The sequence below is a fragment of the Lycium ferocissimum genome, chromosome 10 (assembly GCF_029784015.1).
Source record: "Lycium ferocissimum isolate CSIRO_LF1 chromosome 10, AGI_CSIRO_Lferr_CH_V1, whole genome shotgun sequence".
Lineage (NCBI taxonomy): Eukaryota > Viridiplantae > Streptophyta > Magnoliopsida > Solanales > Solanaceae > Lycium > Lycium ferocissimum.
The window spans coordinates 42384736-42456824 of NC_081351.1; the positions used below are offsets into that span (position 1 = coordinate 42384736).

Below are 72089 nucleotides of genomic sequence, written 5' to 3' on the forward strand. Positions count from 1 at the left end.
CTTTCGTTTCAACGCGTTTCGCATGATCACTAAGGGCCAATTTTGTTCGAATGGTAGGAGATATAATCTCTACATAAAAATCCATAACACGGTAACAATAAACCCAGTGTAATATCATAAGTGTAGTCTGGAGAGGATAGTGTGTATGCAAACCTTACCTAAAGCAGAGAGATTGTTTACGAGAGACCATTGGCTCATATCAAGACGAAAAATAGGCAGTTGCAACAAGCAAAAACAATAGTAAGATAATAGGATAACTAAAGCTAAAGAGACAACAGGTAGTAATAGAAATTCAAAAATAAGAAAATAAAAGAATAATCCTAAAACTTCGGTAACTGAAAAGAAAAGTGTCCGATTACCCACTACCCTTCTACTCTAATTCTCGACCTCCATACCCTCCTAATAGGGGTGTTCATGGTTCGGTTTGGGGCAGTACTTGCATTTTGCCCTCAATTCTCCCATTTTATTAAAAAAACTTTGTGTAATGATCCCAAACTTCAGATGTTTTTCTATCATTATCCCCAAGGCTAGGGTCTCGACTACAAGGAGTTGCTCTTTTATGCTTTTTAGGAGGATTACCCATGGAAGAAGTATTAGGGCATTACCATGTGCTTGAGTTGCAGCAAATGGTGATGTTACTGAAGTATCTTCGATAGGAACCTCCAAATCTACAACCTCTGTCCTTTTCGTATGAAAAATATTAGAAGTTTAGGACCCATTCAGACAAGAAAAAGGAAAGGTTTAAATTCAAAAAAAAAAGAGACAATCTAAAATCAAATGGCTGACAAAGAAAGGCTAAAAATTTAAGTCAAAGACATTAGACTCTAACGTGAGCTTACATAAGAGGTTTACACTTAACACTTAAAAGAGTTAAAAGACTTAAAGACATGGGCTTGGATATATTCTTAAAAACATGGGCCTTAAACAATTATGTGAAATAAGTGGACCAAAAATCAAATTAATGATTAAAAGGTATAAAATATTTATAATTATTTATGAAAAACTAATATTATACATATAAATAATTATAAAATTTATGTATATAATTTATCGGTTTGGTTCGGTTATTTTTTAATAGAACCATAACCAAACCAACTATTATCGGTTTTTAAAATTTAAAACCAAATCAAACCAAACCAAACCAAATGTCGGTTTTATTATTCGGTTTGGTTAAATTTTCGGTTTGGTTTTGGTTTTAACCAAAACCGTGAACAGCCCTACCTCCTATCAAGGGTCACGTCCTCAGTGAGCTAAAGTTGTTCCATGTCCTGCCTAATCACCTCACCCCAATACTTTTTCGGCCTACCTCTAGCCCTCCTCAAGCCCAACGGCTAACCTTTCACACCTCCGTATTGAGGCATCTGCCTCTCTCCTCCTCACATGCCTGGACCATCACGTCCCGCATCTTATCCTTTATAGGGACCACCATAACCTTGTCCGGGATATCTACATTCCTAATCTTATCGCTTTTGGTGTGTCCGCACATCCATCTCAGCATCCTCATCTCCGCTACTCTCATTTTCTGAACATGGAAGTTCTTGACTAGTCATATAGCCTAGTCGGTCTGCATCACTTGTCTCCGAACCAAACGACCCCTAACGATACTGCACCATCAAAGGTTATATAGTGAAGTACTAAGTATTTTTTTCATACTTAATTAAATATTTAGGCTTGAATTTGGGTATAAAATTACCTTTAACCGCGCAAAAGTTTTATGAAAAAGATTCACACATTATCAAATGCAAAAATTATTATGCAATTGATTTAAAAGTAGAAGTCCCATGGATGATAGATGCATTTGAAGACATTTGGAAGCTAATGATCAGTACTTTTGACAATGTAAATGGAGTATTATATTATATTCTTAGAACATAGAATCTAATGACTGATCATAGTTTAGCTAAATTTTCAACCTCTTTATCATAGTGTTATTTGGGATTCTATTTTTTCAAATTGAGTTGTAAGTGCTACAATAGCATAATTGAGTTGTAAATGCTTCAATACTATCCTTTTGAATATTTGAGTTCGGTTATTTGCGTTAATAAAATAATTGCTTTATGAAAAAAATAATTCACTTTTTGGGAAGGGAATAATATTTGGACGCATGCAATTGGATGATTTAGATTTATGGTAAAAGAAATTTGCTATGTTATTCTTGCAATTTACGGTGATAACCACCTCCAAGAAAAGTTAAAGAAGGTTAAGGTTGGTTTTCGGTTATAAAAATTGAATTATTGATGTAATTTTCTTTTTTGGTTAAAAAAAAAAGAAGGAAAGAAAAGAAGAGTAATAGAGTCGGAAGGATGAGTATCGAGTTTATTTGTTTCAAACATCGATCACTTTATTTCTGAAAATTAAATCCAAATACGTAGGGACTAGTAAAAGAGTTAGAGCACCCACATTTTAAAAACATTAAAATTTCACACAAAATTAGACCAAAACAGGAATTTGAATGAAATCATTGTTTTTCTCATGCATAGTCGTACTTTGCAACCTAAAATTTAAAGGTGACACAATTATTACATGCTACTCGAGCAGAACTCCACTTTCTCTTCAATACATTTTCTAGCACCCTAAACTTGCTCTTTTTCTTTGTTTTGGCACATCAACTGAGTGTTGTTCCTATTAAATTCCTGATTTAATCTCAAATGTGTCTATCAAACATAATTCAACTTACATAGTAACGTATATGGTGAGTTTTATTTTCTTTAGTGTTGCGCGTGAATGTCAATCGCATCTTACGTGAAAAATTCAACCAATTAAAAACCCCCACGCATGTTAATAATACTTCAGACATTTTGGTTTTGGTATTTTAGTTTTCAGTTTTGGTTTCCAGTTTGATTTCTTATTTTTCAGTTTTAGTTTTCAATTTTTATTTTCCAGTTTTGGGTATTTATTTTCCAGTTTTGATTTCTTATTTTTCAATTTTTATTTTCAGTTTTGATTTCTTATTTTTCAGTTTTGTTATTTAAGTGGTGGTTCTTCACTTGTATAATACATTAGCACACTTCTTCCTATCTGATGTGTATAATTAAAATAGGTGGGGTGTTTTAATTGGTTAAATTTTTCACGTAGGATGCGATTGACATTCACGCACAAGGCTAAAGAAAATGAAACTCACCAAATATGTTACTATGTAAGTTGGATTGTGTTTGATAGACATACTTGAGGCCAAGTTGAGGGTTCAATGAAATAATCTTTTAGTTGAGTCTAAATGAAAAAAAAAGGGCAGGTTAAGGGGCTGCATTCGCATTAAGCCTTTTATTTTAAATTGACAGTATAACTCTCTCGACAAGTACCATCTTTCACGTGCCAGGGAGAATTTAGTATTGCCCATAAAAGTCATCCAAAAATAGCTAATTACTATTATGTCTGTATTTTTTGAAAATTGACATAATTGTCGGGTGCACCAACAGCAAGACTAATTGTAGTAGTTACTTTATGCAAACAAAGTTACTCCATTATTTTACCATTTCCAGTACTGCTGATAATTGTATAAGTTTATTTTTTGAGCACAGAGAAGTTAAAAATGAAAATCCTCGACTTAGTTAGTCATCATCTTATTCTTTTGCTGATATATATACTGTAACTTTCAAAGACTAATAAAATATCTTACTTTGTTAACAGATATCAATTTGATTAAAGTAGGTTAATGATAAAACAAACACGTAAATTAAAGTTGGTAGAGTTTAATTGTAGAGGTACAAGTAAGTTCTCGGACTATATAAGATAGCCGTTGTAATATTTTTTGCATGCTTAACATATACTCAAAAAATGAGGTTGATTCTTATGTCATCACAATTTAACTCCGTGATTTGTCAATACTCTTTTTAAAGTCGTGTCGTTGCTTTCTTTATTGTTTGGGTATATTTCACTTTACCGGTTTAACCTTTTAGCATAGAAAAATAATGCACCCTCACTTTTTAAATGAAAAATAAAACTCCTTTAATCAGGTTTTTAACCGGAGAATATTCAACCAACAAAATGAAAACATGATTGCCAAAATTTAAATGATATAACTATTCCTTGTTTGGAAAGAAACTAATGTCATCTTATGTTAACCAACTTAATTAATTGCTTTTTTGGTTAATGCCACGATAAGAGCCATCAACATGAATAGTTATGCATTCCGCTGGTGCTAACATATTGGACAAAAGAAAAAGATCAAAAGATTCACAATCAACTTACAATGAGTTGTGTTTCCGAATTAACCTATATTTTTCATTATTCAGCCGTTATTGCTAATATCGATTTAAAGCTAAGTTCTGTGATGCCCATATCTAAGCAATACCTGGTGCGTGCAGATTTATCTCTAGCAATGTCACTAACGAGAAGATAGACTAAACCAATATTTAATCCATATGTCATCTTTGTAGTTTATTAAGAAGATAAATATTCCTTATTTTAAGAGCTGATTTTCCATTGCCTAGCCAAGAACTTAAAGCTATGGTAGCTAGTGCCACATCAACTCCGTTACTGTCTATGAGATTAAGCTCTCGAGCATAGAGGTGGAGTTAGAATCTTAAGTTTATGAGTTCTGAATTTGCCACCGAATTCATAATTGTCATAGTTATTGGTCTCACAATTAGATATTTATACATATTCATTGAATTTTGTAATACAAATACAAAATATAAACAAAAGTTATTCCTAATACAAATACAAAATGTAAACAAAAGTTATTAAGTTCAAAAGCCGTAATTAATACTCTCCCTCCACCCCTGCTCGAGCACCATAACGTAAATCTATTATTCCATCAATGATTGTTACTTAATTGGCACTAAAAACACTTGGAATATTGTATTGGAGCCATGCGTTGTTACAGTGAGGATAACAAGATCCACAAAATAAAATGAGTTAAACCACGCATTCAAATTCGTATAAGAGAAAACTAAAGAAATTAAAGATTTTTTTTTCCCCACCAAAGGACAGTTCCTTTCCCATTCAAAAGGCGACGGGACTGTTATTTTCCAACACTCAAGTTTTGGAGATCATAAAAGAGAATTTATTCTTATTCAAGAGACATTCAGAAAACGAATTAATTCAAAGTGACTATCAGTACGTGAAACATAAAACAAATATGCCAATATATTGAAATTCAAATTAAAATCAGGGAAAAGATTTGAAGTTCAATAACTTAAATTCGTTTTTTGAAAACAAAGAACAAATCAAATCTAGATTTCAACTAAAAAAATAATCTTCTTTTGATATTTCTAAAATTTAATCCCAAACAGACAATTTAATCTGAAGTTCATGCAACCAACCCAACTAATTTGAAGCGAGAGTTAGATTGATTATTAATTCAGAAATAGCAAAATCATTTTCGGATTAAAAAAATCATTTTAGAGACAGTAACTATATACTCCCTTCGTCCCAAAATAAGTGTAACTTTAGCAAAAAAAAAATTGTCCAAAATAAGTATCACCTTAAGAATTCAAGACAAAACTTAATAGGGTGTTTTTCAACTATGCTCTTAACATTAAAAAGATAGTCTTCTTTAATATTGCTAAATTCTCAAAAATCATCTAATAAAAATGGGGTAATTTAGTAAACTTTATACTATATTTTGTTTATTGATTTCTTAATGAGCGTATTTTTACCAAGACAATACTTATTTTGAGATGGAGGATAACATGTACTCCATACCCTTTTATGTAATTTCACTCGAATTTTTTATACCCCCACGTCACCCTTTTAGAACCCTATCCACTGCTCTCACACTGTAAATAGAGTTAAGTCTTTATCCTAAAAGTCTCCTCCCTCTTTATTTTTTTCCTTAACAACTCTTCTGACATTCTTCAACTCTTCTCCCCTTTTTCTCATTTCAGACAATACAAAGAAAAAAACAAACAATAATAATAAATAAATAACCTACTAAATAAAACCAGAGAGTAGAACTTCTTCTCTGCTAGTATTCATTCTCTTTTCTCATTTAAAAAAAGAGAGATAGTAGAAAGTACTCTCGGCTCATTTCCGATCAATTTCCGGGTGACTTATTGTGTACATATACATAAAGTTGTGTGGTGGAAAATGGATTTAGTGGAAGGTGTAGGGGAAAGTTCGTCACCACCAAGAAGTTTTGGGAGCTGTGCAGTAGTTTATGATATAAAAAACGATGTGTATAACCGTCTTGTAGAGACTGGAAATGCAGAAGCAGTTACTAATCCAGAGTTGCTTCGTGAACAGTTGGATTCTCACTTCTCTCGCTTGCCTGCTAGGTTTCATATTAATATTCTACAACTTTATTTCCTTTTAATTACTTTTTTAGTCAATGTCCGATTAATTAAGCTGATTTTTATGCGCAACTATATCTGTTTTCTGGATTGTTTTGAAAAATAAAAAATAAAAAAATCGTCGAATGAGTGGCTAATTTCGAAAAATTTCATTCGAGAAGTGTATATTGTAAAAATATGAGTGCGATTTATTTCATTTACTTGTTCCGTCATTAATGTGCGATTACTTTGTCGTCTTTGATGATGAGTAGATAATTACTTCTCCTGTCTCAATTTGTGTGGCACAGTTAGAATTTCGAGAGTTAATTTTCTTTGACTGGAATTTCTTTATATATGCCTTTTAAATATTTTAAGTTATTAATTATTCTGATTTATAGTACTTTTTATGTATTTTCTAAATATGTAAATTATTTTTTAAAAAACTTAAAGGTTGTATGCCCGAATTTACGGTCAAAATAAAGAAGTTTGACTCTTGAAATCAGAACTGTTTCACATAAATTGGGACAGACTGGTGTAAAAATATGAGTGTTTTTGTATCAAGTGTTTGAGCCTCGGTGTATTTTCTGGTAGTTTTCGTTTCTATCTCTATTTTTGAGCTGGAATGGGGGACTATGTGGTGATTCAACAAGCCAGTAGTATAAGGTTGTGTTTAGTTTTAATAATTGAGCTATTTTTGCTAAATGATTAAAGTAGTCAATTATCATTTCGGTATTTCCTTTTTCAAACTGCTTTGAACTGCGTTACTTGAACCGAGGGTCTATTGATTGGAAACAACCTCTCTATCTCCATGAGGTAGGGGTAAGGTGTGTGTACACTGTACCCTTCCCAGACCCCACATGTGGGATTTAACCGGGTATGTTGTTGTTGATTAAAGTAGTCAATAAAGTTAGCCCTATTTTTGTACAAAAGCTAAATGCTGGTGGTGATTATTAAAGTTAACTTGATTACGAAAGTCAGATTATAAAAAATGTTTAAACCAGCTCTAAGGTTTTGGTTCAATGTCAAAGGCAGTCAACACATGATGTTCTAAAGTCGAACCTCACGAATTTGCGTTCTGCTGGGGAACCACGTATGATATTTAAGGCTTATCCTCCGAGTTCTGAAGCTGAAAATAGCATTTTTTTTTCTCGGTTGTTGAAAGAAAAAAGAAATAATTCAGACCAAAGAAGGCTCGTATAATTTAGTTGTGATGGACTTAAAACTTGTTTCTTGTGGATATAGTTATCTAATTTGGTCGATTATGGTAGTCGTGTTAGATTGTCAGAATATGAGCTTTTAATACTTTTAAGTTTTAACAAGTAGCATATGAATATGTGATGGTTTTGGAACCTTTTAATAAGAACTTGTGTGATGGTGGATTTGCTCTTCTAAATATGTGTTGTAAATTAGTGTTAGCCAGTTATTTAACAGTATCTTTGATGCTTCAGTTATGGGTTGGACATTAATGTGGATAGAGCAGAAGATGTGTTGTTGCATCAGAAGATTCTTGGTAGAGCCAAAGATCCCGATAACCGGCCTGTTTATCATGTCCGATTTTTAGAGGTACTAACTCCATTCGTCACATAGCTACAAGTCCACTGCTACTTTGATGCCATCCGATATTGCTGGAGGATCCTGTGTTGTTGAAGTGTATACTGTAATTTTCCTAAATGCCGTAGTTACTTTGGTAGCTTTAAAATGCCTGCATTAATCATTTTCAATTTCTTTCCCGCATGAAGCAGTGGATCTCTCTTTTACTGATTTGATTGCTTTACGTGATGTTTCTGATGGTGAATGATAGTTGATATGCCATCTGATTTAAGTATATGCTATTTGAATATCCTTATGCACCCTTAAGATCACTTCTCTTTTTATTCTTTTGAAATGGTAATTATCCCTTAAGATCATTTTTCTTATTGATTTGAATCATTTCACTTGGTGGTTTTGTAGAATCATTGTTTTTTTTTTTTTTTTTTTGGCTGGATTCTCCATTATTTAGTTCTCCACCATTATGTATTCATCTCCATTTTGTTCATGGTTCCAACAAACCTTTGGGCTTTTTTGACCAATTAAAGGAAACACACCTTTACTAATGAATCTTTCCTTCGTTATTATGCTACTGTAGTTGATTTATCCAATATAAAAGACAGAAAAGGATACGGTTGAGTCATTGTTCATATGCCATCTGAATTAGGTATCTACTAGTGAAATGATCTGACAAGATCATAGTTATGTCATATTGGATGTATATCACTGGTGGATTCGTGCTTTTTGTAGATTACATTATGTTTCATTGCATTTGAATATTTTATCTTGCGAACTTTGTAGTCTGAATAGGGATGATAAGTTTCCTCTAGAAATTGGTTTCTTGTTTGATGTACTCTTCTATTGATTGTACACCTGATACTCATTTTCATTGTGGCGTTACTTCACAGAATTATTGGAATAGATTTGATGATGCAGAAGGTCAGGATGACTTCAATGATTTTCCAACCTCAAAGACAGGTGGCAGCTTAAATGATGAAGGGATAAGGTGACTTTTATAAGTTTGACAACTCTTATGTGGTAATTTTTATCTGACAAGGAACTTAGTTTTACCTAATGGGTTAGACTAATATGCTTTTGCTTGCTTTCATCTGCCTACGCGCTGCTGCTTTACTAAATACAGGAACGGTATGAATGATGTTGAAACTTGCTCTAAGCTTGGGGACCTAAATTTGGATGTTAGAAAGAATTTCAATGACAAAGAGGAAATTCCGGCAGAAGATTCTACCAGAAGGTAGTTTCAGGGCAAACTTTTATGATAATTTCTCCCCTCTATTTGTCTTCTTTCTTTGTTATTTTTATTTTGAAGTGTAATTTTAAGTAGCAAAGCATCTAGAAATGGAGGATAATGAAGTATTACTCCTAAATTTTGTTTTGAATATGAAAGTTCCTCTGAAAATTTTAGATATGATATTTATTTAATTTGAATTATAGTATTTGCAATATCTCCAATTACTGAATGTATGTAGAGCTAGAACAACTTTTCATTTATTGAATACTTCTGCATCCAAGATTATGTGAATGAGAAAATCACGGTCAAAGGATTGAGAAATAATGTGCGGCCAAAGAAATATGAGTGTGATCCTCAAAAAGTGAATTATACTACATAGAGGGAGAATTACTTCCTCTAGTGTGAAAAGTAAATCAAGCATTTAAAAGTTGAAGTAAAATTTGTAATTCCAAAATCACTTGTAGAATCATATTGTTAGTCAAAATCTCTTTGGTGATAAAGCATGCCAGTAAATCCATCTACTTTGTTAGCCACAATTTTCATCTCCTGTTTGGTTAAAACTTGCCTGGAGCCCTGGACACTAGATTCATCACCATGACATTTCCGCTTTCCACCAGTATGCTATGCATTCATTCAACTGGTGATTTGTCTAACTCATTTATCATGATCATCCAGCTGTCTTTATTTGCGGGATGGATTATGAAATGATCAAGCACTGATGCTTTGTCAATCTTTGTAGATTTTTTTTTTTTTTTACAGTTCTAGCCTTTTTATGTTGCTTTCCAAGCTTATCTGACTCTGCTGTGTCAACATTTGTCCTTTCTACAGACTTGGATTTTTGTAATGTCCACTGCAGTCATGTTCTATTTGCTTCTGACTTTGGTGTGTTCAAGTCATTTGTATGTTTGATGGCTATTCTATAATTATTACAAGTTCAAAGAAATCTGCAATGACTTTGTCATTTATGCCCGTAGCTCTTAATGTTTCTGACAACTGAATCTCAAAAGCAGATTGCAAGTATCCGGCAATATATTCAGTAGTTGACCACCATTAGTTGTAGTGCAGGCATGACGTTTCACATATTCCAATCCATGAAGTTGTCTTTTCCACCATTGACAAACCCAAACTTCTTAGTCAGGTAACCACAAGAGGGTTCATATGCTTGGTATACTTAATTGAATCCCTTCATAGTTTATTGCTGTGCTCTTTGATGTTTTTGTGTGTGATCTCTTTCTGTGTTTGCTGTGGGTGGAATACTGAAGGGGGAGATCACTTATAGAAGGATTTATAGCATGTTAATTCTATCAACCAACTACTATTGCTAGCTGATGGACTTCTTAGGAAATTGCCAAAGCACGACGAGTTTAATAAAAATTCTAGTAGACATTTTTGCTGGATTCTCCTCTTCGTGTATTAATTCTCATCCTTTATATGTTTATCCATATCTGTGGCTTGTGCTGGGACGAACCTTTGTGCTTTCTCCTTCACCAATTAAAGGAAACAAAGATTTATGTTGAAAATTTAATTAAGTAACGAAAGTTTTGCCCTCTCTAAAATTTTAAGCTTTCAGATGAGGTGGTCACAGACTTCAACATGGATCAGATTCAGAGTCCCCCTGTCATGTTATCCATGCTTATGTTAACTAGGCCTGGGCGTGCGGAGGGGTGGGGTGGTTAGATTGTCCCACATTGGTTGAGGAATAGGATGTTGTTTTCTTATATTGTCTTGGATCCTCTCCTCATGAGCTAGCTTTTGTATTTGAGTTAGGCCACACAGTTCACACCTTGCTGCTGAATCTTTCGTTACGTTCAATAATTTTATAGTTTGATTTCAATATAAAGACATAGACGTTCAATCGTACCTGGTTTTTGGTTCTTTGGGAAAATATTACAGAACTCTTCCAAAAGTTCATCTTGTTTTGGTTTTTCATATTTTTGTCTTCATGCTAAAAGTCTTCTTTGAATGCATATATCCTGGCAGTTTTGCATAATGTTATGTTGAGATCATTTGGTTATAATTCTTTTTCCCTGAATGATGTTCGTGAGAATTCATTTGGTTATAATTCTTTTTCCCTGATTAATGTTACGTCATGTTCTCTAACTGACTGCTTTCCTATTCTAGCTCTCTGCTTTACTTTCTGACATTGGGCTTAATATCCGAGAAGCTCATGTGTTCTCAACAACTGATGGGTACTCATTAGATGTATTTGTGGTGGATGGATGGCCTGTTGAGGTATGCTTTGTGTTGCTCACCATTTTTAGTAGGTTTGATGTACAGATTCTAACAGCTTGTTTCATAGAGTTTCTACATTACCATCTTCTTTTGTGGAGTTTTCCGGTGGGAGTTCTTAACTTAGCAGATCTCAGTTTCGGGGTTTTGCTCATAATTTGGTCTCTCAATTTACTGTTTCTATCCCCAAAGTTTTATAAGTATGCTGAATAATGTCTTGGCGTTTTGGTTAATTATCATGAGATATAAGGAAAACGTTTCTTTTCAAAAAAATAAAAATATATCTACACACACACACACGAGGAGAATCTTCCATTTGGTCAACACAGGGTAGTGTAAACCTCAGTAAAAGTGAGCATTGTGATTATATTTCTTGCATGGCAGGTGTCTGTGCTGTGTGCAAAAGTTGCTGACTTTGCCATGTTATGGTCAGGATACAAAGGCTTTGCATGAAGAACTGGGGAAAGCAATTTCCAGAAGTGAGGTGATTCTTTTTCTGTTTCTTCTTGTTGTGATGTTTCCTTTAACTCTTAAGCTTTCGCTGTGGAGTTCCGCTGAATAATCAGTTTCGGGATTGCTTGTTTGTTACTACTCAGCTCTTTAAGAATAATAATCATGTTCTAGAACATAACTGCACTTGATAAATGCAAATTAAGAATTGAGGTGGGGGGGGGGGGGTGAGTTTGGTTTATGTTTCAGATGCTTTTTATATTATTTGGAAGGGTAATTTGAGTTCAACTAATGTAGCCTTTTCCTACTTAAGGTGGCATAGGCTAGGCCATGAGTAACTACTTTGAAAAGGGGGTAGACCGTTAGTAATTAGATATATATATATATATAGCTGCCATATTCTTGAGATCTCCAGTTGGCCATCATCAATTTACTTCTAGCTGATATGTGATGTGTACTGTTTATTATAACTAATTTTTCTTCATCAAAAAAAGATATGTGATGGGTACCGTTATTAGAATCTACGCAGGACCTACTTCGTAGTCGTATTATTTCTCATTAGTGTTGTGTAATATACTTAACAAGTTGTAATGATCATATATGCTGGATGACACAGGGGACGTGGTCTGGTTCATCTCATTCAAAGTCAGCTCTTGAAAAAACTATAGTCGCGCGATCAAAACCTGAAGACTGGGAAATCGATAGAAGATTACTGAAGATGGGAGAAAGAATCGCATCAGGATCTTGTGGCGATTTGTGAGTTTATGATTGTATTCCTCAAGTGGTTTTGCATGAATTCGGGCTCCCAGCTTTCTGTGACCTTGTCTTCTAAATGTTTACTCATATGAAGGTATCATGGGATGTATCTTGGTATGGATGTTGCAATCAAGGTCCTTAGATCTGAGCATTTGAATGACACATTGGAAGATGAGTTCGCTCAAGAAATAGCAATTTTGAGGTGAGTCATGTAGCTCTTATGTCTTATGAAGCTTAATTAGTCTAGGGGATGGGACGAAAGTTACTGGGTTGCTTCATCCTTCTCATGTGCATTGTGTTGCCTACTAGAGGGATTATATTAACTTGTAGGGCGAACTCGACATTGATTCCAGGATGAAGACCTGTTTGGTAAGAGATCAAGAGACCGGAGCACTCCTTTATTGCATGAAAATCAAGAAAAAAGTTCCAAAGATTTATAAGATGGATACAGGAACCTCTTTATGTGTAGATACTGGTACTACGCTATCTTGTAAACACTGAGTTAGATAACATGGCTTTTCTCTGTCATGTGATTTCATGATACTGAAGAAAGATAGTGATTAGAGTGTGCATCAATTATTCAAAACTTTTTTTTCTTTTAACAGGCATAGTTATTATTGGTAATATTATGTGTTGTAATATTTTGTAAATGGCATATTCATTTATTACTATATATACAACAACCTCAATGCAGCTTTACACGTGTTGTAGTCTATCTATTAAAAAAACTGCAGGCACATATATCATGCTCATAAATGTGGTCCACCTCTCAGATCTTCTCCACGATTTTAAAATTTGATCTTATTGCAAACAGGCAAGTTCAGCACAAAAATGTTGTTCGTTTCATTGGTGCATGCACAGATTCGCCTAATTTGTGCATAGTTACAGGTATGATTCTTGCTGGGACAAAAGTTGCACGGTTTCTTTGAGATTGTTATTATAATCATTTTATGGCTTTCTGGCTGTCTTTATCTGCAAAATCATATTGCACATTAGCCACTGCATGGTAGTATACTGAATTATTGAAGAGTGTGTTTGGCTGTTCGATGCTGCAATATTTCCTGTATTTTATTATTTCATTTAGTTGCACCATCTAGTTATTGTTATTACGCGCACATTATGTGCGGATACGGATAAGTATGAGATTTAGAGAAAAAATTGTTTTAGAAAACTCCTAATTATGCTTAAGAGACAAATTACTCACTCAGTAATGAACTGAAATTGTCCCAAACAAAATGGAATTATAGAGGATTCATATCGCCACCTCAACTAGCATGGTTAATTGATTGATTGATTGATGTACTGATTGCTTTTGCAAACAAGAGAATGTGGTCCATTGCATGTATCTCTCGTCACCTTTTTTTAAGTTATCAATGCAAGGTAGTGTGCTCATAATGCTCAAATTCTGAAATATTCACATACTGTGGATGTCTTTTTTTTTCAAAGATGTAAGTGACTGGACTTGAGTCAGCTGATGATAATAATAAATATTAACTTATTCTTGTGTTTTGGGAGAAACTTATTCTTGTGTTAATGCTGGTCGTTTGTGTAGAATATATGCCTGGTGGGAGCTTGTATGATTACTTGCATAAAAACCATGTCGTATTAAAGCTCTCGCAATTGCTAAGCTTTGCAATTGATGTCTGCAAAGGAATGGAGTACTTGCATCAAAATCATATTATTCACAGGGATCTGAAGACGGCAAATTTGCTTATGGGTTCAAACAATGTAAGTTTCTCAAGCAATGAAGTAATTCCATCCTTAAGTTTCTCAAGCAATGAAGTAATTCCATCCTTAATCTTGTTACAACTTGGCTTCATGAGCACTGAGCCTTTTTCCTTTGGTCAGAAATCAATCTTTATCTCTGATTCTTCAGCATTTCTTCAGTTTCTACTTTCTTAAGAAATGATATGTCCAGTGCTTACTCTATTGAACTGGAGGTTTGCTATAACTGGTACTATGTCGTAATGGGATTGGTTGAATTATAACTGCTGGAAAAGGAATGCCCTTTTTTTAAAAAGATTTTTTTAGTGACAAGGAATTCGTGATGTTATATCATTGAGGAAAGAACAGGATTCTCACTCACTGTAAAAATGAGAGCTTTTGAATTATTATGGATCTTCACACCTAGCATGTTTACCACGGATTAATTCTTGCACCTATTTGTTTCTCCTCTTCTTTTTAAGTGCTCATTATTTGAATGTGTACGTGTAATATTATCTAGTTTTGCATTATCTACATCATGGTTATTTTGATTGACTTTATAATCTGTGGTAAGGTTGTTAAAGTGGCAGATTTTGGTGTTGCTCGTTTCCAAAATAAGGGAGGTGTCATGACAGCTGAGACCGGAACATATCGATGGATGGCCCCTGAGGTCTGACTATCTTCTTTTCTAAATCCGTCAATTATTTGATTCAGGAGAATATCAGATATGTGTCCGTACCCTGATAAATCAGTTAAATATACAAGTAACTACTTTGGGTGGAAATGGAATGATTCATATATGCTGATTTTGATAATATTCCTAACGCTTGGCTCGGATAACCATTTGAAACTTCTTGTGATTCATATATGCTGATTTTGATAATATTCCTAACGCTTGGCTCGGATAACCATTTGAAACTTCTCGTCCTTTGCAATCCATAGTTGTTTATGCTCCAAAGATCCCTCTTGTTTTCTGAATTTCATTGAATCTCACTCGTATATTGAAGGCTAACACTTTTATTACTGTATTAGTTAAGTAACTTCCCTTCCTATTTATTGAATAACATAACATGTATAACAATAAAAAAAATTGACATGGTTGTACCAGGGTGCTCGAGACACTTGGGAAGTCTTTTCATTGGTACTGATGCTCCTTTGTCATGCAGCTGTTATCACTTATCAGCATGCTGGAAATATGTGTGTTTCCTTAAAGTTAGAGGGACACCTTCAGGAAACCTTTTCAAACTATGTTTTTGTTTAGTTCACGAAGGGGTAGGGCTCTTCTAGATCTAAGCTATGTTTTTCTGAAACTGCTTATAGCAAAATTTCAATGATTGATTATCCAGAGTTCTATAATAATATGGCTTTCATAGACGTGGCATTACTAAGTTTGCGCAAGATCTTGCTCATGGTTCCGTGCTTCTCCTATGATGGAGTAGTCTATATTCTTTCTTCGTTTTGCTCTACCCTGTTTGAGGATAAATAATTAACACCATTGGATGCTTTTTGTGGTGTCTAATGTATATGAGTATATTACCACGTTATAACTATCTTGTGCTGCTGCAAACTTGGTCTATTAAACTTCTCTTTTGCTTTTAGGTCATCAATCATCAGCCCTACGATCAGAAAGCAGATGTGTTTAGTTTTGCCATTGTCCTTTGGGAGCTTTTAACAGCAAAGGTAGTGACTAGTCATGAAAAAGGTCACATGATTGCTATCAGAAGTTGAGTTTGTTGTCCTCCTTTGATTCGTGTACTTTTTGATGCTACAGGTCCCATATGATGCCATGACCCCACTGCAAGCTGCACTAGGAGTGAGACAGGTCTGTATAGCAAATTTGTATTAGCATGTGGAGCATGCTGTGAATCATATTTTCCTTTGAAGCAAAGCTTATCTATGTTGTTTTAGGCATCTAAAGCCTTCGCATTTTGAGAGTGGAAGGACTCCTTGCATAATTGTGCTGTAAAACTTACATGGATATGAAGTTTCTGTAGGGCTGTAGGTTGGTTAATGTTAGCCTCATCACAGGCTACCTGTATGTTACGAACCCTTAAACAAAATGAGCTTCCTTTTATCTAAATGATAGTGCGCATAGCTAGATGCTTCCGTTTGTGTAAAGATCTTAGTCCTTCTAACAGTCCTACGTCCTTGGATCTCGAGTGGATGTGAATAGTTGGAAATAGACATGCATGAGCTAAATATCAATGCATGCGATATCTATATTATGTGCATAATTGCTCATAAATTTATTACATAAATGAAGGATACTTACTTTAGGAAAGAAGGAATTCTTGCTTCTCCCTTGCCATCTGTTATATTTCATTCTAACTTGTCTCTGAGTTTACCGTATTTATGTTATGTCTCCTAGGGCCTGCGACCCGAGCTTCCGGAGAATGCACACCCGAGGCTGCTAGACTTGATGGAGAGATGTTGGGAGGCCATCCCCAGTGATAGACCCAGCTTCTTTGAGATACAAGTTGAGCTTGAACTACTCTTACAGGAAATTGAGGTAAAAATGTCTATTTGTAATAATTTGATCCAATATCCCTTAATTAAATTACCATTTCTATAATGTACGTCTTCCATTAAAATCCTTTAACGATATCTATGATGTGTATCTCATACAGGATTCCATAGAGGCATCAAATGGGAGCTGAGTGATGTGCTACATATATTGGACTAACGACACACTTTTAACAGTAACAAGAGAGGATTTTCTTTTACCAGGTCAACGTATATACGCGAACCTTTACTTCTTTGGTGAGATCTATGTCACAAGCGAAAGATATACAGCGCACTGCTATTGGCCATTTTGGAGTTGCTTGTAAAGGTGATTCATTTTCTGGTAACACGTTACTGCATCAAAAGTACCACTAACATCCTTGTAAAATCTTTCTATTTTCCTTTTTGAGGAGAGTGTAATGGCTTCTTTTGGGGTGGGGGTGAGGAGTTTGGTTGAGAATTTCACAAGTGTACTTAGCATTTTCTGTTTTAGTATGAGTTTGGTTCAAATCAACTTGTTGCCTGTTATATTCTGTCAAAATAGATAATTACGTATAATATTTCCCAACATTCTAGGAGTATTACTTAATTGAAATAATGATTTAGCATAATTTTAGTAATATACAACTTGTATTTTTCTACAAAAAAAGAAAAGAAAAAGAAATATTGGTTTTCATAAGAAGAAAAATAATCATAAATTAAAGAGCAAAACTAAAGAAATCAATAAGCAACATTCACCTCAATATTATTACTTAATATACTAAATGATATTGGTGTAACTATTACACCCCCAACCCCATCCTCGGTCTTTAAATGCTTGTCGTGTTTTTATTTACATGCCCTTAATAAAATATTAATAAAGATAGTGCTTTGACTATTTTATTCTCTTAAAATATTTCAATGTGTACTATCTCTCCTCAGTAAATGTTCAAAAACTCGAGGCTAAACTCATTCTTTTTGGTACGGGTACTTATAACATGAACCCATTGATGTAATTAATAGAAGGGTAAGAAAATTTACTTAAATTTTGTCTTTGATTAAATAAAATGACAAATATGTTGAGACATATTTTTAGTTTGAGATGGAGGGAGTATCAAGTATGAATATTTTTTTTTTTTTTTTTGAATTACACGTCCAACAGATTATATTGGGTGGGAATTCAGGTAGCGGTAAGATAATGATGACCTGCCCCGTTAACAAACTTACTCTCCAAGTCACCGTAACTGCTGTTTCCCTCTATCCCTCTTTCTTACATCACCCCACTTAACCGCTCTCTACCTCTATCCCCTCTTTCTTACAGCACCTATTAAACCGTTCTGTTCTTTTACTAACTCTAATTAAATAAATGTTTACTTGAGGTAAAACAAACTAGTTCCTTCTCATTCACCCTCTTTTCGACATTATGCAAAGAAACATGGACAACCAAAACACTTATTGCACTACTTCTACAAATTATCTTCAACCCCTTGTTCTACAAAGTCAAGTATTTGGTGTTTATCATGAAGAAGAAAAGGCAGAAACATCAAGAAGATTCACCATGTTTGACACAAATGTCAGGTACAAACCTCATCAAAATCCTAGAAAGAAAAGAAGCAAATTGTTAAGAAGTAATGATCATAGTACTCCTAGTACTTCTGGTGTTAGTAGTGAAAATGTTATTACTACTAAGCCTAAATGTGCCAAGAAACCACCAGACCCTAATGCACCAAAAATTACTAGGCCTTGTACTGAATGTGGCAAGAAATTTTGGTCATGGAAAGCACTTTTTGGTCATATGCGTTGTCACCCTGAACGCCAATGGCGTGGTATTAATCCTCCTCCCAATTTAAAACGACAAATTCGTTCTTCATTTTCCCAACAATTAACAGATGAAGATCATGAAATTGCACAATGCTTATTACTCTTGGCTAATGGACCTAATAGTCTTGAAAATGTTGATCACTTTGTTATGGATGAAGGGGTTGGAGAAAAGGGTGTAATTGAATCAGGGACACTTTCTTCAGGGCTGAATCATTATTGTTGTAAATTTGAGTGTTCAACTTGCAAGAAAGTATTTGGTTCTCATCAGGCATTAGGTGGACATAGGGCTACTCATAAGAATGTCAGGGGTTGTTTTGCAAATACAAGAAACTATGAGGAATGTAGCCAGCAAGTAGAAGTTTTAGATGGCAGCAATATGGGAATGATGTGCACTGATAGTGAAGATATAATTAGCAATGATAACAAGAGGTTGATGGTGCATAAGTGTAGTATATGTTTGAGAGTTTTCTCAAGTGGTCAAGCTTTGGGAGGACACAAAAGGTGTCATTGGGAAAAACTCGGGGACGAAACAATAACAACAACAACAATAGCAGAGTCAGACTTAACACGAGCTGTCGATGTCAATGTCAATCGAAATGTGCAGGGAAATAATATTGATAATAATTTGGATCTCAATTTTCCTCCTGTTACAATCTCAGGTGATGATTCTTCAGCTTCTTATTCATCTATTTCAGGCTTGGAATTGGACTTGAGATTAGGGCTTTAATGTAGTAGTAGGAATTTGTAATAATGAAAAATGTAGAAAGGTTATTGTGTTGTGCATATACTGATATTAGTGTTTCATATATTACATAGGGATATAGGCTAAAGTTTCAATGATATTTGTGCTGTATCATATATAGGAATAGGAGTTTGACTAACTTTTTTGAAGGTTTTATTAATCCTTCTATATGTCTCCAAATATTAGGAGTCAGAATTTCAGTTGTGATTTGTGCTCCTTAATGTCACAACTCACATGTATATGTAATTGTACGAAGTAATAATATCTTGTGTGAAACAGCAGCATTGTTTACATCTAATTGAGTTGTTGCTGTAGTGCATTCAGATGTATATTTTGGTTTATATGATTTGTTTAGGTATATTATATAACGATTAGTTTGCTGCCAGGGATATATAAGTGATGCTGTAAGTTTGTTCAAGTAACACATTTGGGGAATTTGGGAAAAGAAACCATTAAATTAAGGGGAAATTTCTTTTTCATTTTCTGTTATTATCACGATTTGTTAATCAATTAATTTTTCAATTATTGGTTTGGATTATCATACTGTCTTTCTCTGGTTGTACTATATAATTCTTACTACTAATTCTTGCTTACCCTTTAAAAGATTAAAAGACATAATTTCATGGTAAGAATACTGCCCCACTAATAGTAGTGGACTAGTGGCATGGATGGTGGGAGAGTTGTACACAGTGTGTAAACCAAGAGCTTTTCTGGCCACAGTTATCAATTTTACTTTGACAAAATGATCCCTTATGTTTGGGGCATGTCTAAAGTAGTCTTTTATATTTCAAGTATTTCTGACCCTTTAAATTTATCAAAAGTGAGCTTTTATATTCTCTCACACATTAGGAGATGCACTTATTGCTCTTAGCCTATTTTTGGTGTCTAGTGTAGTTTTTGAGGAGAAATTTCTGTTATTTTTGGTTTATTTCTGATCCTTGGTGGAATTTAGTGTTGCAGTTTAGAAATTTGATAAGACTTTCCTGTTAATTTTAGTTAATTTTTTTCAAAGTTCCTGTTAAATCTAACAACCATTTATTAACCATTTTACAGAGACCTAAAGTTCCATTTTTGCAAACTTAAATGATCAAAACTGTTCAAGAATATATTTAAGGGACTATTCTAAATTTATCCGCGAACATAAGGGACCGTTTTTGTCATTTTCTCATTTTAATTTACTCTGTTTTCCTTTTCTTTTCTTTTTTTATTTTTTAATTTGGCTTAGCATATTAAAAAGCATGATGACACTAACACTCTTATCTTTTTTCCCCACACCAAATGTAGCTGCTTTTTCCCCTCCCTCTTTTTACGGTTGATTAAATCTAAAACCAGGAAAAAAAAACATATTTTGTGTCCGATTAATACCATTTCAATTAATAGAGTTGGTGAACTTGTCCATTTTTCTACAAACTTGAGCTGGTCAACATCTAATTATACTCCTTCATTGTCTATCATCTCAAGGCCTTATATGCTAATTTCAAAGTGTCACCACTTTGAATGATAATTCTACGCTTACTCCCTATATTAAATGACTAGTGTTGTCTTGCCCGTGCTAAGTCCGGGCCCAATCCAACGTCTATATGTAGATATTTTTATAATATTTCTACTTTTATTTTTTTATTTTTGTAACATCAGTTTGACACTTTCTAAAGACTTCTAAAATATTATAATATAAAAAGGTATTTGAAAGTTGAAGGAGAGCATTTTCTTAGTTTATACATTAGGCTTTTAAATAAAAACGAACAAATGCATGCATAAAAGCTTTTCTAATTTCTATTTTACTGAAATTTTTTGAGATTATAGTTTCTGATGATCCAAATCGAGCTTTGTCATATGCAAAACTAATTTCATTTGTTTCTCTGAATTGAGCACATAATGGCTAACTTATTTTATGCAAGAAGATACTACAGTATTGAACTATGTGAAAAATATTTAATGCTACAATATTTACTATATGTTGAAATAAATAAAGTTAACCTATAAATAAATACTTATAAAATATTAAAGCCTTAGTATTTCAAAGATACTTTTGTAGATGTTCTTTCAAATTATATCCCACAAAAAATACTGAAAAGTCAATGAAATTAAAGTTCTGACTTTAAACTTACTTTTTTCTTCCGAAAGATGCACGTTAATAAATACTTCATTTTTTCTTCAGTTAATGAACTTTTTTATGGAAACTACATTGTATTAGTCTTTTCATGTTGAACTAAACTATTTTATTCTAAAATATATAAAATATTGATTATCCCGTACTTAGCAAAATATTTTAATATAAAAAAAGTACAAACTATATGTTTTGCAATTGTTAAATCTTATTACTATTTAGAGATCAAATTGTATTTTCTTTACATCAAACTGTATTTTCTTTAACTATAGTCTTTTCAAACATTTTCAGACATATATAAAAATAATGTTCTATAGTTTCTCTTTTTATATAGTTATTTATTAGATAAATTATCTTAAAAGTGTGCGCATGTAAAATTAGATTAATTAACTACCATACCCTGGAATTTACGTTACTGATACCTTTCTAAAGAATTTAACAATGATATATGTTATTTTTGTTTATTCTTTTAATTTAAAACTTAAGTCTACCTTAAGTAAAATCTTTGTTAATTACTTATTTTTGCCAGCTTGTACGACATAAAATTACAGGAGAAAATACTTTAAAAATAAACTTTAAGTTTAACCGGTCGAATAAAAATTTAAAATAGCAAATGATAAATAGAAAATAACATAAAAAATAATAAATAATATTATAAGACTAATTTTTAAATAAGAATTACTCCTATATTGTAATAGCATTGATTAACAGGATAATTCTTTACATGTCTATGGTAAATTCTTAAGGAAAAATTATTATTTGAAATAAGTTTAATAACATTTCCACATAAAAGAAATTAAATACCAATACAAAATTCAAATATATATAAGTGTGCTTTGTGGGGTCACTTTTCACCTTTTCCATGACATCATCATTTTATAGTGGCAAGTAAAAAACACTTAAAGGTTCTTAAAAATTATCAAAGTGTGAGAGACTTACCAAGTCATAAAAACTTTAATTAGGGGTAAACGAGACAAAAGAAACTCATATGAGGACTATAAAAAATGAAGATTCTCCCTTATATATAATAGTAATGAGTATAACAAATCTTGATTTAGTTTGTATATAATAGCCTTTTAGTTAGGCCTTCATTTTGGAATTATTATCCATGGAATAGAATAAGTAGAGTAGAATTATTCATGTTTGACTCTCTTAACGTGTTGTCAACTTAGAAACTGAGAGAAGAGGCACTTCAATTATTTTATTTATGTTATTAGCCAGACAATATGCGAATGACTAGGGATCAATAGATCCGACAAAGAGAATTATATATATAGCTTGTTATCATGGATTAAATTACTTTTATTTTATGCTAAATTAATTAAGGACAGTTCACCCATAAAGTTAAGCGAACTTGAAAGGAAAACCTACAAGTTGAGCAAAAAAATAAAATGATATAGCGGAAGAAAATATCATAAGACAATTAAACTTCCTCACACGTGATGTTTACACTAATCAACAAATATGTTACGCTATTTTTTATAATTTAATTATAGTTAGAAGATATATATACATATATATATTACTTATTTTTTTTTTTGTATAAATTTAATAAAATCTAAATACCTACAAGGTCATTTGATTACCGGGTATAGAATGTATCTCTGTATAAATTGTAAAAAAATTTGTATTGTGTTTTGGTTGATATTTTTCGATATAAGCAATGCGTATATAATATTATACTATAACTTTTGGTTTTTATTTTATGCCCAATTTTTCAATATGGGATAATTTCTATGTCGATTAGCTTTACAAGCATAAATACTTAACTAAAAGACCAAACAACACTTAGTTCATGGGTTTGGGTATTATTGCGTCAGGATAAGTTTTCTGAATTACACCCCTTTGAGATGCAACTCTTTTGCTTTGTGATGCTGCGTCCAGGCTGCTTGACTTAAAAATAGTCTTTTAGCAATAATTGAAGGTCATTTTCTCATTTATAACGTGTGGTGTCCCGACCCGGCGGCTTGACCATATTTTGCCATATGTTTGTGGGCATGAAAAAGTTGGTAACTCATTGAAGGCCATCTAATTTCTCATACATAGCTCTTTCATTGAATTTACATAATTATGGACCCTCCATCTATCTATCCTACTACATATGCTTGATTCTGTTTTTTTTTTTTTTTTTTTTTTTTTTGTTTTTGTTTTTTCTTAAAGAAATTCAGATGACTAATAAATAGTTCATCTAATTAAGATGTTTCTCTTTTTGAGTATTTCATTCTATTGAGAAACACATATAGAGAACAAGTTGTGAACCCTAAATGATCTATAAGAATTAAGGATCTTGAAGGAATAATTGATTGATAATATTTTTACTTTACCTCAGCTATTACTTTCTATACATTACCAAAAAAAAAAAAAAAGGCTATGACTTTCTACAGTACTATTATATGATTCTTTTTAGCATAATCGAAATGTTTGTGTGAATGATTATGATTTGAGTTGAAATATTGATTTGATATATATGATCATGTTCGTTTATACAGAATTTTTTTTAAACAAATCTTTTATTGATTGTTAGGTTTGGACTGCTTTTTGATCGTGACAACAGAACAACTGAAAGCTACTCAAAATAATTACAAATTTGATAAGTAGCAATCTTGCATTTGGAAAAAGAAATAAAGACTATAAAGCACAATCTGCAAGTTTTGACTATTGGGTTGGGCCACCACGTTTTCTTCTTAGAATTTTCCCGCGGCATTTAATTTCTTACGAATTTTCTTTGTCAAGAAGAAGAAAAAGATAATATAAAATTTGAGAGGCATTGAAAATTTTAATCGATTGTTTGGAAAATGAAAGGAAGAAAGATATTAAAGAATAATATGAGAGAGTTGTATCTCTTTTTTTTTTTTTTTTTTTTTTGGTCATCTTGCATGGTAAACAAGATATTAAAGAAATCCTCTTCCTTTCTTACTTAAGGAAATCCTAATTCAACCAAAAAAAAAAAAAGAAAAAAAAAAAAGGGAAATCCTAATTAATCATTGTTTCTTCCATGTTTTAGGACAATCCAAACAACATATTAAGTTATATCTTTTTATTTTGGCTAGTGAAATGCAACTTAAATTAAAATAGAAGTTTATAGTAGTTCAGTACATAAAGGAACTGATGGTGACGATTAGATAAAAACTTACCCGCACCGGGTGTTTACACCCACTTTAATTAAATTAACCATAGTTGACTAACTAAAATCTATTAGGAATTCTACTTTTAATAAATAGAAAATTTAAAAGAAACTAAAATCATTATACCGTAATGTCAGAAAGCTTAGGGTTACCGTCAACATTGTCCCTCTTTTAGTTTTTGCCGTTCTTCTCTAGCGTAATTCGGAATTATTTCATCATTCTTTCATTCCCCCATTGGAAATCAAAAGGCATAATTTCAAAATTACCACGTGATTGAGAGTTCTGATTAAGAGCTTATAAGATGTGCTAGAAAGAATTATAAAACTAATGAGTATATCTAGTTCATTTTGAATAGAAAATCTTGCGTGACGAAAATGTCAATTACAATTTTGTGAAGATTTTTGTATGTGTTAATCTTTTGATGTGTACTGAGGATATATAGAGACAAGTGTATTTTTTGGGTTAAGGTAAATTTATATCGCAATGGCCAGTGAAGAGGAATAAAGAAATGACCAGTGATGGCCTTTGATTTTGAGATGTTGTTAGTGGCAAAAAAAAAAAAAAAAAAAAAAGAGGACAATAAAATACCACTGATCTACTTAATTGACGTCACCGTTAAGAGGACAAGTGAGAATAGCAAAATATTAGGTATTTTTTAGGCCTATTTTTATATTAAGAACTGTGCAAAACACATGATAGTTAACTATAGTTAAGTACTAATAATTGTCGTTAAAATAAGTGACAAGTGTCATTTATATATTGATCCGGTGTAAACATCCTGTGCGGGTAAGTTTTTACCATGATGATTCAGTACTCCCAAACAAAACAACCAAAAAGGGGATATCACTTGTTGACACCCAATTTTGTCCCTCCTTTATTTAATTTACTCGGGTTTCTAAATTTACTGACGAGCTAAATACTTTATTTTTTTTCACTACTATTTTTATTTCTACTATTATTAATACTGTTACCTTCATTTTCACTATTTTTACTAGTACTTCTTTATCGCGAATTTCAAAAGGGTTCGTCGTCATTTTATTTTCGTTGAGTTAATTATATTTTATCAAGTCCTTTATTTTCTACATATCAATCATTAATTATCATAATATATTTTGTACTAATTATCAAATTAGAAGCCCAAGAATAATTAGCGGAGGAAGGATCAACAATTTTCGGTAAATAAACAACCCACATTTTATTACCCAACCCACATTATATGCAGCCCATTTTCGGACCAACCCAACATTTCAGCCCAATCCGCAACCATTACCCGACCCGGCCCAAACTAACAAAATTTTAGGTTTCAAAAATCTCTCTCTTTCAACCCTCTTCAGCTGAGCAGCCTCCCTCTCTCTCGTCCTCTCTCATCTCCCTCGCTTCTTTCCTCTTTCAACCAAAACCCCACCTCCCTTTCAGCCATGACAGTCTTTGTCTATGCCATTTTCACACCAAAATTGTCGCGCGCCTTTGAGCCTTGTTGTTGACAGGAAAGGCGCTCCATTTTCTCGTTCCAAACACAATAGATTCAAAAGAAAACAGAAAGAATCGGTCCAATTCGGACAACAGGCCTGAATCAACACGTGAATGGCTTCAACGTTCGGGTCAGCAGGGTTTTGACTCAATTTCAAATTTGAGGTCTCAACATCCCGCCCAAATTTCGAATGGAAGAAACCCTAGTCATTTTGTTACCTATAAAGAGGGCTTTAAGTCCTCAGCCAAAAGAAAAAAACGGAGGGACAGATCCTTGCCCTCTATTTTTACATTTTTCTCAATCAATCTATCCTACAAAAATACGAAACTTTAGCTTGCTAGGATTTTCAATATTTTGTTCGGACCTATTCGGCTTGTGATTCGGATCCATCATTACGAGAGAGTGGATTCGAGACCTCGTCGCCTTAGTTCACTGCGCACAAAAAAGGTAAACCTCGATACGTTCATTGCTCATAGTCTTTAGTTTATGCTTTGGTTAAACTTTAGCTTGTGCAGCTGTGTTTCTTTAGGGGTTATGTGATTCTTTATCTTCATGTTATCTACTTGATGTTTGGGAGCTGTTAGAATAGGATGATAACTGTTAGAATGAACTTGAAGGACGTATGCTGTGGCTAGATTGTTTGGACTGATTTTCCAGAATTTAGAACCTACTTTAAGGTCGAATATACATAGGATATACAGTAGGTTACCAAGATAAGAAGAAGATATACTTTCGGTATACATCTGATATACACACCACTATGTGTATATCTTAGGTATATTACGTATATGATTAGAACAGGCCAGCATTGTCTCTCTTTTACTCTATTTTGTTCAAATAATATACCTGTCATGAATGTAATCCGCTTAGATTTAAATACGATAAAATGATTATACAACATGTCGGTATTGGTTGTTGAATTCTGTTTGGTTCCAAATCCGAATTCTGTGTTTAGTTTCCTTAACAAGTTGTGTATTAAACCTTGTTCCATTTCCAGTTGGTTAGGTTCAGTTCAGTACCTTAATAGTATTATGCGTGCTACTATTTTCTTCTAGTTAATCTAATCTTGATTGGGCAGTTAATGATATCTATCTGTCCCTATCTTAGTTTGGCCTAATTTTCAGCTCGACGCATGATAGTATCTCTGTGTTTAAGTTTCAGTTTGGTCTATCTGAAGCTATGTTCGTATAAAGTTTAGACCTCTGAGTTGAGAACGATGGTTGGTCCAGACTGTTTGCATGTCCTTTAAGAATGTTGTTTAAACTATGTAGTGGATGTTGTTAATTACCTATTGGTTTTAATGCCTAAACATCTCAGAATATATTCCTTTAAATGGGTAAAAGTATTCAAAGTTAGTTCTGCCCTTTTTTTTTTTTTTTTTAAACTATTCTGCACTTTGTCAGGATTAATTAGTGAACACTTGAAGTTCTTCTATGTGATTGAAATATGAGCAGTCCCCTGTTTAGTTAAAATCACCAAATTTGTTAATAAATTGTCATGCTTGGTAAATATTCTATGGAGTGTTGGTTTGTTGTCTTCCTATCTCTAAATTGCCCCGTGAAGGATTTAGGTGTATGGAATCAGACCTGTAGAGTTTGCTGTTTTTTTGGAATTTACGTTATATACATTTGGTCTTATTATTGATTATATACTAATCTTTTTCTTTTTTTTCTTATGCATGACCACCACGCGTGAGTCCGAGCGACTCGTCATCTCCCGCATTCGGTGTTGGGCTAAAAGCCCAACATAACTCCTCCTGTGTCAGTCCAACCCGCATCCTAACAAGAAAACAAAATCTGGGCCAAAGCCCGACAGGCATGGACATCCCGCAGCAGCAATACAAAGGAATTTATTGGGCCTAAGCCCAATAAACGTGAACAATTCAAACGGGGCCCTAATAAATGGGCTAAATCCACTTACCCTTTTTACTCTCTTCTTTATTTTATTGTTATGTGTTTTTATTTGTTTTGTATGACTAACATTTTATCTTTTTAGTAATTTAGATAAATTCTAGACATCAAGGATTTTAGTTTAGCAAACGGGTAGGAAGAACTAACAATTAATACCATAAGTTTCATTTTCTCCCGTTATATTATAGTTATTTATGGTACCTTAATATTTATTTTCAAAATGATTGATCTTTAAATAGTATATTTTGAATTAAAGGAGTTATGTCCTATTTATTACTATCTTAATTTCAAAACATCACCAAAACATGCAAGTATAAATTCAAGTATATTTTATAGATAACTTTTCAAAGTTTGAATCAATCATGTAGACGTTTAGCTAAGCATAGTTAATAAAAAATAAAAAGGGAAAAGAAAACTCATTTCTTTTTTGAATCCTATTTATACATCTAGATTTTCTACATTGCTATAATATGGTTTATCCAAAGTTCAAAACTCAAGTAAAATTTCATCTCAAAAACTATTACTTATATGTAAATTATCATACTTTCTACAAGTTTTATTTAAATAACATTATCATATTTATAACTTTAGCAATACTTATAAAGCTATTTTCTTTCTATAACACTACATTTACACTTAGCCTAATTAATTTACCTAAGTTTGGTCGGATTAACCATTATTAATGGAACTTAGAGGATGCCTAATACCTTCCCTCTAGGTTAGTTGAACCCTTACCTAGAATTTTGGTTTCGTAGACTTTAAAACAAATCAACTTTAGATAATAACCTTAATTACCTTAGGTGCCCTAATTCACCGTAAATAGTTAGGTGGCGACTCCTTAACTTTAATCAACCCCGGAATTACCCGGATGTTGTAAACTATTTTGACCCCGGTTAAAATAGGGTATGACATCACTCACCTGTTTCGATTCTAAATCTGCTTTTCAGTTTAAATTTCTCATCGAAAAATGAAGCAAATTAATAAAATTGAATTTCTGTCATACAAATTTGCTAGTTTTATACTTTATAATAAAGGACGAATGTGCTGCTAAATTCTCTTAGTTATTCTACATACAAGAAAAAGAAAAGGAAATGGATTGATAAGTTTCACTTACCACCAAAAATAAAAATAAAATAGAGATGTTGACCTTTGGGTTCGTCCCAAAAAATTCATATACTAGTTTCAAATTGGGGCTTGTTTAACTTCATTTTTCTTCTTTCCTTGATTGTGTTAAATTGTGTGATCATTTATTTAAATGAATTTTAGTGATACCACATTATTTTTTGGGAAAAGGGTAAAAAATAATCCTCTACTTTGGGAAAAGGTTAAAAATATCCTCCATTAAAAATTTGGGTAAAAAATACCCCTTCCGTCATTAAAGTTTTCATATATACCCCTATCTTAACGAAAATTCCCAAAATAACCTGATTTCATTTTTTAAACCCAACCAAACTAAATTAAAAACTCATATGGGTTAGCCGCTTCTGTGCCTAGTGACTCCAAATGTAGGACTCGGGAACAAATTGGTCGCATATGGGTTTTTTATATAGTTGGGTCGAGTTTAAATGGAGCGGTTTAAAAATAAAATCGGGTTATTTTGAGGGATTTGGGGATTTTCGTTAAGATAGGGGTATACTTGAAAACTTTAATAACGGGATTTTTGACCCAAATTTGTAACGGAGGATATTTTTAGCCTTTTTTCCAAAGTAGAGGGGCATTTTGACCCTTTTCCCTTATTTTTTACTTAATACGTTCTTTTTTTTTTTTTGGGAGCCCAATTTTCTTTTTTATGTCAATTACGAGATTTTTTCTTGATAATAAATGACAGTAAAACTAAAATTCATAATTGTTTGCTTTAAAATCATGTCTAATTAATTTTGTAACTGCCTAAAAGCTTAAGCTTCTAGAGCTTGTGCCTTCGCTTTTGAAGGTGCTTCTTGAAATTTATTTACTTGTGGCATTAATTTATTTACCTAGTTACAATGCTTGTTCAAGAATGCAGCTCCCTGAAATATTCTAATATTCCTATTAGGTAATTGCACATCATACATTCTAATTGATCATCCTCTTAAAAAGAAATGAACATGTATACTGAAGAGATCGCCTACTATAATGTTCTTTTAATTAAGAAATTTCAGAAGAACAAATTGCAGATTGACATCACCAAGTAGAGAATAAACTTTAGAAATCCTTCATCAAATTACATATCTAACTTCTCATGCCACCAATGACCAGTCCGTCATGGTACTACACACCAGTTGTCATTGAAAATTTCTCCCGACGTCTTTATTAAAGCCGTCTTCAAATTATGATCCGTCTCTGACTGCAAATTTTGACCATGGAGTACTATTATTTATCATATGGCTTTCAGATACTGCTTTCTTTTAAGGATCATATATGACGAAGCTAATTTCAAAGTTAATTAGTTGAGTGTACTTTGTAGTATAATAGAAGTATGTTAATGGCAATTGTATAGGGGGTTCCACATTCACAGCTCTTAAAAAACAAAGAGAATCCTATTCCTACAATTGGGACACAAGGAATAAAGTATTTATCACGTGCATCGGATCCTTTCAACTTAATTAATTAATGCATATCCAGCTAGGTTTTGCGTTTTTCTCTTTGTTTTTTGTCCCTTTAGGTTTCTTCTTTCTCCACCTTAAAAAAGTCTTCAGTTACTTTCCTCCAAAACAAAACAATTGAAAATCAGAAGTATATCTTGGAATTTGGAAAAGGAAACAACAATGTTATTCAATGAACTTATTGATCTTATTACAGAGTACCTTGACATATAAAATTCAACATGAAGTCAAAACTCAAAAGCAAATAAACATGTACGGCTTGGTACGTAAATAAATATATATTACATGCATGCATCCAATATATCGTGTTCAAGAACTTCACGAGATATACAACTACGTGAAGTCAATGGCACAGAACACAAAACAAAACAAAAAAAAAATTGTCCCTTTGAGGCTTTACTTCTTCTTTAAAACTCTTCCATTTATTCTCTCATGAGGCATTTCCTTCTGATTCCTATTTTCCTGCATGGATCAAATTGTCTATCGATGAGATAAAATAAAGGACACTTTTTATTAACCAAATATTCTAGTCCATGTGCTTAGTAGGATAGAAAAAGAATAACAAAACTGTGACAAATATATTACCTCGATTGAGAGTGTAAACTCATTTCCTAGTAGTGGCTAGGAGGAGGTGGAGAAGTGTAATAGTAGTGGTAAGGGGGAGGTGGAGACTTGTAAACTGGAGGTGGTGGAGATTTATATTTATAAACTGGTGGTGGTGGTGGTGGTGATTTATACTTGTATGCGGGAGGTGGTGGAGATTTGTAGACTGGAGGAGGTGGTGGTGGTGACTTGTACTTGTATGCGGGAGGTGGTGGAGATTTGTAGACCGGAGGAGGTGGTGGTGGAGACTTGTACTTGTAAACTGGAGTAGGTGGTGGAGGAGACTTGTACTTGTAAACGGGTGGTGGTGGAGACTTGTACTTGTAGACAGGTGGTGGGGGAGACTTGTACTTGTAAACTGGAGTAGGTGGTGGTGGAGACTTGTACTTGTAAACGGGTGGTGGTGGAGACTTGTACTTGTAAACTGGAGTAGGTGGTGGAGGAGACTTGTACTTGTAAACTGGAGTAGGTGGTGGTGGAGACTTGTACTTGTAAACTGGAGTAGGTGGTGGTGGAGACTTGTACTTGTAAACGGGTGGTGGTGGAGACTTGTACTTGTAAACTGGAGTAGGTGGTGGGGGAGACTTGTACTTGTAAACTGGAGTAGGTGGTGGCGGAGATTTGTACTTGTAAACGGGTGGTGGTGGAGACTTGTACTTGTAAACGGGTGGTGGTGGAGACTTGTACTTGTAGACAGGTGGTGGTGGAGACTTGTACTTGTAGACAGGTGGTGGTGGAGATTTATACTTGTAAATGGGTGGTGGTGGGGACTTGTATTTGTAGACGGGTGGTGGTGGGGACTTGTATTTGTAGACGGGTGGTGGTGGGGACTTGTATTTGTAGACGGGTGGTGGTGGGGACTTGTATTTGTAGACGGGTGGTGGTGGAGATTTGTAAGCCGGAGGAGGTGGTGGTGGAGACTTGTATTTGTAGACGGGTGGTGGGGGAGATTTGTAGACTGGTGGAGGTGGTGGAGGAGACTTATACTTGTAAACTGGTGGTGGTGGAGACTTATACTTATAAACTGGAGGAGGGGGTGGTGGAGATTTGTACTTATAAACTGGCGGTGGTGGAGACTTATATTTATAAACTGGAGGAGGTGGCGGGGGTGAGTGCACTGGAGGTGGTGGTGATGGTGGAGGTGGAGACTTGTACTTGTAAACTGGGGTTGGTGGGGGTGGGGATGTATAGTAGTAATTTGCTTTGCATTCTGAAGGGAAGCTAAGAGACACTAAAGCCACTAAAAGAGTGGTAAGAAGATAGGCTAGTTTAGCCATGTTTGCTGTGCCAATGTATCGTCCCCAAACCCTGCTTTTATAGCTCAACCTATGGCTTCAATCCCTCATTTGTAATCACAAATATATTAATTATAATTATTTTTATTGGTAATAATGGTTTACATATAATAGTTTGAGCTGGCACTCCTATGTATTAACTAAAACTAATGAACCTGGACCTTGACTTAGGAGAATATTCTAATATAGTTGAGGCAGAAAAGACAGGGAAACAAGAAAATAAGACATTATATTTTTTCTTCACAAATGTTCTTATAAGACTTTGAAAGTTTATGTGAATGCTTAATATTTCTCAATTTCATTTATTTCAGAACAATGAAAATCAAATGAATTTAATGAAGAGGGCCCTGTCAACATGACTACAATTTCTTGTTATCCAATCAACTTTGTTTTTGTTACTTTCAGAGGTGAAATCAGAATTAAAAATTTATGTGCATAAAATTTTAGCTCTTTTTAATTACTTTGCTATAGATTAATAATTGTACATATTAAAAGGATTTTTTAAGACGAATACAAAATTTAAATGAAAATTACTGAGCTTTGGCTGAACCCCAACCTTGGTCTTGAGATCCGCCCCTCATTACTCATTGAGTTTACTCCTAACCCACTTTTACGTGCATGTAAATTCTGAATGTCATTTTCATGTAATAATTCTATGGGACCAATATATGACTCGACTCTAGCCGCTGTTTGAAGACTTTTCTTTAGTTTCGTTAATCTTAATCCACCAGAAAATAAATAAAATAATCAATATATAGTTGTTCTAGAGAGATTGTTATTTTATTATTGAAAAACGAATCTAGAAGAAACGTTGAGAGCATGTGATGAGACTCTAGTTTTTACAGTGTAGTATTATAACTTTACCGTTTCACGCTTCTATACATGTATGCCTTTTAGCACAAATTAGATTCGTTTTATCTTATTTTTGTCCTTCATTACTATGAAAAAGAAAGTTGTTTTATGAGATTGAATTTCTGTTAAACACTCGAATAGCGGGAATCCATCACACAATGGATGTGGGATCAATTACGATTATCCTTTCTTCCACTTCCCTTTTTTCCTGTCCCCTTATGTAATATATATATATATATATATATATATATATATTTTTTTTTTTTTTTTTTAATTTTTTTTTCGGAAAGGAAAATATCGTTTAATTTTAGGAATTCTTTACATGAACAGAACTCGATTAATGTGAAACAAGTTTGATTCTTGTCTTCTTCTCGTACATAAATTTCCAACCTTATAAGTGCCAGACCTATTCCAAAAAAATAAATATATAAATATATATTTGACTATGTCCTTATTGCTATTGCAAACCTTTGAAATTACTTAATACTACCTAATAATTTTGAAATATAACATATGAACACCATTATATGGTCTTAACCTGAGAAACGTAGTACATATGTTATACAGCATTAAAATTTTCCAATCGAAGAAGATCTTCAGTCAAATGTATCCTACCTAGAGGTAGAAATATGCATTGAAAGCAGTGAAACTATTTAAAGTCTCAATACTATTGGATTTAATTAGAATAGTCTTAAGTCTTAACCTACTTCCTTATCAGCTAATTATATCCCTTTTGACTGTCGATGTGATCGTCTGAAATTTTCAATAAGTGAAAGTGTAATTAGTATGGAAAATGAGCAACTTTGTCCCACATGGATTAAAGATACCTTTTATACTATCATCTTATAAAGGCCGATTTATTAATTTATTTATTTGCAGTTTACGCAGAAAGATGAAGACATCGATCTTTTAAAATTAAAGAAGCCGCCTTGCTTTCATATAGTTGAAATTTGTTCAGAATTCAATAATAGGAGCTACGGACATACTCGCTTTCATATAGTAGTTGAAAGTAAACACAGTTTCTAAATCTAATAATAAATTAAACAAATGAGCGAAATGTAATATCCTAAGTTATAAAGGACATTAGTTCCTATATGTGCGTATTTAAAATCTTGAATGACTTCGTCATTCTAAAAGTTATAGAAATGATTATTCAAGAAATTAACTCGATATATTTGTTGAAGTCCCTTAGTTTGTGCACTATAAATTTACTTGATAGGGCGAATATAGATTTAAGAAAAAGGATATTGTATGCCTGGGAATTTTTTTTTTTTAATGCAAACTTCAGCAGAAGTTCATGTCTTCATTCTAGAAGTGACTAGAAGGGTGGGGTTGAGGGAGGTGTTGGGGTGATCAGGAGGAGACTATCAGCGTGAAATATCAATTATGAAACTTGTTTTCCCCGATTCACAAGACAAGTCATTTTTTTTATTTTTAAGGAAATTATTTTTCTCTAGATAATATATTCCTGATACATTTTCATCAATCAAACATGGGAAAATTGGAATTTCCATACCAAACACACCCTTAAATTTAGTGGATAAAAAGTACCACGGTCCTTATTGTACCTTTTTGACATAGGTAGAAACTTGGTATAGGTATGTTTATGTAGAGTTGTAGGAAGAAGACATTGGGTGTGTTTCACCCACTACTGCTGACTAAATCCGTCACCCAAGTACAACTTGTGAACTCCATGCAAAATTCAATCATATTGAGAGTTGAAATTTTACTGGCCTAGAGATACATACGGAATTCAGTTACGTGTATCATATTACACACATAAAGTTCCTATTAAAAGAGTGTCCGTGATTTTTGTAGGACAAAAAAAAAAAAAAAAAAGAACCAAACTAACAAAAAAAAAAAAAAAAAAAAAAACATAAGTAGGTTTCACGCACTAATTTAGTGCGTGAAAGGACCAAACTGCAAAAATAAGAGTTTGGCCTATCACGCACGAAATTTGTGCGTGAATGAGCCCAACAAAATAATTGGTGCAAAAAATTCGTTGATTTTTTTTTTTTTTCCCCTTCCATATTCCGACTTTAGTGGCCAATAGGGCCTTCATTGGGACAGCATAATTTGACAAAATTTTGGGCCCTATATCATGTGGAAATATAAAGATAAAGTGAACATGCAAAATTCTAACTTGCCCCATAGTACCTTATTCTCAGTAGTATCAACAGATCTAATGGTTTTTAAGAGTTGTAATTAGTGGCCTGTTTTGAGATTAGATCTGTAATAGATCTGTTGTTTTTGTCTGACTACTAGAATTGTGATTGCAATTCTTTGATAAAAGATTTTGTATCTAGTTTATTCACATATCCAAGTATTGAAGTATTGGATTTTCGGTAAGCATTTATTCTATCCTCCTTTCTACGATTACTCGATAATATCCCGTTTTCTTTTTGTTTTCTGTGATTAGGATCTTGTTGTCATGTCATTCCTTTTTCTTTTTTCTTTCATTTATACCTATTCATTTGAAAGGAGGTGTTACTTTAGGAAATTCCAAGTAGATGTTTGCATGATTATTTTACCTAGCTAATTGAAGTGGTGGAATAATTTACCTGGTTATTTTGCTCTTATGCAGGAAACTGCTAAGGAGGATTACGAAACACATGAAGCACAAAGATAGAAAACCCTATCAATCGGATAAATGTTCATGGAAAGTCCCCATTGCATTGACAGTTGTAGTGCTGTGTGGACTTTCTTTTTACCTTGGAGGAATTTTTTGCTCTGAAAAGGAGAGATATGTAACTGAGGGCCCACAAATATTTTGTTGCTCATTCACGCACAAATTTCGTGCGTGAAAGGCCAAACTCTTATTTTTGCAGTTTGGTCCTTTCACGCACTAAATTAAATAAACCTACTTATGTTTTTTTTTTTTTTTTTGTGTGTTAGTTTGGTTTTTTTTTTTTTTGTCCTACAAAAGTCGCGGACTCATTAAAAGATGAGACTATGACACTATTTACACTATTCATTAACGCATCTTTGTCTAAATATATCTTTTTGTTTTTGATCCTGAGTCTAAAAATATCTAATACATAAGGTGTATTTAAAATTGAGAAAGATAAAAAAGTAAAAGGTAAAAAATTGAGAAAATCACCAAAAACTTTATATTTTTCCTCCTCCCCACCTTAGTCTTTTCTCTGTTGGCATAGCTACACAACTTTGAGGTGTGGTCAGTTGAATATTATCCATCGAAAAGTTATACTCCCTTCATTTTAATTTGTTTGTCTAGTTTTGATTTGACACAACATTTAAGAAAGTAAATAAGATTTTTCAATCTTTTGGTCTTAAACATGTCATGTAGAAAATTAGAATTAAAGAGTTGCCAAAAAAGAAAAGAAACGTTCTTTCTTAAGCTGACTAAAAATGATAGTAAAATAAATAAATTGAAACGGAGGGAGTGCTATCTTTATTAAAAAAAAAAAAAAAATGTAATACTCTGCATATAAGTCAAAAATTACTTTTGATAGATATAAATTTAAGTCTTGAATACTCTTTGAATATATTTTTTTCCATGCGCCATAGCGGAGCCGAAAAATTCAAATAAGTGAATTTAATAATTTGATATATGCAAAGATGAATAGATTATTTTATCGTATTTACCTAATATAATTTTTCAAAGAAGGAAATTCAATTGATCAAACCCCTTAACACCCCTCTGTCTCGGCCTCTAGCTAACGCCATTGATTCTCTCCTAAGCTCAAATACAACACTTCATGCATTCTCGTTGGACAATATATTACTCTAAATACAGGAAATTACACTCGATGATCTCGAAAATAGGTGGTCTTGCACTTTTGATATCCGCTTACCCTATGGATAAACCTTAAGGTCAAAAGTCAGAAAATGTTAAAACTTAAATTTTGCCAATGACGCAAGTGGGATAAAAAATTCAAAACTACTCGCCTTTCAGTCCATTCTTGTAATGACTTATCTAAATATGTATTTAAAGGGATGACAATACATTACCCTAAATATGTATTTAAGACCCAGGACAATGTATTTAGTCCAGACATATACATGTGAATTGATTCAATCATTACAATTATAAATTCAAACAGAAAAAGAAAAAGGAAAAATAAACAAAAAGCCATGTACAGCAAATCAGAGGAATCCCGCTTTATTTATAGTCAAGTGGCTGAGCTTGGAATCTACTATAATGCAATGTACCTTTTGGATCGATCTTTGTATAAAGGATGTCATTATTATTTCTGCAATTTAGACTATTGACTTTACAAGTCGGTATAGCTCAGTCCTTCTCTTTTGTTTTCTATAATAATGTATGATTATATGAAGAGTCGAAATCTCACCTACTTTAGTTTTTTTTGCATGTTATGCACGTCGATTTCTACGCGTTTACCCCCACTACGAAAGCAACCAAGATCCCCCTCAACTTTATTTTACACCACTACTTCTGTCTTCTTTCGCTTATTTTATCAAGTTAATTAATCGGCTTTGATCCTAAATTAGTACATTATTTTCTGATTTAAAATTAGCAATCAATCTTGTGTGGTTATGTATAAACAACAGTTGACCTGGAAATTATTTTATTTTAGTTAACCATAATGAAAATGTACTGGCCCAACTAATTTGGATTTAGTAAAAATTTCACCGGACATTGTATTTGAGTCCGGAGCCAAAAGGGTATAAAAATACACGGTATAAACTAAAAGTGGGCTGCCAAAAATTTATATACCGAAAGGGGTATAACGTGGATCAGCCCACGTTATACCCCAACTTTTTTTTAATTTCTCAGATTCGACCAAACCGAAAAAAAAAATAAAAAAATTGTAAAACGTGGATCCCTCCACGTTATACAAATATATTAATTTTTTACCCGACGTTTTACAAATAGTTTGTAAGACGTTGCCTCTATTTAAATCATATTCGGCTATGTTTTTAATAAAAAAAAAATTTATTGATTTTTTTAATTTTTAAAGCATATAGTTAATTTTAGTGAATAACTCAAATAAATATTTTAATACATGCAATAATTAAATATGTGTTATATATGTGAACAGAAATAAAAAATAAAATATAAGTTAAATAAACGTCACACATTAACTAAGTAATAAATGTTAAATTACATGATAACTATTAAACGGCACAAGACATGTTATATATTCTTGGAAGATTACATAAGGAAACAATAATCGTACAAGTTAAGAAAAAACATAAAAACCAACAAGCAACAACAACTACTGATTTCTCTCGGGGCAGCGATTCTTGTTATGACCTGTTTGCTTGCACGTACTACACTTTCTAGCCATACGAGCAGGAGCTATATCCATTTCATTCCTCCTTCTAGTTGTAGTCCGCGTTCCGGTTCGCTTGTATTCGGTGTTTGAAATTAAAAAGCGGGAGAAGGTGGCCAATATGCCTCATCACCCAACGGTGAAAAATTTCCACTGTACGTTTGCTTGTAAAACCTGCAACTGTAGTACTTGCTAACATAGTCCTTTGGTTGAATTCCGCGGATATCACAAAATTTAATTGCATGTGAACATGGCATATGGTAGTTTCTCCACTTCCCAAAGGACAAAATTTAATTGCATGTGAACATCGCATATATAACACATATTTAATTATTGCATGTATTAAAATATTTATTTGAGTTATTCACTAAAATTAACTATATGCTTTAAAAATTAAAAAAATCAATAAATTTTTTTTATTAAAAACATAGCCGAATATGATTTAAATAGAGGCAACGTCTTACAAACTATTTGTAAAACGTCGGGTAAAAAATTAATATATTTGTATAACGTGGAAGGATCCACGTTTTACAAATATATTTTGTAAAACGTGGATCCCTCCACGTTTTACAATTTTTTTTTTTCGGTTTGGTTGAATCTGACAAATTAAAAAAAGTTGGGGTATAACGTGGGCTGATCCACGTTATACCCCTTTTGGTATATAAATTTTTGGTCGCCCCTTTTAGTTTATACCGTGTATTTTTATACCCTTTTGGCTCCGGACTCCATTGTATTTAGTCGCCCCCATTTAATTTGTACCAACTTTTTTCAATAAATTTTGGTTCCGAAAGTATACGTAATTTGAGACAAAAAATATTTCTACTATGGTTTTCCTCCTCCTCATATGCTCCTCCGTCTTCTTAGTTGTTGTACAATTGTATTATTTTGATTTATATTAATTGAAGTATAATGTTCTGAATAGGTGAGTTTTGAATTCCGAATATAAAAATTAAATTTAAATCAAGTGGGTCTTGTTTAAAAAGTTTGAAAATAATTGCAAATCACCGTTGTTGCAAAATGAATTTGTTAGATTTACTGTTATTTTGGCAAATTGATGATTGAAGTTTGCTCTTTATAATATATGAAACTTATTTTTCAAATTTGAGCCCATTTGAGGTATAGTTAGGTGTTGAATTAATAGTTGAAATTCAAAGAACAAATTGCTAGTTCTGGGCAAAATTTTGTTTATCTAAACTTCATGACAAAATGTCTGCAGCCAAATATATATCTGATCTCATGTGGTATTGTCTAAAGTGCATCATTATATGTCTGAAGTGTGGTCTTGCCAAGAACATCAATAAAAAATGTTTGAATTTAGGCCTTGTCGAGACCAACAACTTAAGTAAAAAATGTCCGAAGTTGGCCTTGACAAGCCATCTATGTTTGAAATTTGGCTTTGTCAAGGCCACAACTTCAATAAAAATGTTAGAAGTTAGCTCTCGCAAGACAGAAAGGCCACACTTCAGACAAAAAATGTCCAAAGTTTGTCAAAACTTAAGACTCAAACTTTTGCAACTTCAGTCCCTATGTTTGAAGTGGTTTCAAAGTGGTATATTCTGCAAAAAAAAAATCAACTTTAGTTATAGCATTAATGGTAGTCCCAAAATCGGTAGTTGTGCACTCACTCCTAAATTTGCACCGCATAAGCCACTACGCGGATAAAACGATTCCTACATAGAAGTTTTCCATTCAAAATTGATTAAAGCAATGGCAGAACCAGGATATTTTTCACAAGGTGATTCGAAAATTTCGAACTTAAAATATAAAACATTTTTTGAATAACATGTCATTGCAATTGAAAAATTCTTTTGTTCAGGAGATTCAAAAATTTATATATAGAGAGAAAAAAGAATTTCTATATTTATCTAATACTTTTTCAACGGAGGTGATTCAATTGAACATCATTTATGAGTTATGGTTTCAAAATTGTTCACATGATTTGGGTTCGAAACCTCTTATTAAGAGTTGAAGAATTCGAACCACTCTACCCATCCTTTGTTATCAGTAGTGATTTGAAAGCAATGTAATCTCTGATTAGTCTATGGTGACAAGGAAATAGGTAAACCTCCTTTCCTAGTAACTCAACTTAGACTTTTAATTTCTTTTTTTTCTTGTCGGGTAGAGCAGATTCGTGAATAACAGGGATACAAAGGTTTAAAAAGGAAACAATCTTTTGTAGGATTGAAATTATAAAGAGAACATATGCAAGTAGGCAGCTTAGTAATTCTTCGCTCATTGCTTTCCTAATAGCTAATAACTTATGTTGATTAGGTGACTTGATTATGTGCAATGTTGTTGAAGTGTGCGATTATTTCATTTAAAATCTTAAGCTATTAGGTATATACGTTCTCTCATGTGTCAGTTTTATAGAAGCAGATTTAGTATTTGAGGTTTGTGAGTTATTTCTATAACATTCTTAAGTTAATATATAATAATAACTCGGTTTATAATCAAATATTTATATATATTTAATAAAAATAAAAATACAGAATTTGAGCTAAAACTACTGAATTAACGTAAACTCATAGGTCTAAGGCTAGATCAGTCCCTAAGATTTAATCCTTTTTATAAGTCAAGCACGTAACATTTTTTTTTTTTTTTTTTTATATATATACTCCATGAATGATCATGAGACTCAAACTCAGAACTTTTTTTTATCTCTTTTGCTACCATGTTAAATGGTGGCTAAATAAGACCTACGATAGTTGGCAAAAAGTAAAAGTTAGCAGCTGTCTAGGATTAGCTAGACTAGTGGTATCCAGCGGGATTTTGTCGTCATTTTTCCTCGACATTTTCTGAGGTCATCATAATTTTCTTGAATTAGAAGTTGATTTTCTACCACTAAATCCTTTTCACCTATATATTCTGCGAAGTCTCTTTCATAAACACTTGAGGAAAATTAACTTTTCTTCTGTTCCCAAAATGCAAAACTCTGTAGATAATAACTTATTTATTTACTTTATCATGCATTGAGGACGGAATTTACGTTGCTCACTATTAAAGCAATTAATCCTATCAGAAAAATATTTAACGTAATCCTTTTTTTTTTTAAGTTTCCCACCCGTTGTCTGGTATTCGCATTGAAGCCCCACTAAATCCTGATGCGTGCCCGGTAGTCCCACATTGAGGGGCAAAGCACTGCCTAACAATCCTGTCAAGGCTTTGCTTAATATTAGCAGCCCGATCTTTTCTAAAGTTCTTGGAGTCCTTTTGATTTTCCTAAAATTTATTTGTTTAGCAAAAAGCAGCAATTTGCAACTTGTGTCAGCAAAAACTTTATGAAATTTTCATCATTAGATGATAATGCTTTATAAGAAGAATCTATAGGCGTCAAAATGGATAAATAGTGTGAAGATTGGGATGGTCAAAGGGATTAAGAGGAAAAAAAGACATAGCATGAAGGGTTAAAGCGAAAATAAATAGACCATAATCAAACACATCTAAAGCTTATTCAGGTTAATAATATGTATTTCTATCTCAATTTATGTGACATAGTTTAAATTTTGAGAGTAAAAAAAGAATATCTTTAAACGTGATTTATTTATATGCCCTTTAAATATTTTAAATTATTAATTCTTGTGACTCCTTTTTTAAACAACCATCGTTATATATATTGATATAAGGGACCATGTACAGAAAGCAGAATATTGGAAAACCAATACTCTGTGCCTACGAAGATGGAACATGCTCCAACCCTTTCAAGAATGTAGGTCTACCAATAAGCTCATAAAAGAGGAAAATGGGTAATTCTCAAAAGAATTTTTATGTAAATATGTAAATTATTTTTTTAAAAACCTCAAAAACTATATATCCAAATGCACAGTCAAAACAAAAAAATTTGACACTCGAAATTCAAACTATGTCGTATATTTTGAGAACTAGGAAGTATGAGTTAGCCAAATATGTCTGATGTAGCGAGTCAACCCAAATTATTGGGGAAACCAATTCCTTGCTACTTTAATACTGTATCAATGGTATTTCATCGACTCCATGGAGGCTTGAAACCAGCATAAAGGAGATAATAAATTTGATAGACAAATATGATATATATCTTAATAGGATACCATCAATGGGCATAGGCCGAAGCGTGTCATCGTAAGTTCATATATACGAAAATCAGATAGCTAGATATAATAAAACTTGACACCATTTGACTAAGAAAGCTTTCTGGTTAGCTAGTTAAGTGCTTCACTATTAGCTTAGGGAGGTTAGAGGCCGCTCAAACCCCTTGGACATCTTGTTACGCAAAATTATGTGTCTTATCTGTTTTGTTAAAATAATAGAGGTTGATCAAAATTGAACCCTTGACCTCTCCAAATATAAAGTTAAACTAAACCAATGAAACAAGCACATTATGTAACCAAAAATTCATATGGATTTAATTTAGTTGATTTCTCTCAAATGTTTACACCACTTGTGAAATTTTTTGCCAACGCCATTGACTTTAAAGAGGTCAAATGTGCCACACTAAAGTTACCTTCTGGAGAGGTCCATTTGATTTGGGCAAGTAGGCCAAGACCAATCTTGTCAATTAGAAGGAGAGACTGGGGATCAAGCTTCTATCTTGATTTTGCTTTGTTTGATTTAAACTTGCTCCATCTTGATTTAGAACTTAATCTATACCCCATTTTGGTTCTGACAAATTTTCCTCTTCATCTTGTTATTAAGTGCCATAAGGATGCCCAACTCTAGGTACTATGCAGACTAGAACTAGCATAGGGATTTTTCGTATAAGCTAAGGATGAAATATTCATTGATATGCCGCAACTGTAATTTTGTTGAAGTAATGAAAAGATTAGTCATTGTCTAATCATCATTCACCACCATTATGGTGATTATACAAATAAAAAAAACCTATACCCCTTATTCAACTATATCTTAAGGCCTTACTAAGCCACGCTTATGTACTCAATTTGGTACATTGCCAAGACAGCTTAAAGGATTTTTTGAATACCAAATACTAGATTAAAATGCCCTTATTTCTAGTTTAAGAGAAGACCAAGAGCGCTCACTTATGAGCCATCTTGAAGTATCAACTTTAATTTATTCAATTCACCTTTTTTTTTTTTTTTTAATAGCTTTTTGGGTAGGTAATGTTGCAATTTAGTTGCTCAAGTTTACTAACATGGTTTACCAGGTTTTCTTCTTGCTCAAGAATGTCCATTGTTCGGCTCCCCCCTTCCACAAATTTTACTTTGTCAATCAGTAGCAATAAAGTCGTGACTTGATTTGATTTCAAAAAAGAGTCACCATCCGAATCATCTAATTTGAAACCATTTCTCAAAAATATTTTTTTATTACAATGGCATGGAAGTTTTTTCTTAGTAACCATTTATTTAATTATTTTATGTATTCGTATTAGTTATATAACTAATAACTTAATCAATATCTTAAATAAGGTCTTGAAAACTGGCATAGTGACAATCAAATTGTAATAATTTTATCGCATTTCAAGCCAAAACTTTGACGAAGTATTTAGGATCGACGCATAGTAACCTATATATATAATCCATAGGTTATGTATATTATTAGTTTGTGGTTGTAAAAATCTATGTTATATAATCCATGTTTAAATAATTCTTGTTATTATGGAGTAATTATTCTTAGTATATGGTTATTCTCTTAATTTCTTAATAAACTCGATGGATTAACCTGTAAATTCCTAGGTTTTAAGAGTCTTTTAAAATGTCCAAAGATTATAAAGGATGAAATGATGGCCATGTCCGGGGTGTGGCTAAAGAAGAGAGTTATTAAGAACAAAGGTTAAGAGAAAGAGATGTATATATATATATATATATATATATAAGTCAATCTTTGATTGGATTAGATGAATTAAATAATTTAATTATTTAAACTAATATTGACAGCTCTAAAATAAGGCAGCATTGTCTGAGCTTAATAAAAATAATAACTAATGCATGTTTGGGGGATCATACACGATACTGCATTCGTTTTATAAGTCAATCTTTGATTGGATTAGATGAATTAAATAATTTAATTATTTAAACTAATATTGACAGCTCTAAAATAAGGCAGCATTGTCTGAGCTTAATAAAAATAATAACTAATGCATGTTTGGGGGATCATACACGATACTGCATTCGTTTTAATTTGATTGGATTAGATGATTACATACATAGTTTATATTTTTAAAGTACTTTATATTCGATAGTGATATATAATATTTTATTTTTAGTTTTTAATACATAAATTGTATTTCCAAGATATTAAAATGAGTAACCAAATTCACATCGAAAGTAAATGCATTGACTATTCTACTCCGAATTCCATTATTATTATTATTATTATTATTATTATTATTATTATTATTATTACTACTATTACTATTACTATTATTATTATTATTATTATTATTATTATTATTATTATTGGGGTGGGCCAAAGAGAGCGCCAACTTTATTAATATTTGTTATAATTACCGTTTAATACCAAACGTTTGACTGGGTTATACTATGACTTAATCCTTAGCTGTATGGAGCATTTACCAATTATAGGATAACGTTATGAAATAATATGACTACTTGAGGAATAATTTATGCTTTTATCTAATGATGACTTATTCCTATTCTTTATAATTCCTATATGCTACGTACCTACACCAATGATATTTTTCCAATCATTTTTCGAAAATTTGCAAGACAGCACTCACCCGCTCTTTTGAGTCCGGAGCCAAAAGGTATAAAAATACACGGTATAAACTAAAAGGGGGTGGCCAAAAATTTATATACCAAAAGGGGTATAACGTGGATCAGCCACGTTATACCCCAACTTTTTTTTTTTAATCTGTCAGATTCCTTGAAACCGAAAAAAAAAAAAAAATTTGTAAAACGTGGATCCCTCCACGTTTTACGTTTCATTAATTTTTTCCGCACGGTTTTACAAATAGTTTGTAAGACGTTGTCTCTATTTAAATCATATTCGGCTGTGTTTTTAATTAAAAAAAAATTATTGATTTTTTTAATTTTTAAAGCATATAGTTAATTTCAATAATTAAATTTGTTTGAAAAAACTTAGTGTTTGACTGTAAGGTTATTTTAGTCAACTTTATATGTCGAGAAAATTAGTCAGCTTTATTTTCAAAAATTAAAATCGCAGAAGTGAAATTGACATTCACAGCTACATTACCCCGGGATTTTTACATTGAAATCTATTGCATATCATCATCTTATAAGTAACTAAAACTGAAAATTTCAGGCCAATTTGGGGGAAAATTGAAATTGAATGAGATAAAAGGTGTTTTTTTAAAAATCGGCTCGGCCAAACCGCCTTGTCCGCATAGATCTCGAAAAAATACGCAAGTTCAAAAAAAAAAAAACGCGTAAAACGGATGTCCGAGCGTAAAGTTATGACCATCTAAAGTTTGACCACTTTACAACTAGTTTTTCACCTTATATTTTTTAGACTTAGATTTATATTCAAAATAAAGTTATGTCTTGATTAAAAAATAACACGTTTAAATCAAAATCTTAAAAAATAAAACATGTCTTGTGCCGTTTAATAGTTATCATGTAATTTAACATTTATTAATAAGTTAATGTGTGACGTTTATTTAACTTATATTTTATTTTTTATTTACGTTCGCATATATAACACATATTTAATTATTGTATGTGTTAAAATATTTATTTGAGTTATTCACTGAAATTAACTATATGCTTTAAAAATTAAAAAAATCAATAATTTTTTTTTTATTAAAAACACAGCCGAATATGATTTAAATAGAGGCAACGTCTTACAAACTATTTGTAAAAACCGTGCTGAAAAAATTAATGAAACGTAAAACGTGGAGGGATCCACGTTTTACAAAATATATTTGTAAAACGTGGATCCCTCCACGTTTTAGTAAATTTTTTTTATTTTTTTTTCGGTTTCAAGGAATCTGACAGATTAAAAAAAAAAGTTTTGGTATATAAATTTTTGGCCGCCCCCTTTTAGTTTATACCGTGTATTTTTATACCATTTTGGCTCCGGACTCCGCTCTTTTTCACACTTTATCATTGACTCTGAATTCAAAACTTTAAGAGAATGGGTTCACCATTAGATATGGGGTGTTTTGATTTTTTTTGCCTTTGATTTCTTGCAGCTTAGCGCCTATGAGGTTTTTTGATTTCTTTTGTCTTTTGGGACTTGGGTAATTAGAAATAAAGAAAAAAAATCATTAGATGTAATATAAAAAAGAACACTTCTTTTACTTTTGGGTAATTAGAATTATAGAAGAAAAAAGATTTAGAATAATATAAAAAAGAAAGTTAAAAGGCTGCTTTAGAAAATAAAAACATAGAACATGCAGGAGCTTAGGTTCAATCCGAACACCTTGAGGAAATAAACACAGCTCCTAACCAGTGCTCCACTCAGCCTAGTTTGATCATGCAATCCTTCAGGTAATATTAGATATATTTTCAGAATTATACACATAATATATCGAGTTTAGTCGAGTGATCATGTATTCATGTGATCCAAAATTAATTTATAAATTCGCCTCTACGTCAATATCCGGAATTTTTCATCAATCTGATGGACAAACTAGCATAGGTTGAAGTCGTGAGAGTAACTTTTTTATTTAATGGAATCAGAAATTATTGCCTCCCATGCACGATTTGAGCTTTAAAGATCAGATTTGCACCCGTATAACTTACTCTTTTTATTCCACTTTACGTGGCCTAATTACAAATTGAAGAATTTAAAAAAGAATTAATCACAAAATTTTCAAATATTTCTAATATTTTAAATTATTAATTTTTGCAACTTTTATAGTTATACTTTTTACAGCAAAGGGCCAAATATACTCCTGTACTATCGGAAAAAGGGCTAAATATACCGCTCGTTGTGTTTTGGGTTCAACTATGCCCCTGTTGTTATACTTTAAGTCTAAATATATCTCTGTCGTTATACTTTGATACCAATATACCCATCATTCTATTGGTCTATTTTAAACCATCTCCTAATTAAACCCATATTTCAATATCCATTTAAAACAGTTTTGCCGTGAGAGGTTAATCATTCTCCGGTAACCAGAATTCGGACACTTGTCGCCGGACATTTTCTAGAACTTCAGGGTGAGAATCCAAAAGTGTTACTGCCCACAAAAAAAAAAAAAAAAAAAAAAACAGATGTAGTAGGATTCTTTATTGGTATTCAAATGACTTTTGATTATTGTTATTCTTTACTTCATTTTTTCTTTCAACGCTTCTTGTATCCAGTAATCTATTAAGCAAATTGACCCTTCACCTTGTTCAATTTTCTCTAGACCTTTTTTCCCGCACACACTGAAAGTGTGTTAACCAGTCTTTCAACTGCTAATCTAGCATTTCTAAAGGCGAAACCGGGAAAATTAATTGGAAGTTTCGTTAACCCAACGATGAAAAATTTGTATTCCTCGTTGAATCCATTCCTTGATTCTTCACCCAAATATGAACCTATGAAAATTGTTTTAATAGGATATTGGATATGGGTGTGAGTCTTTTAATTGGATAATGGGTAATGAGTTTAATTTTAATTAATTAGGAGATAATTTAAAATAGACCAATAGAATGATGACACATGTGCCTCCGTTAAAATGAGGTATATATTTATGCCAAAGTATAACAACAGGGGTATATTTGGACCCAAAATATAACGAAGGGTATATTTGGCCATTTTCCGATAGTACAAGGGTATATTTGGCCCTTTCCCGTACTTTTTATGTACATAGCTTTCCTTTTCGTTGCTGAAAGGAAATTATATCTATAGATAAACTCATTATATTCTTGATTGTTACAAAAAGAAACTGAACGTTGAGGATTAATTTCCACTAGCATTCCACCACAATAAATTACTTATAAAAGATTGGTAAAATAAAAACAGAATTTCGTGTTTCCAATGTTGTTTTGGTCCATTATATTTTTTTGTTAGGGTAAAATAGAGAAATATTATAGATAATTAAGCATCCTTACAGTACATTGGTCACCATATATATGGCATCCCTGAGCCTAATGCTCTTAGTAACAAAAAAGTTAGCCAGGCAAGCCAAAATATTACAAGCAGTAAAGAAAATGTTACTTATGATAAAGGGAGCTCCATTCCATTATATTGTTTTCACATAATAATGTGCTAACTTGTCAGCTACGTTATTTGGCTTCCTGCAGACGTGGCACACTTATGGATGTCTCATATCTGGAATTTTTTTTTTTTTTAAAATGCAATCACACTGAAATTAGTAAATTCGATTTTCATAAATGAAACGCTGGGATTACGTTGTTACGTCTCTATTTGATGTTTCATCAATATCAATTCGAAAATATATAATCATAAGTACTCATACTCATACGAGTAGGTTGAAATGTTTCTATTACAAAAAAAGGATAAATCTGGCAACTTTAAAATTTATTCAGGAAAATAAAGTTTTTTCTAATCTTCGTTTTTTAGTTTGATGACTCCCTGGCCTCTTCTAAATGATTTGATATAAATTAAGAAGATGAAATAAGAAAAAGCAAAAAAACGGCTCGAGACAGAAGGGGAAGTTTTAAATGTATAGTAATAACTTATTTTATTCAACTCTTAATCTCTATTACAAGGAGATCGAAGCTGAGAATACATACACAGAGACATAGAAGTAAAATATAAATATAGGATACAAACAACATCACTAACTTAGATAACTTCAAGCTATAAAAGAGCTTCGCCTCCTGTGGGGCTTATTATTTACTCTTTTTTCTTCCTTTTTTCATTGCCTCTCGAAAATGAAATATGTCTTTATTTAGCTCAACATTCTTTTTTCCCTGCATAAGAAAATAATATTGTGAATGAGACCATATAATAACTGACAAAAAAAGCTAATTAAATATGAAGTAGACAGCACTGTTTTGCATGAAGAAATTGCGCAGCTTTTTGCTTTGCATTATAGACCTATCATTTTGAAAAGTTTGAGTTTGTCTTAATTACCTTAGATTTAATGAAGTCGCTTCTTAGTAATGGTAGGGAGGAGGAGGAGAAGTGTAAACATAGTGGGGTGGTGGAGGAGACTTGTAGACTGGAGTTGGTGGTGGTGGGGATTTATACATTGGTGCGGGATGGTATGGTGTTGGTGAAGGATGGTTCTTAGGTGGTGGCCCGCCATAGTACACAGGAGTTGGTGGTGGCGGCGACTTGTAAACTGGGGTGTGCGGAGGGTGGTATGGCTTCACTGGAGGTGGTGGTGACTTATACACTGGAGTTGGAGGTGGTGGCGGCGACTTATAAACCGGTGCAGGATGGTATGGAGTTGGTGGATGATGACCATATGGCTTCTTAGGTGGTGGTGGCGACTTGTAAACTGGTGCAGGATGGTATGGTGTTGGTGGAGGATGACCATATGGCTTTTTGGGTGGTGGTGGTGACTTGTAAACAGGAGTTGGTGGTGGTGGTGACTTGTAAACTGGGGCGTGTGGTGGGTAGTATGGCTTCTTGGGTGGTGGTGACGACTTATAAACTGGGGTATGTGGAGGGTAGTAAGGCTTCTTGGGTGGTGGTGGTGACTTGTAAACTGGAGTTGGTGGTGGTGGAGACTTGTAAACTGGGGTGTGTGGTGGGTAATGTGGCTTCTTGGGTGGTGGTGGTGACTTGTAAACTGGAGTTGGTGGTGGCGGCGACGACTTGTAAATTGGGGTGTGTGGTGGGTAATGTGGCTTCTTGGGTGGTGGCGGCGACTCGTAAACTGGAGTTGGTGGTGGCGGCGACTTGTAAACTGGAACGTGTGGAGGGTAGTATGGCTTCTTTGGTGGTGGTGGTGATTTGTAAACTGGAGTTGGTGGTGGTGGTGATTTGTATACTGGTGCAGGGTGATAAGGTGTTGGTGAAGGGTGATATGGCTGTTTTGGTGGTGGCGCAGATGAGTATTGATAATTTGCTGAGCTTTCGGAAGCTAAGCTAAGTGAAACTAAAACCACTAAAAGAGTGGCAACTAGAGAGGCCATTTTCCCCATATTTGAAACAAAGGCGAGAAGTTGTTGTCCTCTTAAGCTGCACTCACACCCCTTTATATAGCTTTCATTTAGACAAATTACCCTCTTCAAGATTTTCATAGATGAAGGTAAAAGTCTCAATAGAATACTTAAAACCTACCATAGTAAAAAGCTAGCTAAATTTATGCATTGGTTTGACCTTGTCCTGTTGTCGGCTCAATTTGACTTTTGTTGGTGGATTTTATATTTTAATTTTTTCGATAGAGGCCGCAAGATAACAAAGGAATAAACTATTGAGGCAGTTATACTATTTGTGATGGAATAATTCAATGCGAAAATCATCTTTTTCTTTCTTTCTTTTACATGATATAGGAATCTTTGAAAAACTTGCGTGGATGCCTCAACTTCGCACGATTTTAGTTACAGAAATGAGATGTTTCTTTATGACACGTATTTTTCTTGAATTGTGATATTCACATCTATATATAATATAAATTAAAGCTAGATAATAGAAAGATGATGTGACATCTCTCTTTGATCAAAGATTCTATTATTTTTTTCTCCTTTTTCTTTTTGACATTTTCTCTATTACTTTTTCATTTATGTGCCATGTTAAAAAACCTCAAAAGTAATCTCTCTTAATTATGTAAAATATAATATATTAAGAAACTAAAGTATCATTTCTTTTAACACTCTTGATGAAAAACTCAAAAGTCCCCCGCTAAATCCTCCCAATAGTACATTTGTAACGTACCCACTAATAATAATTTACTCTTCCATTACCCACTAATTATAGCTTCACAATTCCAATCATCGATAACAATTTTATTAGACAATCTGATAAGTAAACCGACCAGATTTTCTTTATTCTCGTAACTTACAGAATTTGAGGAGTTGCCATAAGTTTATTATACTATATAAACCAGATTTATTCTTGAGAATGACGAATGTAATGAATGACCATTCCAATCATTTGCTTAATGGTGAAATGAAAGAGAGAAATATGTTGAAAGTTACAGAGTAATTCTTATCAACACCAGAAGCTCTTTTAATTTTTTTTTCTTTGTTTATATACATAATAACGCGTTTATTTTGAACTAATTCTTCACATAATATATTTTTCTGACTGTTTCTTATCATTTATCAGAAGCAGATTCTGAGCTAAGATTATTAGCCATGGGAAAAAGAGGTTGGTAATATTTGAAGCTTCCGGCCAGAAGGTGGATTCTTTTTATTTAATGTTAAATTATAGTGTTCTTTTTTATCCGCTATATTTGTTGAATTTTATTGCTATCAATTTTTTTCCCGATTGTTTCCTTTGGACGGGAACTTTTGCTTTTAATGTGCTTATGTTTATTTGTATACAATAATTTATTAATATAATATTTACTGCGAGTAACGGAAGAAGAAAGTAAATGAGACGTGAAGAAATCTATCTATATATTATATAAAAGCTAGGCAAGAGAAAAGTGATGTGGCACCTCTCTTTGGCCAAAAATCACATTTATCTTTTTTCTTAGTTTTTTCTACTTATATTCTATATTATCAAACCTGGAAGTAAATTTTTAATCCCATTAATTCTCTTAATTACCATGTCTTTTTCAGTTTAGAAAGCTGAAAAGTCAATGTCATTAATTTAGTGATTGATTATGCAATAAAACAATATTAAAACGTAGAATATATGGGGCTTCTTCAACAACCAACCAACTAAGAATCTCCTCCTCTTGGCCCTTATTTTTTTTCCTCCAGATATTCTTGAACGGGTAATTATGCATTTCATCAGTGTTATTAAATTTCTCAGTAGCACAATATTGATGTTTTGCATATTTTATGGGAGGTCTTTATTTTTCTTTTGAGGTCTAATAATGATGATTAAATTACTCGTCCATGTGTTTTGTTCGAAAGGTCTTGACAATAGCAAAGTTTTCTTCTTAAAATGTGGTTAATCTTTAAAAAAAAATTAATCTAACTTCATAAAACATGTCTTTCTCCGTAGTTTGTATCTTTACATGAATAGGTGAAAGAATGCAGTGGCAACAATTGACATCATTGATCATATATTCAAGTTCATCATCTACTTCATATAATGTTGATACATACCTTTTTCATGAATACCGTATAATATTACTATTCTAAATACAAATCTAAGTTATCTATTATATATAATATTAATTTGAAGCTGATGTAGCAAACCATAAATTTCGACTATTGGATCAGCCCTTAAATATTTGATAAACGCTTCTAGTGAAGTCAGTTCTCAAGGTAAGTTTTTACCAATAATGTTTGACGAATTCATATAACTTTTGAATTCTAGTGAAGAAATTAGATTTACCAATTAATTCTTGTGGATTTTGACTGTTGAACTAATCTTCACAAGTGCTTAAACAAGCACGTCACAATCTTTTGGTCTATCATCTCTAGCTAAAGTAGCATAGAAGAGTAGAGAATTTTTATCATTTTTTAATATGAAACTAACTGCCCTTGAACTGTGGTATTCACATATGTACGTATGACTATAATTTTACAAAGTTACATTTTCATGCATGACTATTATTTTAAGAAGAAAAACTTTGAAACTTCACATTTACCGTAATTAGTGCGAAAATTCATACTTTGAGAAATCGACTAAATTAATATTCAATCATAATTAGTTTCAATCGTTATGTCTCAAAGGTTTTATTAGTAAAACTCAACTATGCCAATGATTTTGATATAATAAATTAAGTTAGAGTCACATGTATGCGGAAGCAGATTTATGTGTGACTTATCGCTTCACGAAAATTGACCAATAAGGTTTTTCCTAGACCCTATATATGTATTGATAAATTCATCAAATGGTCACAAATATTAGCTAGTATAGCTCCAAGTTATTTATTGTATGTTAATTTGAAGCCAATGTAGCAAACCATAAATTTTGAGTATTGGATTGCATATTTGATTACTTAATGCTTTTAGTGAAGGCAGTTTTCAGGGTAAGTTTTTACAATTAATGTATGAAGAATTCATATAATGTTAAATTCTCAGTGAATAAACTTAGGTTTATCAATTAATTCTTGTAGATTTTGACTGTTGAACTAAACTCCATAAGTTCTTAAAGAATCAGGTCACGTTCTTTGGTCTATCAATTCTAGCTAAAATAGCGTAGAAGATTAGATAATCTATAAAAAAAAATCTTATGACGCTTACTTCCCTTGAAATGGGCTATTCAGATATATACGTGTGATTATGATTTTACAAAGTTACATTTTCATGTATGACTATTATTTTAAGAAGAAAAACTTTGAAACTCCATAGTTACCGTAATTAGTGTGAAATTAACTTGTTTCATGCTTTGAGAAATTGACTAAATTAATATTCAATCATGATTAGTTAATTTCAATCCTTATGTCACTCAAACATTTTATTAGTAAAATCCAACTATGCCAATGATTTTGATATAGTAAGTTAAGTTAAATTCACATGTAAGCAGAAACAGATTTACGTTTGACTTATCGCTTCACGAAAAGAGACCAATAGGTTTCGCCTAGATCCTATATATATATATTGATAAATTCACCAAATAGTTACAAAAATTAGCTAGTATAACTCCAAGTTATTTATTGTATATTAACTTGAAGCCGATGTAGCAAACCATAAATTTTAAGTATTGATCTGCCCTTGCATTTTTCTATGAATTAATGCTTTTAGTGAAGGCAGTTCTCAAGGTAAGTTTTACAATTAATATTTGAAGAATTCATATAATTTAAATTCTAGTGAAGAAACTTAGGTTTACCAATTAATAAGAATTCACGTTCCTTTGGTCTATCATCGTCTATTATCTCTAGCTAAAATACTGTAGAAGAGTAGATAATCCATAATTTTTTCTTATTACGCTTTCTTTCCTTGAAATGTGCTATTAAGCTATGTTCGTGTGACTATGATTTTACAAAGTTACGTCTTCATGTATGACTATCATTTTAAGAAGAAAAGTTTTGAAACCTCACATTTACCGTAATTAGTGTGAAATTAACTTGTTTCATACTTCGAGAAATTGACAAAATTAATATTCAATCATGATTAGTTTCAATCCTTATATGTTGCTCAATGCTTTTATTAGTAAGACTCAACTATGCCAATGACTTTGATATAATAAATTATGTAAAATTCACATGTATGAGTGAGCAGATTTACGTGTGACTTATCGCTTCACGAAAACCGACCAATAGGTTTTGCCTAGATCCTATATATGTATTTATAGATTCACCAAATAGTTATAAATATTAGCTAGTATAACTCCAAGTTATTTATTGTATATTAATTTGAAGCCGATGTAGTAACCCATAATTTTGAGTACTAGATCAACCCTTACATATTTGATTAATGCTTTTAATGAAGACAAAGGTAAGTTTTTACAATTAATGATTTGAAGAATTCATATAATTTTTGAATTCTAGTGAAGAAACTTAGGTTTACCAATTAAGTCTTGTAGATTTTGACTGCTGAACTAACCTTCATAAGTGCTTAAAGAATCATGCCACGTTCTTTTGGTCTATCATCTCTAGCTAAAATAGAGTAGACGAGTAGATAATCTATAATTTTTTCTTATGGCTTACTTTCCTTGAATTGTGCTAATCAGATATGTACGTGTGACTATGATTTTACAAAGTTACGTTTTTACGTATGACTATGATTTTAAGAAGAAAAACATTTACCGTAATCAAGAAGTATCAACTTCACTTTTTTCATGCATTGAGAAATTGATTAAATTAATATTCAGTCATGATTAGTTTCAATCCATGTGTCGCTCAAAGATTTTATAAGTAAGACTGAACTATGTCAATGATTTTTAATATAGTTAATTGAGTTAAATTCACATGTATGCAGAAGCAGATTTACGTGCAGCTTATCGGTTCACGAAAATCAATCATAGCTTTTGCCTAGACTCTATGTATGTATTAATAATTTCACTGAATGGTTATAAACATTTAACTATCAATCTAAGTTATTTATGTATACTAATTTCAAGCCGAGGTAGCAAATGATAAATATCGAATATTGGATCAACCCTATACATATGTCATTAATGCTTCCAGTGAAGTCAGTTTTCAAGATGAGTTTTTAGAGTTAATGTTTGAAGAATTAATATAACTTTTGAATTCTAGTGAAGAAACTTAGGTTTATCAATTAATTCTTGTGGATTCTGACTGCTGAACTAACCTTCACAAGTGCTTAAACAAGCATGTCACGATCTTCTAGTTTATCATCTCTAGCTAAAATTTCTACCATATAGAAAAGTAATGTCATGGACGATCAAGGGCAAATCTGTAATTTTGCTCAATTATAAAAGTCTTCAAGAAAAGTAAGAACCAAACATATACTCCTATAAAATAAAAACTGTGCCCTTGGACGTGGACCCCATACTCCACATAGACAAATGGAGACATGGGCCCTTCATTATTAGCTTACTTGCGTTTAACTAATCTCATACCTCCTTTCTTCCTCGCACCGACGCAATTTTGCTTTCCATTAAAATTTTAGTCAATACCTCTAATATTAATTAATTTTGTAAATCATATAATAATACTAAAATAGGATTGTTCACTAAAATTTCAAATAGTAGTTCTTCGTTAAACAAAAAGTCAAATTTGTATTTGTCCATTTTAAACATTTGAAATTAATTAAGATATTTGAATAATGTAAGTTTGATTTAATTTAATAATTAGCCCAATCAAATTTGATAGAAAAAATAAGTTTTCTTTCACTCCAACGTACATTGACAAGTGTGTGTTTACACTTTTAAATTAACCAAATCAATATTTGGTTGATTATAATAGATTGCTTACTTTATTTTTCAAGTTGTCAATTAATGTTTAATATTGCTATTCTCTCAAATTAGAAGGGGAAAAGAGTTTCCTTTTAAGCAAGTTATTTCTTTTTAAGAAATATGATAAATCCCATGAAATATTATATTGAGGAATTTGAGTTTTCGTAAACTATATATTTGTAGGAATAGTTAATAGAATAAAGTTTTGGATAGAATAAATTTTTGAATATACGACTTGTTGGCAGTTAGAGAAGCAAACGAATTTAAGCGATTAAAATTTAGAAAAAGATGGAAAAAATAACAAAAGCATAATTGTAATTTGAGAAATTACATAACCAACTAACATTGACAATACCAAATTTTTGAAATGAAAAAAAAACTATGGGCCAAGAAATTAATTTTTTATGTAAATATATATCGTAAACTTAGAAAAATTCGGTAAAAGAATTTTAAATTCAATTGTTAGGAAAGTTTAATGGAAACACAGTTATTTGAGACTATATGTGATCTTTTTATTTAATTTATATAAATAGAAGTACTAATTAACTATATGTCATTCTGCCATGAAAAAAGAATCAAAAATAGAGGTTTGTATGAGGTCTTGCCGTTATCAATTAAGATACATTATGTGTTAAACTTCATATGATAGTCAGGTGCGCTTCTTAATAACTCTAATTTCTACTTGTGAGCAATAAATTAAAAGAATTGTCTTTCAAGAGAACAACCTACAAACTTGTTATATAAGATACAATTCATTCTAACAATCAAATTATCTTAGGATCATAATAAGTTTATGTTATTATAGCATTATGTGATAGTAAAACACAGATTAGATGTTAGATTGTGAGTGCTTCACATCTTACAAATGAATATTTCAATAATTGATACTAAAAATACTTGAAATTATTTCTGGGTTAAGTTACTTTATTGCTTTAATTATGCTCTAAGTTTAGGTTAGGAGTATATTTTTTGTGAATAACTTTTAATATCTTCATTTTAATTTTTCTAAAATAGGAAAAATAATAGCATAAACTTTTAAATTTTCTCTATATGAAATTGATTTAAAGTCCCATTGGGCCCGTGCACGGGCCTTAAATTATCTAGTAGTATAGAAGAGTAGAGGACCGTTTTAATTTATTATGTGTCTTGATGCGTCATAAGATGGTCAAACTAACTAATTTTCAGTGTGAATTTAGGCATAGAACCTACACTTTTTTCAAATAAAACTTCCACAATATGAAACTAAATAAAAAGTATTATAAATTACAAAAGTTAAAACTTTAAAATATTTTAAAAATCCAGATAAAAAAGTTATTCTTTGACTCTCCAAAAAGTAACTAGGACAAAAATTAAAACAGGGGAAATATCATATTAGGAGGAGAGATCAAGATGCGAGTAGACAAAAATCATTGAGAACTTTCATGGTGTTTTTCCAATTAAAATAAAGAATTAATTACTTGACTAGGATCGAACAATTATAATTATTACAAGATATCTCCATTTATATAAAAATGTATTGGCAGATACAAATAGCTGGACGCAACTCCCCTCCAGTAGAGAGAGGGTCCAGTTTGTTCAGTGGGCCTTTGATTTGCTGACATCTGTCCAATTAGTGATCCAAGGGTTAATAATTATTTAACCAAAATCACCTCTTAAACCTTGATTAAATTAAAGACCCCTTCTGCCTTAGAACCAATCAGGCAAGATTCTCCGACTCAATTTTAATTCTGTTCAGTTTTTTGGTTTCCTCACTTGGTTAAAAAATGTGGGAATCTAACCATTATGAACATAGATGCATGCTACAGAATTTTTCGTCTCACATTAACGATATATATATATATATATATACTGAGATGCATTTTTGCTCAATTAAGAAGTTGAATATATGAAGGAATCTGGGAAGAGTTACTATAACAATATGAAAATGATGGAGTGTTTAATTTGAAAGAGGCAGGGATTTGAGGTGGAAATTAATGAACAGTGAAAATAATAAGTAGAACTTAAAGATAGATCATGAAAATAAAAAAAATAAAAGAAAAAATCATGAAACAAGATATCTTCAATTTTTGTCGTCGGATAAAGAAAAACAGAGGACCCAATTGAGCAAGATTCTCGCCTGTCAATAAGGAAACAGTAAAGTATAAAGGGTGCTTTAGTTTAACCATGGTTTAAGAGGTGGTTTTGGTTAAATGATTATTGACTCTTAGATCACTAATTGGACAGATGTCAGCAAATCAAAGACCCACTGGACAAACTGGCCGAGCCCCAAATAGCTAGCACATCCGACACATCCCCCAGAACTTGGAGGGAAATGGGGGAATTTTATGTGTATCATTTCACTAGGAGACAAGAGAAAACAGTGCATGTGAACTCACTTCCATTACCAAATAAAACAATGTTGTTCTTTCCTTTTGGGTGTGAGAAGGCAAAAAATTCAACGGATTTTGTAGCTTAATATTGGAAACTTATGTGATTCAGGAAAAATTTATATGTTCAAGCAATGGACTAGAGTTGAGAAAAGGTATCCAAAAGCAAAAAGAAAAATGGAATCTAGAAGGATCCAGACAAATATACATGTATGTTCAAGTTGTGGTAGGCAAATGCCTTTGAGTATTACAATCATAACATTTTAAAATTTGTTTTCAAACGTAAATAAAACATTCTAACAACTTTCTGAGAAATGAGAAGGTTCCAAATTATTCAATGGATGAATAATTATAATTTATAGGAATTACATAGTAGAAAAAGAAATATGAAAATTTAAAAAATATGCCTTTGTTTTCATAATGTATAATTAATCCAGGCACTCATTGATATATGGGAAACTTAAGACCTTAACTTTCAAAAGAATTTACGAGTTTTTATAGTAACTTTGTAAAAAGCAAAAATTAATAATAGAAATTTAACTTTGCAAGGTGCCGTAAAAAAAAATTCACTAAGTATTACGCTCTTGCTCCGGCTCTAAGTTGGGCATGGTAATATTAAAAAAGTTGTGAAAGTGTATAATATCAAAATCCTATGTTCGGAAGGTTGTAAGGATATTTAGAAGAGGAGAGAACTAGTTTGGAACAAGTTGTAATGGTTTAAGGGAAGAACACGATCTTAGTCGCACATTTCGTAACTTCAAACGATCACAGCTCAGCAATGTATAAGGAGCTTAGCCATGAAATAAGATATAAAATTAAGTCCCTTGGAATCTAGTCTCAATTAAAAAAGGACTGATTCGACCCTGCCCGACACAATTTTTTAAAATGTAGTAAATATATATGAAAACTGTTGCATTGTTGGATGGTAAGAAATTGAATTTTTAGGGGTAATAGTTACTATTATTAATCAGTAACTATTAGTTATCAGCGCATCAAAAGTAATAGTGTATTGATAAACTCTTTCCAATGCATTGACTCTTTTAGTTTTAATTGCTTAGAGCTGATTTTTTGAAGTATTTTGCATGAGATTCTGAGAAGAAGAAAAAAAAAAGAGAAAAAAGGTATCAATAAAGAGATAGATATTCAGAATTAGAGAGCAGAGACAAAAATCACTATCAATTTTGATGAATATTTTGGAAATGGAGATGCAAAATTGGGAGAGAATTTCTACTATGATTTTCAGAGAATGTGTACGATAAACCATTTGAATATGTTTGGAGATGGTAAAAATTGATGGATTATAGCTCATTAGAAGGTTAAAAATTGGGTCGGTCGGCCCTCTTTTGATTAATCTGTATTTATTATAATAAAACTAAACTAAAAGGGTTTAAAATTTAGAGTAAAAAATTATCACTCACCTGAACTTTTAATTTTTTAGTAATTGAGATTTTTATGTCAGTAGGGTAAAGTCTTGTAATTTTTCTATTAAAAAATATAATTATGTAATTTTGATAAAATAAATCTATAATTATGTGACTATTTATAAATTTTACCTTCAACCAAACAGATGTCACGAAAGAAGAATCAAATATCTTCTAAACATCGGTTATTATTTATAATTTGTTAGCAAATCAAACTGACCCCTGGAGGATTGAAAAGTTAAAGATGATGGAGGTACGCGAGGAAATCTATGCCCCAATATTAAGCAAACTTTAGCATAAAATTTAATGCAAAAGATGTGAGTTGGGTAGCTGAGATCGTGCCACTTATGAATAATTTGGTGGATGAAATGAACGAATTGTTTTGTAATACTAATTTTGATTTAGACAATCGATAGAAATCTACCACTAAGTATTGTTTATACTGATTGGTTTTGCAATCTCTGTTCGCCGAGTCAAAGAGCATATCCAATCAATAATGATGGCAACTCACCTCCTAGTTTCACTTTTATTGTTATCAAAGAATTGACAACAACGAAAATTAACTTTAGCATTTTGATTTTTTATGATTCAATTGGCAATATCTGATTAAAAAAAAAAATTATGTGCTCAATGAATAATAGATATGCAATAATAATGAAATGGTTAGGAAACCCTATTTTTAAAAATAAAGTAGGGCATGAACTTTTTCTTAAGTAATAAATATAATTTTTAAAAGAAAAATAGAAAAATAAATAGTATATCAAAAATTACACAGACTTACATGTGTAAGATGGAAAAGACAATAATCTAAATTTAGTTTTATGTTAGTATTGTCCTCATAACTAAAATCTCCATAATGATGTGGTTCCTTATTTTAATGATCAAGATTAAATATCGGACTTGGTAGTTGCATTTTAGTCTTTTTCTCTAAAACTAGTATTGGTATCTGCGGGATGCGCGGTTAATATGAGAGGAAATTAATTAATAAATTTGTATGATTTAGTGTAAACATTGAATATGAATAAATACTATCATGAGAGACTATCTTAACATCTACACTCAGCTATATATAATGTTGGAATTTCTTCAATCGTTATAAAAAATTACTGACAACTGTGATGAGATAAATTTCTTTTATACTTTATACATAAATCTCATATACAAAGGACGGCTTTTCTTGAATTTCTTAACCTAACATGTTATTTAATTTTAATATAGAAAAAATTCAAATATTATCCTTGCAATATTCATTCAACGAAATCTTAACACGGCAATATCCTTCTGCAGTTTGGTATGGTGCTTTGTTCTTATTATCTATTTTTCAAAGAAGTGTATTTATATGCTTTGAATTAAAATGTTGTCATTATCTAATCTCTTGACAAACTCTCATCCATTTGAATTAAGTAGAACACAAAGCTGAATCCTGTAAAATATAATCGCAACTTTGTCAAAAGACAAAAGAGACTAAGTTGTATTATGTAAAAACAAATGTGACTATTAAAAAGAGAGTGGTTGAGCATATAAGTCAAATTCTATAGAATATAGACTACTACCTCCATCAGCCTCACCCTGCCGTGCCATAAATGATCTCCCCTTGTTGCAAATGACCACTGGGAATAACACCAAGTTTAGTTGTCGCATTTAAGTTTGTCCAATTTGTTGTGCAACTTAGCTAATCCTGATGCAAGCAAAAAAAATTTGTTAGCTATGATGTTAAGGTTGTAGATATTATTTAAAGGAGAGGGTCATTTGGTCATAGAGCAAGTACAATTACCAGGTTCACCCTAAGAATATGTATCTGTTTTCGTCCCAGCATGCATGATTGCATTCGACATGTATTGTTTTTCACACAAATCATTTTGCATCTCAATGGACTGCTTTATTATTTCATTAATATAGCGATCTCACATGTATAAAGAGAAACTAAGAATCCACATGTTTCCATTAATCTATTAAACAACAAATAGGTAAAATATAAATTAAAATATATTGATCACCGAGCTAGGCAACCAAAAATGAAGATATTGTCAAATTTAACTCTTTATGTCATAATGGTTTACCAAACCAACTTACCCATAAAAAATGACTTCGAAAACATCTTAGCTTCCCTTTTCAAAAGAAAAACCATCTTAGCTTCTTAAAAAATATTGATGGTAATTGTATTTGACTCTTCTATTTTTCATTGTTACTCAAATTATTATTATTATCTCATTTATATTTTTGTTTTGATAAATGAAGATGGGGAATATAACTTTTATCTTTATTATTAATATCCAGTTAACGAATTGGAATATTTAAAAGTAATACATAAAATCAAGAAATAATTAACAATTATTAAGAAGCTGAATAAATGTAAACAATCTCAAATTTGAAAACATGAATTTGAAGATAAAACTGTTATCCGTTAATCAAACTTGGCAGTTATGCTATCCATTGACTTTTTATTTTTTATTTACTTTTGTGAATTTGTTTTTATTTTTTAAATCTTTGTATCTTTTCTTTTCATTTTTTGTTGTCTTTCTGATTTTATTTTATTTATTAAAAACCAATTTTCAAATTTATGACACGTATCACATAAATCTTTCTATCTACCTATTCTATATAATAGATTGTCGTCTTTCTGATTTTATTTTATTTATTAAATACCAATTTTCTAGTGATGACACTTGTCATCACATCATGTTTTTTCCTCTCCTGTTCTATATAGATAGATTAAGAACGTGAAGTAGAATCAAAAGAAGAGTTAAAAACTTGAATATAATCAGTTCAAGACCTTTTTTTTTTTAAAAAATCACTTTTATTTCTTTAACTCCAAAAAAGTTAATATTGCTACAAATAAATTGATTTTGAGACCCTAGAAATTGATTTTTACATGATGTGTCACGCTTATAGATTTACACCCTTCATATACTCTCTTTTTTCATTTCCTCAAATTATTATACTCGTTTTCTTCCATTTTTGCTAATCCGAGCAATTGTAAATTAATCTTTCACTTTATTTTTAACTATTCTCTACCTAAACTGTGGTTAATTTTTGTTCTTCCTCGGATTCAATGAATTTCGCCAAGTGGTAATTCATATATAACGAACTAAATAAATGCCTCTTTTCCACTTTTATTTTTAAAGTAAAAAAAAGAAGAAGATTATACTATTCAATCATTGAACTCTAGTACCATCTACATGGAGGACTCCATTTGCTTCATCCACCGACTTTGACATTTTAATTGGCAAAACAACTAATTATTAGCATAACTTAACCACCGACACAGGTAAAAATTACTAATCTCCTCATATATAGGATTCCATTGGTTTAGCTATATTAAAACCTAGATGTTAATCGTCTAAGAGATATTGATCTATTAACAAAGTACAGATATTAGCTACATTGACCTAGTCAAGAATTATTACCGACATATTTTATATTAAACAAATACTTGTCCAAAAGAGTCGGAGATCTTCTATTCTCTTTTTGTTTACTCATTCTTTTAACAATTTATAATAATTAATGTGTAGGTTGCTTATAATTTTTTACTACTGCATGAGTAACAATATTTTCTTCATTTGCATATAGTAAACGGAGGAAGAGATGAAAGACAAAAATGGTCACGAAGTACTCACTATTTTGTCGGACTTAAAGCTGGATCCGATATATATACCATTTGAATAAGCATCACAAATTTTATCATTTTTAGACTTGGTTTTAGGCAAGTCTATGACTAAGTTCTAGGGGATCAATCTTTTCAACTGAGTGAGACTAGCATAATCTAACATTTTATACCAAAGAAACGGGTCATCGTCTAGCATACTTAAATAGATTAATTCGTTTTCAGGGAGAGAGAAAACCTATGCTTTGTAGATATTGTTATATTTTTTCCCCCCTCAAGTACAACTTCTCCTGAATTTGTATTAGTAGTCAAATAGCGTTCTGAAGTACTTTTTACCTTGTCGCCTCTGTCACACAATTGAGAGGTGCTTAAAAATTATGTTTAAGATCATCTACGAAATAAACATTGTTTATAGCGTAGGAGGGTGATTTATCAATCTTACCTATGTCAGTAATTCACCTTTTTTTGCCGTTACCAAAAGTCATACACCCTATAAGGTTGTTAGTGAGAATTTTTTCTTGTTCTCAGGCATATAACAACCATTATCTGGATACCAAAATTAGTTGCTTCCTCCTCTAACTTGTTGGGTTATTAGCATTTTAATATTACAAATAATTATGTTAAAGTGATGCCGTCATGATTCCTGGTTGTGCAGTTCATTTCCCACGTCCATATTTGGATGAATGTGGCCATAAATTGCTTTGTAACTTTTTTCTCCATTATCATATTAACTTACCCACATTCTTCTTTTAACTCATATAACCCCTAAGTAATAATTCTCTCATTATTTACTCATATTATTATCCCACTACTCATCCAATTCACTGCAAGGGTGAACTTCTAAACTATAAATAGAAGTCTTCCTTAGCTTTTGGTGGGTAGAGAAAAATATAGAGTACATGAAAAAGTGGGTTAAAAGAGAAAGTAATTTTTAGTTGAAGGAAGGTGTTCTTATGGTGGAGCTTTGGACTCTTCAACTAGTCCGGAGTTGTTTGAGTCACACGACATTGACGGTTTGTTGTATCCTGGAGGGGATGAGTCAGAGTTATACTACTGGACTGATGAAGATTATGCCGCAGTGGGCTTGAATCTCTTTAAAGAGAGCGAGATATCCGCGCCTCAGCATGAAGAATATTTAATTCATTTTGTTCTTCATTTTTATTTTATTTTTCAACTGTAGTTTATTATAATTTGTGGTAAATATTCACCAACATAACTTTATTCTGCAAAGTAACTCAAAGATTAGACATAGGAAAACATACCAGCTTGGTTCCAATTTCTTTAAGTAAAAGGATAAATCACCTGACTTTTGGTCCAACTTGACATCACAAACCTTTGTATTCTCCCCAGTTGTTTTAGCCAAAGTCGAGTACTCATTATAATGTCTAGTTACCACAGTGTGTACACAATTTATTGTCAGTTAGATATACATACTTTTTGAATCCTATTTGCCTAGGGGTTACGTTCTTATATCCAAGTCATTTTTTATTTATATTATGATATTCCTAGAACGAATTTAATGCCTCAGAGGACCTGTTCAGTTCCACATAAAGGTTCTAGCAAACTTATTTTTAGTTTTGTTCAGATTCTCTTGAAGGAAATATGTTCTCGTAACATTCAATGTTAACTTTGCTTTAAAAATCAAACTCCCCCCTCAACTATGAACAATAAACATTCTTCTCCCCTCCCCCCCCGACATACCCACCCCCCCTCCCCCCATCCTAGCAATGTCTATTTTACCCTTGAATCCAGCATTATCAGATTTTTGAATCTCGCTTCTATTTATGTTAGTAGAAGAAGATTTTGTATGGAAACTAATTCGATTTTTGATGGCGCATGTGAAACAAAACAAGAGATTTTGATAGTGTATCAAAATTGATTTAGATGCAGCTTCATTGGGATTGTGATTGTGAAACAAACTAAAGAAAATTAAGAAAGATGATCGCCTATTTTTGGATAGAAAGATATCCTGTGGTGACTTCTTTTTTTACTGTGTTTGTAATAGGAATCTCGTTATGTTTGGTTAATTAGAAAATACCGCTCCTATTGATAAATATGGTTCTAAATTCGTTTATGTAGGAAATTTTCCCGAAAAGAATTCTGTTTCTAACATTGTTTTGATCCATACTTCCCCATAGTATGACTCGGCAACCATATTGTTCTATTTGATGTATATGTGGCACACTTGTGGATGTTCTAGTAAATTTTCTTTCAAAATATATACTGTATTTGTAGATTTCATGTTCAAATTCACGCCAAAATTAAATAATTTAATTTTCGTACTCTGAATACTGCCACAAAAGAGCTGAGTACTTTGCCAGGTCTCTATTTGATTATTTATCAATATCAACTTGAAAATAGTCATAAATCGTACACGTAAAAGTAAGTAGAAGTGTTTCTATTTGAATTCGGCTTAAAAATCTTTTTCTAGAAAAAAAAGATTCTTCTAATTTTAGGTTTTTAATTAAGTGAATCACTCCCCGGACCTTTCCTAAATGATTTAATCTGATATAAAAAAGATGAAATAAGAAAAAGGAAAAGAAAAAAAGACTAGAGAGAGAAGGTGAAGATAAACACGTATAATAATAACTTATTTTATTCATCTCATAATCTCTGCATTTTGCAAGGAGATCGAAACTGAGCAAACACACACAAAGACATAGAAGGAAAATATAAATATTGGGTACAAATATATCACTAACTTAGAAAACATGAAGCTACAAAAGAACTTCGCCATCTGTGGGGCTTATTGTTTAATCTTTTGTCTTCTTCCTTTTCGTGCGACATTTTCATTGTCTCTCGAAAATGAAAATGCATTTCTCTTGGCTGACCATTCTGCTTGTCCTGCATAAGAACATATATTGTGAATGAGAACATACATTGTAATTGATCAAAGCTAACCAAATAAGAATTAGACAGCATTGGTCTTTACAATAATGTTTTGCATGAAGAAATTATGCAACTTATTGCTTCGCATTTTAGACATATCATTTTTAAAAGTTTTAGTTGGCTTAATTACCTCAAACTTAATGAAGAATGAAGTCTTCTCCTAGTAATGGTAGGGAGGAGGAGGAGAAGTGTAAAGATAGTGGGGTGGTGGATGAGACTTGTAGACTGGAGTAGGTGGTGGTGGAGACTTATATACTGGTGCAGGATGGTATGGTGTTGGTGAAGGATGGTATGGCTTCACTGGTGGTGGTGGTGACTTGTACACTGGGGTGTGTGGTGGGTAGTGTGGCTTTGTGGGTGATGGTGGGGACTTGTAAACTGGAGTAGGTGGTGGTGGTGACTTGTAAACTGGGGTGTATGGTGGGTAGTGTGGCTTTGTGGGTGGTGGTGGTGACTTGTAAACTGGGGTGTGTGGTGGGTAGTGTGGCTCCTTGGGTGGTGGTGGGGACTTGTAAACAGGGGTGTGTGGTGGGTAATGCGGCTCCTTGGGTGGTGGCGGTGAGTTGTAAACTGGAGTTGGCGGTGGTGGCGACTTGTAAACAGGGGTGTGTGGTGGGTAGTGCGGCTCCTTAGGTGGTGGAGGTGAGTTGTAAACTGGAGTTGGCGGTGTTACAGGGGTGTGTGGTGGGTAGTGCGGCTTCTTGTGTGGTGGAGGTGAGTAGTGCGGCTTCTTGTGTGGTGGAGGTGAGTAGTGCGGCTTCTTGTGTGGTGGAGGTGAGTTGTAAACTGGAGTTGGCGGTGTTACAGGGGTGTGTGGTGGGTAGTGTGGCTTCTTGTGTGGTGGAGGTGAGTTGTAAACTGGAGTTGGCGGTGTAACAGGGGTGTGTGGTGGGTAGTGCGGCTCCTTGGGTGGTGGAGGTGAGTTGTAAACTGGAGTTGGCGGTGTAACAGGCGTGTGTGGTGGGTAGTGCGGCTCCTTGGGTGGTGGAGGTGAGTTGTAAACTGGAGTTGGCGGTGTAACAGGCGTGTGTGGTGGGTAGTGTGGCTCCTTGGGTGGTGGTGGTGACTTGTAAACTGGAGTTGGCGGTGTAACAGGCGTGTGTGGTGGGTAGTGTGGCTCCTTGGGTGGTGGTGGTGACTTGTAAACTGGAGTTGGTGGTGGTGGCGACTTATAAACTGGGGTGTGTGGTGGGTAGTGTGGTTTCTTGGGTGGTGGTGGTGACTTGTAAACTGGAGTTGGTGGTGGTGGAGATTTATAAACTGGTGCAGGATGATAAGGTGTTGGTGAAGGGTGGTATGGCTTCTTAGGTGGTGGTGGAGATGAGTATTGATAATTTGCTGAGCTTTCAGAAGCTAAGCTAAGTGAAACTAAAACCACAAAAAGAGTTGCAAATAGAGAGGCCATTTTCCCCATATTTGAAACAAAGGAGAGAAGTTGTTGTCCTCTTAAGCTGCACATGAACCCCTTTATATAGCTTTCATTTAAACAATTACCTTTATTGATGAAGCCATGAAGGTAAAAGTCTCACTAAAATACTTAAAATCTACCAAAGTTAAAAGCGTTTTGATTTGGTTTTGTCATGTCGGCTCAAATTGACATTTTTTTCCTTTTTCGATAGAGGCTGCAAGCTAAGCAAATGAATAAACTATTATGGCAGCTATACTATTTGTGATGCAATAATTCAAAGAGAAAGTCTTCTTTTCCTATCTCTTTAATTAGTATATAGTACTGGAGCTTTGAAAATACGTGTGTGGATGCCTCAACTTTGGATGATTTTAGTTACAGAAATCAGAGCATCTTGCTTTTTTAATATGACGCCTTACTTTCATTGAGATGTTCTGTTCACATGTATATATGACAGTGATTTTACAAAGAAAACCTTGAAACTTCACTTGTTTGATACATTGACAAATCGAATAAAGCTAATTATTTCATGATTTAGTGTCAATCCTTGTGTCGCTCAAAAGCTAATTTTATAAGTAAAACTCAACTATGTCAAATGACTTTTTATATGGTAAATTGAATTCACCTTGTACGATTAATGCTATAGTGAAGAAATATAATTGTACTACCAATTAATTCTTGTGTATTCTGACTGGTTAACTAACATCCACATGTGCTTCAAGAAGCATGTCAGGATCTTTTAACTTATCCTCTCTAGCTATAATAACAGAGAAGGGTAGAGAAAAACAGTACATCACTTTAAAAGAAATTGATCGAGAACTGATAGTATACAAAACCCATTGAGCACTTTCAAGGTGATTTTTCAATTAAATAAAGTATCAATTAATTGACATTAATCATAAACCACAAGCTAGTGGTGAAACCAGAGTTTTCATTAAGGATATCTAGTTATACAAAGAAGTAAATGCACGCATAAGCTAAAGGAATTCAATATTTACTATAATACATAAAAAATAATTGTAATTTTATATATATAGTGTAATATTTCGACGAACAATGTTGGAATGAACCATTTGCGCCTCTTAGTTCCGGTCATACCGCCACCCCACCCCAACGACTTGGAAGGGAGTGGGGGAATTATGTGTAGCATTTTCACTGGGTCATGATTTTCAGAGAGATAAATCTAGAGAAGACGAGAAAAACTATGCATGTTACCCATTTTCAGTACGAAATAAAGCGCTGATGTCCTTTTGCTTTTGGGTGGTAGAGAAGGCATAAACCTCTAACAATTTTGGTAGCTCAATGATTGAAAATTTTAATGATTACACATGCACACAAGAAATAATTTTGTCCTTACATGCATAGGGTAATTTTTCCGGGAAAGATCACGCATGTCCCCGCAAACCAAAATAATTATTCACCCATATTCTCATTATTTTCGTACCACCAGAAAAAATTCAAAGTATTTACTCGAGATGCCCACCCCCTACCCCTCCCCCCCCCCCCCCAAAAAAAATTGTGATACCAACATGATATATAAATATACGGAGATGGTATTATGAATGATGCTTCGGTCCTTCTTTTAGTCCTCCATGATACCATCATGGTATATAGATATACTGAGACGGTATCATGGAAGATGCTTTAGTCCTTCTCATAGTCTTCCATGATACCATCGTAGTATATAAATATACTGAGATGGTATTATGGATGCTCATGTTCATTTATTCAAAAAGACACACTTTTCTCGAGAAAAAAAACCTCTATAATACCATCTTATATACATATACCGTGATGGTATCATGAAGGACTGCTTCAGCCCTTCTCTTAGTCCTCCATCATACCATCGTTATATATAAATATACTACGATGATATCACGAGGAAAGGGTTTGGCCGAGGGGTATGTTGGGTAAATATTTCTAGTCAGTAGGGGTAGAGGGGAAATTACTTTGGAAGGGGCATAGGACAGGTACATATTTTATACTTTAGGATATACAGTGATGTTTTCCCTAATTTTTCAGCAAAGGGGGTTAGGATGAATCACCTCGCGCCCCGGCCTAGCTCTGGTCATTCCCGTCAACCCAAGTACGAAGCTAGAATTCTAGTTATGGGTTCGGCAGAATCCTGTCACTTTAGCAAAAGCTTTATATTTGTATTAAAAATCGACTTAATATGTATAATTAATAATAGGAATTATTTCAGATACCTCCCTTCAGGTTTGTTTTTATTACACTCACCTCCCTTATTTTTCATTTTTTTGGAACTAAACTAATTTAAGTAATAAATTTTCTCTGATATTCGAAAACTACCATTAATGGGGCACCCGTTATTAAGTTCTAAGCTCTTTAATATAAACCTCCTCCGAGTAAGCTAATTTTTCGATAAAATCCAGAACTCACAATTCCAAAATTCTGGATCTACCTCTCTCTCAACCCATTGGGGAAATTTCATGCGTAACATTTTCACTAGCTAAGTAGCTAGGTCATTTTCAAAGAGTGAAATCTAGAGAAGACGAGAGAAAAACTTTGCGTGTGACCCACTTTCATTACTAAATTCAGTGATTTTTGTAGCTCAATAGTGAAAATTTATATGATTCAATCAAATATTTCTGAAAATCCTAATTATCTTATTTTATCATCATGGGAATTGACGAGGTAGAAAAATTCATGTTCAAGAAATGGACTAAAGTTGATAAAAGGTATCCAAAAGCAAAAAAGGAAAAATGGAATCCAGAAGGATCCAGACATACAACATGTATGCTCAAAAGCAAACGCATTTGAGTATTATAATCATAACATTTTAAATTAATTATCTAGGAGAGAGGAAAGAGCCAATGTAATATTGAGGATACTATTGACATCTTTTTTCAAAAGGAAAAGAAATTGGTTCTAACAATTTTCTGAGATATGACAAGATTCCAAATTATTCAATGGATGAATAGTTAAAGGATTTAGCTAGAAAAGAAAATATGGAAAATAAACAAATATGCCTTAGTTTTTATATTTATATTGTATAATTGATTCCTACTGTCATTCATATATGGGAAGCTTAGAATCTTAATACGAGTGTAAGTTTTTTATAGTAATTTGTTGAAGGCAAAAGCTAGCTAATAATAGGAACCCTACCAACTTAACAAGTGAACATTAATTTGTTAGTTTAAGGGAATAGAGAATCATCAGCACCATCAATATCTCTCATGCTGTCTCTTTTCTCAAATTCCAATGGAAGGGTGTCTTTGGCATAGACGAGCAAAAATAATTTAAAAAATTTCATATTTGGTTGGTCAAAATATGAAAATTAAATTATTTCTCTATTAAGAGTAGGGAAACAAGTTTAATAAGTGATTTTCCAAGCTCATTGTCTCCTCCTCGATCACTCCTCAACGGCCCCACCCCACCCTAGAGTATTTTCCTAAGTTACAAGTAATACGCTCTTGGGACAATATAATTTTACTTACTTACCTTACATCAAAAATAAAATAATCACTTAAAAAAATTATTTGAAAAAAAAAAATCAATAAAAACATTTTCCTTCATACCAAACACACCCTTAGTATTTATTGCTTATTAGCGAAAACTATATTTGACTTGTCAAAAGTGGAAACAGGACAATCGATTTAACACCATATGAAGCAACATTTAATTTTAGATGACCTGACAAAAAAAAGAAAAAAAAAAAAGAAACAACATTTAATTTTTAAATGGCCTGAAAAGAAAATGAAAAAAAAAAAACAGTTCTTCATGAGAAATGCAACAATAGTACTCCTTCCGGTACTTTATATTTGTAACTTTAATTATAAAAACAGATCCGAAATAGTAACAGTTTTAAATCAAGAAGCTATGCAACCTTTTTTCCAGTCCCCCTTTTACTACTCCAATAACGCAACATAGTCATTAGTTATTTATTTTTTAAAAAGTTAATTAAGCACTTGTCATAATTGTTATTACAAAATACTACTGTTTTCAATGAGTTTCTCAAAATCTTAAACGAAAAGGATCGAATGAGAAAAATAAAAATCTAAAAAAAATGACACGTTAAAATATGATGAAGGCACATGAGGGAATCAATTGGTCCCAATACTGAGCAAACTATATCCCACAATTTAATGCAAAAGATTATTAGAATGAGTTGGTGTATTGAGATGGTGCCACTTATGATCACTTTGGTGTATGATATGATTGAATTGATTTGTGGTATACATAATTGATTTATGAAACAACTTACTGCCCCCACAAATTTACTGCTCCTGTCCTTTTCTACGTGGTAGCATTTTGATCATACAATAAT

General features: G+C 32.5%; 5 protein-coding genes across 9 annotated transcripts; 2 read left to right on the forward strand and 3 right to left on the reverse strand.

Annotated features, from left to right (window-relative positions):
- The first annotated feature begins 5781 nt into the window (after positions 1-5781).
- Positions 5782-17143, forward strand: LOC132033929 (serine/threonine-protein kinase STY46-like). 2 transcript variants are annotated; one of them, XM_059424097.1, is made up of 16 exons: positions 5782-6218; positions 7661-7775; positions 8648-8745; positions 8881-8991; positions 10054-10126; positions 11110-11220; positions 11651-11701; positions 12284-12423; positions 12518-12625; positions 13238-13311; positions 13976-14151; positions 14702-14797; positions 15727-15807; positions 15899-15949; positions 16496-16636; positions 16755-17143. In XM_059424097.1, the coding sequence occupies exons 1-16, from the start codon at positions 6031-6033 to the stop codon at positions 16782-16784; spliced, it is 1644 nt and encodes a 547-aa protein (XP_059280080.1). In that variant the 5' UTR covers positions 5782-6030; the 3' UTR covers positions 16785-17143. The 2 variants fall into 2 exon arrangements, with proteins under 2 accessions (XP_059280080.1, XP_059280081.1); XM_059424098.1 differs by lacking the exon at positions 5782-6218 and adding an exon at positions 6634-6875.
- Positions 17144-17801: 658 nt separating this feature from the next.
- Positions 17802-19475, forward strand: LOC132035468 (zinc finger protein ZAT3-like). Its single transcript, XM_059425751.1, has one exon. The coding sequence runs from the start codon at positions 18032-18034 to the stop codon at positions 19154-19156; it is 1125 nt and encodes a 374-aa protein (XP_059281734.1). The 5' UTR covers positions 17802-18031; the 3' UTR covers positions 19157-19475.
- An 11034-nt stretch (positions 19476-30509) lies between these two features.
- Positions 30510-32269, reverse strand: LOC132033932 (extensin-2-like). The gene is made up of 2 exons (XM_059424100.1): positions 30952-32269; positions 30510-30828 (listed from the first exon to the last, which is right to left on the reverse strand). Exon 1 carries the CDS (start codon positions 32244-32246, stop codon positions 30978-30980), a length of 1269 nt encoding a protein of 422 aa, XP_059280083.1. The 5' UTR covers positions 32247-32269; the 3' UTR covers positions 30510-30828; positions 30952-30977.
- A 16634-nt stretch (positions 32270-48903) lies between these two features.
- Positions 48904-50370, reverse strand: LOC132033933 (extensin-1-like). 4 transcript variants are annotated; one of them, XM_059424105.1, is made up of 3 exons: positions 49664-50370; positions 49316-49588; positions 48904-49152 (listed from the first exon to the last, which is right to left on the reverse strand). In XM_059424105.1, exons 1-2 carry the CDS (start codon positions 50332-50334, stop codon positions 49339-49341), a joined length of 921 nt encoding a protein of 306 aa, XP_059280088.1. In that variant the 5' UTR covers positions 50335-50370; the 3' UTR covers positions 48904-49152; positions 49316-49338. The 4 variants fall into 4 exon arrangements, with proteins under 4 accessions (XP_059280088.1, XP_059280085.1, XP_059280086.1 ...); XM_059424102.1 differs by having other exon boundaries at positions 49316-50159; positions 50190-50369; XM_059424103.1 differs by having other exon boundaries at positions 49316-50121; positions 50152-50369.
- A 15715-nt stretch (positions 50371-66085) lies between these two features.
- Positions 66086-67843, reverse strand: LOC132033930 (extensin-3-like). The gene is made up of 2 exons (XM_059424099.1): positions 66527-67843; positions 66086-66351 (listed from the first exon to the last, which is right to left on the reverse strand). The coding sequence occupies exon 1, from the start codon at positions 67808-67810 to the stop codon at positions 66557-66559; it is 1254 nt and encodes a 417-aa protein (XP_059280082.1). The 5' UTR covers positions 67811-67843; the 3' UTR covers positions 66086-66351; positions 66527-66556.
- Positions 67844-72089: the final 4246 nt, after the last annotated feature.

Excerpts from the sequence above, each read along its gene's own strand:
- LOC132033929 (XM_059424097.1), top strand. The coding sequence starts at position 6,031 with ATGGATTTAGTGGAAGGTGTAGGGGAAAGTTCGTCACCACCAAGAAGT. Across the intron at positions 8,746-8,880 it reads TTAAATGATGAAGGGATAAG|GAACGGTATGAATGATGTTG; the intron begins GTGACTTTTATA and ends TACTAAATACAG. Across the intron at positions 14,152-14,701 it reads TGCTTATGGGTTCAAACAAT|GTTGTTAAAGTGGCAGATTT; the intron begins GTAAGTTTCTCA and ends ATCTGTGGTAAG.
- LOC132035468 (XM_059425751.1), top strand. The coding sequence starts at position 18,032 with ATGCAAAGAAACATGGACAACCAAAACACTTATTGCACTACTTCTACA.
- LOC132033932 (XM_059424100.1), bottom strand. The coding sequence starts at position 32,246 with ATGGCTAAACTAGCCTATCTTCTTACCACTCTTTTAGTGGCTTTAGTG.
- LOC132033933 (XM_059424101.1), bottom strand. The coding sequence starts at position 50,334 with ATGGGGAAAATGGCCTCTCTAGTTGCCACTCTTTTAGTGGTTTTAGTT.
- LOC132033930 (XM_059424099.1), bottom strand. The coding sequence starts at position 67,810 with ATGGGGAAAATGGCCTCTCTATTTGCAACTCTTTTTGTGGTTTTAGTT.